The 72,089-nt window shown below is 43.0% G+C and overlaps 1 protein-coding gene across 1 annotated transcript; it reads left to right on the top strand.

The window, feature by feature from the left end:
- Positions 1–6,237: 6,237 nt before the first annotated feature.
- KLB (klotho beta) lies at positions 6,238–54,306 on the top strand. Its single transcript, XM_063425772.1, has 5 exons — positions 6,238–6,963; positions 42,816–43,326; positions 43,972–44,240; positions 49,391–50,534; positions 53,798–54,306. Exons 1-5 carry the CDS (start codon positions 6,238–6,240, stop codon positions 54,199–54,201), a joined length of 3,054 nt encoding a protein of 1,017 aa, XP_063281842.1. The 3' UTR covers positions 54,202–54,306.
- The last annotated feature ends 17,783 nt before the right edge of the window (positions 54,307–72,089 follow it).

Below are 72,089 nucleotides of genomic sequence, written 5' to 3' on the forward strand. Positions count from 1 at the left end.
GATCAGTACTGTAGCGCTGTTCCCCTCCCTTTCTATTAACAAAGAAGATGTGTTAACATTACACGAAGAGGTGACCAAACTACAAGAATCGTCCATTTACAAACCCAACAGCAGGAGATGGTTCTTAGACTAGACTCAATGGAGGACAGAGGCAGAAGGCACAATATGAAAATAAGCGGTATTTCAGATGTGGTTGCAGCTGACAAACTCTTTTTTAAGGAGTCTAGTTGCCTCCATACTACCGCCTAAGCAAACCAAAACACTGACTTTTGATGGAGCTTACAGAATAAAAAAATTACCTATGGCTCCCACATCTGCCTCTAGAGATATCGCCTGAAGACCATGGATAGGGGGTGGACAATGACTTGCCTACTCTCCGATATTTCATTTTTGTCCCCACCATAAGCCACCGAGGTGTAGCATGGGTGGGTGACCAGTGAAAGGTCCCCCTATAGCATTTTACAGATTACATTACAGTGATTAGCCAATGACAGATGGGAGTAAAAGGGAGATATAGATTTCCCTAATACTAGTAAGGTATTGACTCCCATAAGTCCCTAATACTAGTAAGGTATTGACTCCCATAAATGTTTTTTTTCTCTTATATTTTACTTTTTAATGTGGTGTCTGGCTAACTAGCACTGGCCAGTTGCCAATAGGATAACCCTCACACAGCCACGGTTTTTGTAACTATCTGCTTAGCCGTGCTGCACTGAATGATTTTAAACAGGGCCGTATTTCAGCCTTCTGGCAGTATTCGGTCTGCCTTTAATCCAGACCAAAATTTGTCTCATTTGGAGGCTGTTCTGTGAAATACAGCCATTTATTGCATACTGTGAACCATGTTCGAACTTTATTAAATAACCCTGTCTGTATCTGAGCCAGTAAACTCTGCTAGAATGCATATTGGAGTCATCCAATGGCTGCAGCTCCCATGCAGTGTCCTTACCCTTAACCATGCTCTTTTTTAAAGTGCAATTCGTGAAAATATATATTAACATTGATGTTCATGTTTACTTCTGTTAAAAAGAGTTACTCCAACCAAAATCCAGTGTTTCATAAAACAATGAAATGAAAGAAACGCTAAAACTTACCACTTCTCCATTGCCAAGTAAAAAATTTCCCCTAAGCCTGATCCCCCGCTGCGTGCCGTCCCTGTCCTCTACTTAGTTTGTCCAATGAGGGGGAGTGAGGTCAACCAAGGAGGATCAAACTGAGGGGAGAACTTGGACACAGTAATGGAATGTAGGTATGGTGCTGTCGTCAGATGCCAATTTTGCACAGAATCAACATTAGCCAATTTGGGCTGGGTAATGAGGCTACCAGAGGTGGAGTTACATAATCTCTGTATGTGTGAAATGCTGCACATGCAGACTACATGCACGATGACTACTTTAAATCGCTGAAGTGCACATGGTGCTTGGAGTAACCCTTTAAGTAGAACTTATAAAGGTAATGTCCCTAAATCAGTTTGAAACATTATTCCCAACAGGTTAATACAATTTTCATCAAATTGAACTACACAGTTTAGCTGTAATCATTCAACACTTTGCTGCTTGTTGGTGAGAAGGTGGCAATCTTGAAATTGCATCACAATCTTAAAACTGTTAATGAAACACATCTATAGCCTAACTGAGCAAGCATGAGTGAGCTCTGTTAGACCATCAGCCACAAGCTCACACAATTACTCAGCATTACAGATAATATCACCATCACATCGTCTTCTCTCTGCATTATATTAGCCATAGGGAGATGGTTTAACAAGATGGGTGCAACACCCGATATTTGGGGTCTGTTTCTTCACAACTAGAACAGTGAATTATTTTGTTTCTCCGCCTAAAGTTTATCTTTATTTTAACACCTACCCTGCAGAGGTCATATAGGAAAACTTTATTGATACACCATTTAATGTCTGCCTCACCCTAAGCATAATACTGAGCAGATACCACCTCCCACATAAATTCTTGTTTTTCTTCTCATATCTAGTGTACTGGCTACTGTCTGTTTTATCGTCATATGTACCGGTGATATAAACTACCCATAAAAATATTGTAATAAAAGATTGTAAAGAAAAAAAAATTCAATTCTGATTCTGCGGAGTAGCTCTTGGGCTTACCAGAGGCAGGAAAAAGAAAAATATTCTTTGGTTTGTGTGATGATGATAATTACCTCTTGTGTTAATAAGTGTTAATAAACTGTGGATTGGATTTTGAAATTAAGGAATTAAATAAATGACTATACGATGGTGCACAGAATATCTCTGATGAAGAAGCTGGCTTCAAGTCTTCAAGTAGGAGACTATTACACTGCAGCGTTGTTATTAAAAAAAAAAAGGTCTTCCCAATGTTCTAAATCAGATTCCATGATGCTTTGTAATTGTAAATGAATCATGGGAGTTGTAGTTCTACAACATATGGGGATCTACCTTTTGGGCACCCTTGGTCTTCATCTTGAGGAGGGGTTTTAAAATGAATGGGTTCTTGTAATTTAAAAGCAAGGCAAGTAATCAGCACTTAACCCACATGCTATGTATTACACAGTAACCCTGCTATTCTAACTTATACAGTGGCGCTTCATCCTATTCTAGGCACCATAACCCATTGTACAGCGCTAAGGAATCTGATGGTGCTATATAAATAATAAAATAATAATAACCATTTCATCTCATTGAAGTGACATGGATGTCTTGAGTCCCCTAGCATTAAACACCTATATGAAAATCTACACTAGTACCCTTTTTTGTTTACCAGTTTGAGTTTCATATACGTAAAGCCCTTAAAAGGATAGTAATTAAAGAGTTACGCTTACATTTCAGTGCAGTACGCTTACAGTGCAAACTTCACTACAATACAGACAAAGCATTGACTTTGGCAGATTTACAAAGACCTGCAATCAGTGATCTTTGCACATTCCAATCATTTTCCACACTGAGAAATATCTTTGAGATATACTAGGGTCAAAGTTTTTAAATTGTAGCTTGTAGACATAGTCTATACCGGGAAACATACACTGAGGAGCAGGGTTCCTAAAATAAAGGAAAGAGGAGCCAGGATTGGATTGACATGGATGGAGGGTAATTTATAAGTTCTGAGCCAACTTCTCACTCTCTACATTTTGAGAACTACAACTCATAGAGGATTACTGCGCATGATGAGAGATGCAATATACACAGGGTTACTCACTAAAGTGAGAATTTAGAGTCAATTCAAAAAGAATTTCCAATTTAAGGCTAAAAGAGCCGAACCGGAAAAGTTGTCTCTGGAAAGTCAGCAATGCTCAGCTACTTTGGCCTTAAATTTGAAATTCACTTAGTAACCAGTGAAAACAGGCTAGATCAGTGCTGGCCAATAGGTAGATCCCCAAAATTGACAAAGCGTGATGGAAGCTGCAATTTTGAGTGAACATCTGAGTAACGTACCCCTTAAAACATAAATGAATCTAATTTTCCTTATTAGTAAAAAAAAACTTTCATCTGGATTTTGCAGCCTATTCTTAGGTACAGTAATAAAGCATGGCTCTCCTCTCTCAGCAAACACACAGAATGCAAATCTGTTAGTCAGTTAACCAGCATGCCTGGCTGGGTCTGGCAAATTGAACTAAACAATGACATAGATAAAAACGTGTAAACACAAGCAATGTGTAAATAAAACTGTTTGGAACCCTGTGTCTGCAGTGATCAAGGCTCTGTTATCTATGTTTCTTTTATCACTGTTTTATTCTCTTTGCAGAGATATTGGTATGCAATTATCAGTAACAAAGTTAGCCATCTCCAAGACAGCACAGGCTAGTAAAAAATGTCTCTGGTGGTAGGATGTGAGTAGGAATTGCCCCTTGAGTCTTAGAGGCAAAAATATACCTGAATTATTTTTAGTAGCCTGCACAATGATCCTGGGTTGTTGTTTGTTTTTATATGTTTGGGTTTTATTTTTATTATTATTATTTTTTATTTATTTTTTTTTTTTGGGGGGGGGGGGGGGAGAGAGAATGTTGCCAGATGCGTGAATTTTGCAGTAATTAAAAACTAAAAATGGCACCACAAAAACTTGTTGCCTCCACTTGCAAAATTATGTGAAATACTTGACAGGACAGTACAAGTACTTGTATAACTTCCTGAATCCCTAATGCAATCCATATAGAGGTCTATGGAGGAGTATATTAGGCAGTGGGGTAGAGGGACATTGAGTTATCCATTGACAGAACCAATACTTATCCTAGCAGTGACTGGAAGGTTTTCCATAGAACCGTTAGAATCTATAGAGCATGTGTGTGTTGCATACCTGCTCTCTTATTACTGTCCCATGAAAGTGAATGGGAGGCCGGGAAATGGCTGTGATGGGCCAGACACTTTCTCTGATGACATCAAAGGCCCAGAATGTGGATCCTAAGTATACTGAAAAGCCCTGTTTTAGAAAAGATTCAAGCTGCAAGTCAGTGACTGTTATTGTTAATGTTATGGAACAACGATTAAATTCATAGCCATTGTTTGTTTACTGAGGGCTGGGCTGTAATGGCCCATATTTTATCACTTGCTAGATAGGCTCTCTCTGGGAGAAACTCCGTATCATTGTACCCTGGGTACTCACTGTGATAAGGGTTCCCTTTATCTAACTCTGCAGGTATGGATCCTGCAAAGGAATGTGCTCTGATAGTCATTGTGTTAATGAGCACACAAACACACACACACACACACAATCACAAACTTTCACTTACAGGCTGGTATCAACCTCTGGATCTTTAGCACCTGTGGACTCCAACTTCTAGTGCTCATCCCAAAATCACACAGAAAGAGAGTGATATCTATCTATCTATCTAGCTATCTGTCTATCTCTCTATCTATGTATATATCTATGTCTATCTATCTATCTATCGTATCTATTTATTTATCTATCTATCTATCTATCTATCGTATCTATGTATCTATGTATCTATCTATGTATCTATCTATCTATCTATCTATCTATCTATCTATGTATCTATGTATCTATCTATGTATCTATCTATCTATCTAACTATTTATCTATGTATCTGTCTATCTATCGTATCTATCTAACTATCTATCTATCTATCTATCTATCGTATCTATCTATGTATCTATGTATCTATCTATCGTATCTATCTAACTATCTATCTATGTATCTGTCTATCTATCGTATCTATCTATGTCTATCTATCTATCTATGTATCTATCGTATCTATCTATCTATCTATCAATCTGTCTATCTATCTATCTATCTATCAATCTGTCTATCTATCTATCTATCTATCTATCTAATATATCTATGTATCTGTCTATCTATCTGTCTATCTATCTATCTATGTATCTATGTATCTATGTATCTATCTATGTCTATCTATCTATCTATCTATCGTATTTATCTATCTGTCTATCTATCTATGTATCTATCTCTGCCTATCTACCTCTATCTATCCATCTATCTGTATCTGTCTGTCTGTCTGTCTGTCTATATTGATCAAACATGATCAAACATGTAAAAAGTGCATTTAGTTACAGGATATGATAATATGTTAAAAACTTTGCAGACTTTAACTGTATAAACAGATACAAAAATGTATGTCGTGTTAATTGCATGTAATGTATAGATGTTTATGTGAAGTCATACTTTTCATTTAGACAGACAGACGGACGGAAGGAGACAGATATTATTCTGCATAATAAAAACATAAAGTAATATATGTACACGCACACACATTTCATAACCAAGTACTGTGCAATACTAGACAGGTGAGGTTCCTCGTGAATAAAAGTCTATATCACCTGTTGTCATGGCGTTGTGCTTTTTTTTAACTATGTTTATTTATTTATTTTATTATAAAACACCGGTTTTACAGAGCTCCCACTAGGTAGCTGGGTCTGTGCGGCAATGCGGGGGTTAAAGATTGAGAATATTCCCAATCACACGATTACTGAGAGATACTTTGTATCCCTGAAAGCACGTCAGCAGCTCAGTCCTGATAGGTAACATATTGCAATATGAAAGCAGTATGACTCTCCATAGCACAAGCAAGGGCACAACCACCCCCACTTTTTTTTTTGAGCAACCCCCCCGGGCTCACAGTTCAGACTAATCATTGACAGGACTTTTACAATCCAGCTCTATAGTGGAGCTGAGATAAGACAGTCCAGCACTCAGAGCAGAGGACATCACCCTTTCTCCCAGGAACCTGTAGTCAGTGGATGGCTCTCTGGATGCCCTACACACAGCCAGGAGAAATACAATGGGTGGCTGCTGGCTCTTTGTGGCTCTGGTTATTATAAGAGCAGTCAGTGGAAGCCCTGGAGAAGGCAGGAAAGTGTGGGACAGAATCCGTCTTCAGAACCCACTGAATGAGAGCCAGCTCTTTACTCATGGTGAATTCCCCCCAGATTTTCTTTGGGGGGTCGGTAGCTCATCCTTGCAGGCTGAAGAAGACCACTCCACCAGGGGACCCTCTATATGGGACCAGTATATGAGATCCCACCAGAACAGTACCCATCACCTTCATCATGAAGTCCATCTTGAAGACCCCTCTACCAGCTTCCTGCAGAAGGAGCTGCCGGGGCTGGAGTTCCTTGGGGTGAATTTTTACCATTTCTCCATTTCCTGGCCAAGGCTTTTCCCCCATGGCAATGAAGTTGTCAATGAGCAGGGAGTCCAGTATTACAACTCTCTGATAGACTTGCTGCTCAGCAGACACCTGCAGCCAGTGATCACCTTGTACCACTGGGACCTACCTCTGCCCATCCAGGAGATGTACGGGGGGTGGGCAAATCAAAGCGTCTCCCATCTTTTCAATGACTATGCCAGCTTCTGCTTCAAGACATTTGGGGACCGGGTAAAGTACTGGATCACCATGCACAACCCTTATCTAATAGCATGGCATGGCTATGGCACAGGGGTGCACGCCCCATGGCAGAGAGGAGACGAAGCACTGGTATCTGCAGTGGCACACAATCTGATCAAGGTAATGCAAAGCTGGCACGAGCCACTCATGCTGATAATATCATGCATTAAATGCAGGTTAGAGATTGCATGACCCAAAAACGAGACCACTTGGTGCCCAATTCAGAACTTTTCATTCATTTAGGTTTTGGCCATGCAGAGCATGTTTGACATATTTACACCATGATCGGAATTACATAACAAGGGTATTTCTACTGTAGAATACACACCGTGTAATATGTTACATATTTCTATTGCTTTATTGGACATGTTAGGAATTCCTGCATGTTTTCACACTATGTACTCTGACACTATGCACATTCATCATGGTGTATCGATACAAATAGAAATGTGCCGTTTGTAGGGGTGTAGTTCAGAGAGATCTGGAGTTAAAAATAATGTATCTTATTATAATATACATTGTTGGCTAGATATAATGTTGCGTGTTTTGTTAAATAACATTATCAGATAGCAGTTTGTTGGGTTTTTCTTTTCATTGTAATTCCTAGATTTTACTAGTAGCATGACGTAAAGTCATGATTTTATTAATGACACGGAGGCGAGTATTATGCTTCTCTTTCTTTTATTTTCCCTCAGCAGCGAAGAGAGAAATGAGTGAAAAGAGAAAAATATATCATTAACATATATACATATTCAACATAATCCACAGTGCTACATAGGGAACCTCCCCCTTTCAGTATATAAGGTGTAGCACTCTCTTCCTCTTCCTCTTTCGTCGTGATCCGAAGACCCGTAAACCGAACCAGAACTTGAATTCGAACTGTAAACTCGGGAAGCTGAACATATCTTCCTGGGAATGTGGAGTCAACTGTGAAGCTCCTTTAAGTTCCATAAGTATTTGGAATCATGCTAAAAAGGAGAGGAGAAATATGGTAAAATCCCAACTTGCAACTGGGTGTAATATATCCATTATATATAGTAATCTAGACTACTGAAAAGGAATAAATGTCATATTAACTAGGCATAACAGAAAGTATATAATAATCATGATCAATTAAAGTTAATGTAAACTAAACCGAACGATAGAAACTTCAAGTCTACAAAGTATACTTAACTCGAATATGGGCCAGAGATACCCATCCCAGAGATGTAAGTCGTGAGTCAGTCCAGAAAGGACAGGGTGTAACAGGAGAACATATCACCAACTCCAACCCAGGGAGGGAGGGAGGGAATAATACTCGCCTCCGTGTCATTAATAAAATCATGACTTTACGTCATGCTACTAGTAAAATCTAGGAATTTTATTAAAGACACGGAGGCTCCTATTATGCTTGTTTAAAGCTGAGCAATGACTTTGTCTGAAAAATGTTGTATCGGTCTAAAGTAGAAATTCCTGAATGTGGATTCCGTAGACCAATCTGCAGCCTTCAGAATGTCTTCCAAGCGGCAACCGGCCGCCGAAGCTTTAGAGGCCATGGCGCCTCTAACCGAGTGAGATGAGAAAATAGAGACGTCTATTCCGGCCGTAGCCAGTATCCATTTAATCCATCGTGCCAGCGTCGGTGTGGATACCGGCAGATGGGGTTTTTTCAGGGAGATGAACAGGGGCCCGTCATCGGACGGGCGCAGTGCAGAGGTGCGAGATTCGTATTCTTTTAGGCACGCTATTGGGCATAAGTTAGGTAAACCCGGTATCCGTGGATAGCAGACCTGTTTGGTGGCCGACTTCGTTCTTCGTGAAATATCGAATGACACCCCCTCCGGGGTGAATGAACGTGCTCGCCAGTCCAAGGCTCTCACGTCTGATACCCTTTTGCAGGATAGAAGGCAAAACAGCATCAGTAGTTTTGCTGACAGTTGCTTAAGGGAGAGATCTACGTTAGTGGGCCAGCCATCTAAGAGCTTGAACACACAGGTGACGTCCCAGAAGGACCCGTATCTGGATGTGGGGGGCCGTGAGAAACGAACTCCCTTAAGCAAACGACAAACCAGAGGGTTCTGACCCAGTGGTAGGCCGTCCACCTGGTCGTGCCCGGCTGAGATGGCCGAGCGGAAAACATTGACCGTGCGGAAGGCTTTGCCTGATTCGAACAGGTGCGTAAGGAAATCTAGTACCGATTTCACAGGGGCTGATACCGGATCCAATGATCGTCCCAAGCACCAATTGGCCCACTGTCTCCATGCTGCAGCATAGGCTTGTCGTGTACCAGGTGCCCATGCGTTTGCCAGGAGCCGCACAGTCGTGTTCGAAACCTCCGTGATCTCCCAGGGTCCCCGGAAAGGAGCCACGCCATGAGGCGGAGAAGGCCCTGTTCCACCAGGGGGTGGTTTTCCCCATCTGGGTTGGTCAATAGTGATGGGTGTTCCGGCAGTAGCCGTGGGTGGTCTATTGCCATCTCCAGCATATGTGGGAACCAAGGTTGAGATCTCCAGCACGGGGTTATCAGTACCAACGAGCTCTTGAAGCGCCGGAGGTGCGCCAGGCAACGAGCTATCAGATTGAACGGAGGGAAGGCGTAGGCCCTGCCCTCGGACCAATCTTGGAGGAAAGCGTCTGTCGCTACTGCCTCCGGGTCTGGTCTCCAGCTGCAGAACTTCGGTAGTTGCGTGTTGAGTCTGGATGCAAACAGATCCATGCTCAAAGGTCCCCACAGGGACGAGATTCTGCGGAATAATTTCGGAAGCAGTTTCCAATCTCCCGAGTCCCTCAGGTAGCGGGAGTTCCAGTCCGCGGTGTAGTTGTCTAGGCCCGGGATGTGTTCCGCGGTAACGGACACGCTGTTTTGTAAGCAGTAGTTCCAGAAGTCTCTGGCCAAAACCGCTAGGATGCGAGACCTGGTTCCCCCTAGATGGTTTATGTACCTTACGGCTGAGACATTGTCCAGCTTGAGGAGGATCGAGCATGAGATGCCTCTGGGAGACAGACTGCGAATGGCGAACGAGGCCGCCAGCAGTTCCAGAGAGTTTATGTGTAAGAAGGACTCCTCCGTGGACCACCTGCCTCCTGTGGATATATTGCCGCAGCGCGCGCCCCAGCCATGTAAGCTGGCGTCCGATTCGATCACCAGGTCCGGAGTGGACCCGAAGATCGCTCGGCCGTTCCAAGCTTCCATGTGGGTTAGCCACCAGTTCAGTTCCTCCCTCGACTCTGCGTCCAGGGAAATGTGAGATTCGTACGAGTGGCCACTTCTCAGGCAGGCCGCTTTCAGCCGCTGTAAGGCTCTGTAGTGTAGCGGACCTGGGAAGATTGCTTGGATAGAGGCCGCTAACAGGCCGATTACCCGCGCCAATTGGCGTAGGGATATGTCCGGCCTTTGCATTAGTTTCTTTATTTCCCTCTTGATGTTGGACATCTTCTCTGTTGGGAGGCAGAGAACTTGTAGTACAGAGTCGATACGGAATCCGAGGAATTCCATTTGTTGAGAGGGAATCAGAACCGACTTCTTCCAATTTACAAGGAAGCCTAGGTTCTGTATGAGGTGTAGGGCCCAGCCTAAGTGTTCTAGTAAGAGGGATCGAGTCCCGGAGAGTATTAGGATATCGTCCAGGTAGATGATAAGGCGGACTCCGTGTAATCGGAGGAAGGCCACCACTGGTTTTAGGACCTTCGTGAAACACCACGGGGCGGAGGATAGGCCGAAAGGTAGGCATGTGAAACGCCACTTCTTGCCTTCCCAGCAGAACTGGAGTAGGTTCCTGTGAACCGGGGCTATTGGGATCGTTAGGTAAGCATCTTGTAAATCTAGTTTGACCATCCAATCTCCGGGTAGGAGTAGGTCTCTGAGGCAGTGAATGCCCTCCATCTTGAAGTGCCTGTATTGTATGAAGGCATTCAGGGGCCGCAGGTTGATAACCGGGCGCACCCCGCCTCCCTTTTTGGGCACTAGAAAAAGGTTGCTTACGAAACCCGGTGTGTCTAGAGGGACCTCTTCTATGGCCTTCTTGGCCTGTAATTCCCTGATCTCCGTAGAGATGAGATCTAAGTGTGCAGATGGCATGTGAATCGCCCTTGGGGGAGAGGGCTGAAAGGGGGGAGCGGTTAGTTCTAGTTGGTAGCCCCTTATTGTCTGTAACACCCAACTGTCTGACGTGACACGTGACCATGCCCGGGCGAACTGGGTCAGTCTGCCCCCTACCGGTATACGGGAAGAAAGGGGAAACATGGTACTCACCATAAGGGCGTTTAGCCGTGGGTGCTCCTCGACTGCCTCGGGTATGCCAAGCCCGTCCTCGCGAGGGGAAAAATGGGGTGAAGGACCGTTCCTGGGTCGGTCTCTGATGGTTGAAGGAGCCTCTGTCGGGTCTAGAGAAACCCCGGGGGTTGCGGCCGGGTAGACGGCTCCTACCTCTACCGGCCCCGCCAAAAACCTTTGGGCTGAAGACCCTCTTAATGGAGGATTGGGCCTTGTCCAAGGCCGTGAATGTCTTCACGTAAGACCCTAGGTCCTTCACAAAGGATTCTCCGAATAGAAGGCCGTTTGCGGAGGCACCGGGCTCATTAGAGGCCATGCTTGCGAGCTTGGGCTCAATCTTAAGCAGGATGGCCTTCCTGCGCTCGGTTGACATGGCCGTATTGGCGTTGCCAATCATGCAGATCAGGCGCTGGAGCCAGCCGAACGCCACCTCAAAGTCTACTGGGGCCCCAGTCGACTGAGCCGATTCCAGCAGCTCGTATAATTTGGTGACCGGGCCCAGGGTGTCAAGGAACTTATCTTGGCAGTTCCGCATGGAGTAGTCCAGGCCTTTTTTGGGTTTCCAACCCGACTTGCCCAGAAACTGCACAATCTGGGGGTCTACCTCAGGAGTCTTGGCTACCGCATCGGGTATGATCGGGCGTGGGCATTCTGCCCTCAGTTTGTTCCGGCCCTCTTGTGAGAGGGATTTCCGCACCCTGAGGGCCAGGTATCGGGCTATATGGGTCGCGGGTTCCCATTCCGCGGAGCGAGGGTGCCTGAGGTCGTCTGGGTCAAAGACCAGGGCATCTTTCTGGTCAGAGGTTAGCTCTGCATCATGGGCCCCCGAAGGGGTTTTGGCCTTGTTTTGTCTGGAAGGGAATTGTGACCCTGGCAGGTCATCGTCCCCTGAAACCTCGTCCCCGTAGGGATCCGAGAATTGGTCGTCTGACTCTTCGTCCCCGTCCTCGTCCGAGTCGGACAATAAATCATGGGCACGTGCCCGTTTCCATACCCTGGCCGCCGTAGCCCGGCCAGTAGCTCTATTGCGCGGTTGTTGCGCGCCATCATCGACAGCCTGAGGCGTGTCATTCAGACCAGGCTGTACCTGGGTGTGGGGGGGGTCAGCGGTATGTTTGCGCTTGGCAGGTGCCTTGCGCCCTGGGCTGATCTCCTCAGGGGAGTTGGGAGAGGGCCCTGTGCCCGACTGGGTGGGAAGGGCCTGTCTAAGGGCCTGCGAAATAGATAGGGAGATACTGGATGACATAGCTCCCATGGCCGAGGAGATAGCCTTGTTGATAGAGGTGGACATAGTAGTGTCCAAGAGGGATTGGAATTCCTCTGAACCTATAAGGTTGGAGTCGGCCTGGGAATCAGATGCTGTGGTACCCTTAAGTGGGACAGGGTGGGGATTCAAATCACCACAGGCAGACTGCATGGTAACAGGCTAGCAGTTAGTGTAGGCTAAAGGACAGAGGTGCTGGATTGCTTAACCCACGCACAAGGACAGAGCAGGAGAGAAAAATACCCGGTAAGAGCAGGGTCAAGCAGCCTCCTCGGAGTAAAAACACGCCGAGTAATGAGGCTTAAAATGGCCGCCGCGAGTGTCCGCGCATGCGCAGAACGCGCCCGCGGCGGAACCGAGAAGGTGTGAAAGACCGCCGAGGATAAGGTAGGCGGGATATAACGATTGCCGAAACGGCAAGGGAAAGAAGAAAACAGTATAAGGAATGAATAAAACTTAGAAACCAAACCTTGCAGATAAAACTGCAGGTAGAGTAGGTATAGATGACAGTACAATGATATAGTCAATAAATGTACTTAGCTGGTCTGAGGGAGCAGCGAAGAAAGAGGAAGAGGAAGAGAGTGCTACACCTTATATACTGAAAGGGGGAGGTTCCCTATGTAGCACTGTGGATTATGTTGAATATGTATATATGTTAATGATATATTTTTCTCTTTTCACTCATTTCTCTCTTCGCTGCTGAGGGAAAATAAAAGAAAGAGAAGCATAATAGGAGCCTCCGTGTCTTTAATAAAATTTCTTTCTTTCACACAATAACAATAATTGGTATATAGGTTGAATTATATACCCTCCAGTCTAGTATCACTCTGAACAGAGCCAGCATTAGCCAATAACTGTATCTGTAGCTGTGGGTGAAAGCTTTATCCTTGACATTTGCCTCCTGTGTTACTATGTTATATTACACACTCACTGCCTGTTTGTTTTTCTCTGACTCTGTCCAGTCCAGGTTAAGCTGGTGTAAAACACCTTTCTGGGCTAAACAAGGGAGGTGGGACACTTATGTAAACCCAAACCTCAAACAAAGGCAGACCTATACAGGGAGTTGTGATATTGCTCTGGTTTTATAGTTTGACTTATATGATGGGGTATTGGAATTATTTCGCATCTAATCAATGTATTGGTCAATTACATGATATGCTCAGGATTATAGTATGAAATATCAAACTCTTTCCTCTACATGTTTCACAATACACTTGACAGACAGATCTCCTCCTGATAAAACATAGAGACAGACAGATATAGATGAACAGACAGAAAGACAGATCATCTGTAGATTAGATAGTTAAACTATATATCATATTGATATCTCAATTGTATTGGATTGAAGACAGACAGACAGACAGACAGACAGACAGAGAGGAATCCAGCCCAGTTAGTTTTTCTCTCTAGAAGTGGTTAGTAAAGTATCATTCCAAGTCTGTCTCAGGTCTACCTCTCAGAGCCAACCTTCATGACCCCTTCTGATGTGAACGCACATGTTCCTTTCAGCTGCAATGAATGTCACTGATAAATTAACTTTTGCGTTGCACTCCTATAGGGCACCCCACTGCTGGGGTGTCCCAAACCACTAACATTGGAAATAATATCCTAAATACTGCTCCCTGTATAAATTCATTTTCCTAACGCAGTCTTTATCCCTGTCACCATGTCCATTCTTGCATTGAGTTTAGTAATAAAAAAAAAACTGGCTTATTTCATATTAAGTTGCCAGCAAATAACTGAAAATGACCTTAAGATATAGATGTGTCTTTTTCTCCCCATGTCATAGACAGTAGTGAAGTAATTAGATAGACTGGTAAATGTTTGCAAAGCTATGTAAATATTTTAGATTTTTGAACTGTTGTTTACTGGAAAAGAGGGCCAAATGTATAATTACTATTCAAAATCATAGCCTGATTAAAGGAACACTCTAAATACCATAATCACTACAGCACATTGTAGTGGTTATAGTGTTAGGAGTGCGCTGGTGCCCTCCCAGTGAATTTAGTCAAACTGTTTAAGAGCAGTTTGACAAGTTACCAGGGGTCCACGGGGCACCCACCACCACCACCTTCACTGCAGCTAGAAGCTAAACCCCGTTCTTGCAATGAGCTAAGCTCTCACCCAATGAGCCATATAGCACTGCAGGGCTTAGCGCAGTGGATGTGGACTTATAGCAAAAGTCCTGTAAGAAGCTTCTGGCTCCACATGAGCCACCAGCAGACTCCAAGTAAGGATGCAACAGGGCACTTTTGGCACTATAACCACTACAGGGGGCAGTACAGTTATGGTAGTGGTAATGTAAGGGTTATGGTGCTTAGAAAGTTCCTGTAACCATAAGGTGACTCTCGGACTTGCCTCAAGAGTTCTACAGGAACCCCAGGTCCATGAAGCTATGTTCCCATTCCAATACTAAGTGTGAAGTGGAGTTCTCAAATTGACACTGGCCTATGGCTCTATGAAATCTTAATCCATCCCTGTCCAAATTGAATGCAATCATTTAAAGGAGCCCTTTCCAACTCTGTTCAACATATCCACTGCAGGGTTATTCACTATATTCTGAAATTTGTGCAAGATACATATTTGTTTAGCAAAAGTGTCTATTTGCATTAATATGTAAGGTTTTGAATATGTTTTTGAAACAGTTTTTGCAATCCTTGTCTTACCAGCCCACAAAACATTTCTTTTTTTAAAACCTATTTTACTGGCATGCAAAACAGTAAAACACTGTAAAAACATTGTTGATGTTCACCGGTGGTTAAAGAATGCTTCACGCAGACAACTGATCGCTATGAAATTTATTTACCAAAGTGGAAATAAGGAAATTTCTAAATCTGACCAATGTTTTTTTAAAACGTTTCTAAATTGGATTTTATTTTTAAATCTCCTGATTTGTCATACATTTTGAAGTCCCCTAAATTCACTGAAACAGACTGTTTAGCAAACTGCTTTTTGAAGTGGCCGCCATGGTGGTAGGACTCTGGATGTCCATTGTTTCAGCTTGACACACTGCACTGTCCAAGGGGCAGGTTTTACCCCCAACACGACATTGGCAGACCAGAACTATATGAGTATCTATGTTTCTCTGTATGTGAAAGTGTGTGTATATGTGTGTATTTGTATGTCAGTTTTTGTATATATGTATCCGTGTGTCAGTGTGTGTGTATTTATGTGTCAGTGTGTATGTGAATGTGCGTATGTGTCAATGTGTGTACCTTTACTTGTGTCAATGTGTATGTTTATCTATGTAAGTATATATGTATGTGACAGTGCATGTGTAAATGCGTATACATGCCAGTAACCAAACACCAACACTACAAGCAAACACACCCTTGCAATCAAACACAAACATCACATACAAACACAACCCTGCAGTCAAACGCCAAAAGTATATACAAACACACCACTTCATTCAAACACCAAAAATAAACACAAATGTACACCCAAATTTAAATGCCAACACTACAAATACACCCCTGCATTCAAACCAAACATTACATAGAAGTATAACACTGCATTCCAATTGCAACTGTACATATATATACACCCCTACATGCACACATACATGATCCATACAGAAACATGTTTACAGTTAAACGCACAACTGCTCACAAATGCAACCCTGCTAGGATAGGAAACATGGTAGACCCCCAGCTGGTATAGCATCATGGGGGTTTACAACAGATGGGGATCTATCTTTTGACCACCCTTTTCCTCAAGGGGGTCCAAAAAAATTTCTTGCACCATGTCCTTCTCTGTATTAGTTCTACCACTGTTGCACAGCGAGACATAATATTTAGTATTTTTGTATTTTTTATTTTTGCAGTGCATAGACATGGTACAATCAAGCTTGAGGTGCCCTTACAGCAGTCCTCAGGCATTTCCCTCGCTGAACATGCGGGGTTTTGATTTACAGGCACAATTTTTTAATATAAGTAGGCAGAATCAGTTAAAGCAGTATAGCATCGATTTAAAGTGTACATTTAAGCTGCAAACAGGCTAGGTCAGTTCGTCAGACTGTCTGGTGATAACACAAATTGTTCAAGCTTATATTGCTAGTAAGTTACACAGGCTGGTTCATGAGATGCTGTTGCCCCCTGTTGAGACCTCAAAGCTCCATGCTTCCTCTTGGGGACCAGAACTTCCGGTCTCGGGGTTTGCTGCCTCTCCCACAGCCATGGGTATCTCGTGGGCTCGTTTATTGTGCGGAGGTCCACGTTAAGTAGCTTAAGAGGCCTGGTTTATCCGGAGCCTCTCCTGCATGCGACCGGTTAGCATGGCAGTCCAGCCCCACCCCCCGACATAATATTTTTTGTGTGATTGCATATTATTAAAAAATAAATAGACTTCTGTCTTGAATATATATTTTGAGCATCAGGTTTAAATTCTTTTTAAAAACAGGCAGTCACTCATACTACCTAGCGGTGCAACTGGCACAGGTCCCGATGTGGCACACGCCTCTAGAGGTGAGAAGATGGGTAGACTTGGAGTCACTCATGACAGAGACCGACCTCCCACAGTATCACATACGGGTACGCAGAGAAGATAGGCCTATCCTGAGAACGACATGCCCGGCCATCCTGAACTCCCTGACCATCTGGGACACATACGCCCACAGGTATAGCCTAACATCAAAACTGTCCCCCCTGACCACCATACTGAGAAATAGGCCCCCTGACTTTTTTCGAAAGAATGTGTCTAAATGAATCCACCCGGAAGGGCTTAATAACCATGATGTACACACACATATGTTCAGAAACAAAGGAGTGGGGAGCACTGACATACACCGAGGCGTGGGAAATAGACCTGGGAGAGGTGCTGGAGGGAGAAGAATGGAGAGACATTTGGGAGGCAAACCATAGTGTATCCATATGTGTAACACTACAGGAGCAATCCTACAAAACAATGTTTAGGTGGTACTCCACACCGGTCACGCTACACCGCATGAGACAAACACCCATGGACGACTGTTGGAGAGGTTGCGGACATAGGGGTACATACCTCCACATGTGGTGGGAATGTCCCAAAGCCCAAGCATTGATACACCAAGTGTTAAATGGAATCTTCCACAGGGCACCCGACCTAAACCCATGGACATACCTCCTGAACAGACCCATAGACAACTGGACAAGAGGGGAACAAAATGTAATCCATAAAATAACACTAGCAGCTAGGAGAACAATGGCGCAAGCATGATTACAGGCAGATATACCCGCCACATAGAGAGTGATAGGTAACATAAAAGAGGTCCACCTAATGGATAGCCTAACGGCCAGACTGACAGGGACCACACCTACATTTGATAAATTGTGGGAGCCTTGGCACAACTTTGCCCTTTCCACTCTCCCCTGAGAATAACGGAATAACAAAATATTAAGAACAATAAACAACAACACGCCGCACTGAGCCGTCGCATATCATCCCCCACCCCCCCCCTCTCCCTTTTCGACCTATCCTCTCTCTCTTTTCTCTTCTTTCTCTCCCCCTCCAAGCCCTTCCGTCCCTAGATAACAGGGACGGGGGAACATGAGGGTCCTACCCATACACTCCAGATAACTAGAGACCAATCACACAACACAACTCAGAACCTAAACGGTACTCGAACTGAGTCGCAAGGCAGGCACACAGTAACACAGCTACGGTTAAGATAACGTGTTAAGGGAAATGTCGAACCTGTCTGTTAGGTTATGTTCTGTTATGTTATGTTTCTCATGGTTGTATTTACACAACATAAAGAAGAAATAAAAGAAAAACCCCTTGACGGACAGAACAACCACATAGCATGGCAATGTTGTACTTACACTAAATATATTCTGTGGCTTCTGCGTAAGCCCACACGCTACTGTCATATCACCTTGTTCGCCAAGATGCAAAAATTCAATATTAAAAAAACAAAAAACAAAAACAGGCAGTCAGACAATGAAATAGTTACATGAAAGAAAAAAAAAGAAAAAAGCAACTTGATAAGATTAACTTTGGGCAATTTCTGCTACGCAGTAAACCCTGCCAAATCTGTTTATTAAAAACATTGTACTTTAACATTATCGTAAAGAGGATTGGTTTTGCTAGACTTTCATGATAAACCTACATGTGAATTAATCAATGATTCTGTAATTTTGATTAAGACCTAATGGGAGAGATTTATCATGGCAAAAAACAGTTGCTATTCTGGGGCGCAGTGCTTAATAGGGAACAGTCACCAATGCAAACCAATACAAAGTGACTCAACACTTAGCTCCCAGAATAGCACTTGTTTTGCTTTGATAAATCTCTGATATGGGACGTGCTCTACAAGATGTCATAGTTTAAAGGGACACTATAGTCACCCAGACCACTTCAGCTCAATTAATTGGTCTGGGTGCCAGGTCCCTCAGGTTTTAACCCTTCACATGTAAACATAGCAGTTTCAGAGAAAATTCTTCCTGACAGCCGCTAGAGGCGCTTCTGCGTCGTTGGATGCGGAATTTGCATCCAACTTGCAGAACGTCCATAGGAAAGCATTCAGAAATGCTTTCCTATGGACTGTTTGAATGCGCGCACGGCTCTTGCCGCGCATGTGCATTCCGCTCCACTCGGGAGCTGACATCGGCGGGGGAGAAGAGGTCACCAGTGCCAAGGGAGCCCGGCGCTGGATTAAGGTAAGTGGCTGAAGGAGTTTTAACCCCTTCAGCCGAGCGGAAGGGGGACCCTGTGGGTGAGGGTCCCCCAAGGATGACATAGTGTCAAGAAAACGAGCTTCTTTTCCTGACACTATAGTGATCCTTTAAGAAATACAGGGAAGCTCTTATATGGATCTCTAATTTCTAAATATAAATATTTAACTAAATAAATTATTTTTTAATTGGCGAGAGCATGTGTCTTCTTCCCATCACAAACTCTGCTGAATTAAATTCTGCGCTACATTTGATAACAGTAGAATTTGTTTTGAAGTAAATCTCATTAAGTTCAATTAATTGGTCAGCTTGTTACAGAGTGACCATCATGACTGATGAGTTTTTTTTTTTTTTAAAACATTTCAGGTATCCCCTTCAAGGCAGGGAGTATACATATCTACTCTATCTCAGCATGCAGGCTGTAAAAACCATAGAGATTAATTAGGGGCACTAGAGCCATGCAGAGATACTAAGCCCCCAGGCAAGCTATGAAAATGTGTTTCACAGGGTTATTCACCAAGGTGAGAATTTTAAATTTAAGGTCATAATAGTCAAACTGGAAAATTTCCCTGAGTCAGCTATGCTTTAAGTTTGGCTACTCTGGCCTTAAATATGAAATTCACTTTAACCCCTTAAGGACACACGACATGTGTGACATGTCATTATTCCCTTTTATTCCAGAAGTTTGGTCCTTAAGGGGTTAAAGGACCACTATAGTGCCAGGAAAACATACTCGTTTTCCTGGCACTATAGTGCCCTGAGGGTGCCCCCACCCTCAGGGTCCCCCTCCCGCCCGGCTCTGGAAAGGGGAAAAGGGGTAAAACTTACCTTTTTCCAGTGCTGGGAGGGGAGCTCTCTGCCTCCGATCCTCCTCCGTTCCGCCCCGTCGGCTGAATGCGCACGTGCGGCAAGAGCTGCGCGCGCATTCAGCCGGTCGCATAGGAAAGCATTATCAATGCTTTCCTATGGATGCTTGCGTGCTCTCACTGTGATTTTCACAGTGAGAATCACGCAAGCGCCTCTAGCGGCTGTCAATGAGACAGCAGCTAGAGGCTTTGGGGGAAGGCTTAACCCATTTATAAACATAGCAGTTTCTCTGAAACTGCTATGTTTATTAAAAAAAATGGGTTAACCCTAGCTGGACCTGGCACCCAGACCACTTCATTAAGCTGAAGTGGTCTGGGTGCCTAGAGTGCCTAGAGTGGTCCTTTAAATTCTCACTTCAGTGAATATTCATGTTAGTGTTGCAAACATATACAGGTGTACGCACTACAGTAAAATTGTCAGGAATTCAATGTGAGTTCCAATTGAATTTAGAGGAAACCTGTAGTCTCAAAAAGAACAATCGGTTCAGATCTATAATTTCCGTTTTAGCAGTGTGATCACTGTGCGCCCCTCTTTGCTCTGTAAAAGTTAAAACTGTGCCATCTTCCATGATCTCAGTCAATCCAGTGCTTCCCATGGAAGAGTTTTGTAGTGGAGATACGCATGTGCAGCCAAACGACGTGCTCCTTTAATCAAATTCTGCTGAAAACCAGTGGAATGTCTCGCTAAATGTATCGCTTTGACACCTGTTACCTTGATAAATTTGGCTGCAGTCTCGATGGCTTTCCAGGGTCCGTGTGATTTAACATCAGCTGATCAGCATCCTGTCATTTGGTTTCACAATTGTTTTGGGTCAATCAAACGCAAAGAATATTAAATAAAATTTGCAACCAATGTAGCATTAGCAGATATTCATTCATGTCATTAGATAAAGAGCTTGTCTGTGACTTAGTTTATAGAATATTGTTACAATGTGAGATAGTCGTGTTTTAATTATGTCATCTCATTAATAAAGGACCACTCCAAGCATGAGCATGGCGGTGTTCTGAAGTGGTTATGGTACCAGGAGTGCTCTGGCATGTAAGCAGTCAAATCATATAATTCAGACACAATATTAAATGTGTATCAGTATATAAGTGCAGCACTTCATGTTGAAACACTGCACTTCCAGGGAATTTCAAAATACGGAAGTGGTGATGGTGCTTAGAGTAATACTTGAATGTTATGTGGCAATAACATGTCCCTTTTTTTGTCTTACGCTATATGTATCATTTACTGTTTCAACTTTCAAATGTGCGGAATATGAAGGCTCTAATCAGGTCGGAAAATTAGGGTTTTCCACACATATATGATGACGGAAGCATCCTTGTTTCAACAGTATAGTTTTTCCAATCTTACCGTGCTTTCGTTCAATACCGTTCTAATATTTGTTCAGCAGTCGATATGAGACATTTGTGAAACACTATTCACAAGGCTGTTTGCTGTTACTGTTTGCTGTGCAGCCGAAACATACCGAGACCTCCATATCAGGCGTTTCTCTGACTGTGAGACGGCTGATTCTGCCAGAGAGATTGCGTTATCTGCCAGCCTTGGGAGAGCACCTGCTGGTCTAATATGATTCTCACTGTTTGCACTCAGCTTTCATAAATACGTTTTGGGTCTTATTTATTAAAATGAAAATTCTAAACAACTGACTAGAGAATCAACAATTTTACATCAGAATATCCAAACTAGAAAAAAAATCGCCATATTTGCAATTTCCTTATAAATACTCTACAAATCCTGTTTAGTAAATACCCCAAATAACTATCTGAGTTTATGCAATGTTTGGTTCTATTCTCTGGAAATGATTGTAAAGACATAACTTTGGGTCTTTTAGAAATTTTGATTAGCAGAATAAACACCTCTGGAGATAGTTCTGGAAATTGTATCATACAGGGCCATTGATTGGCCAAGTAGTAACATAGATAGGGCATTTTCTCTTAAAGATCAGAGATGCGCTGTTTAAAAATAAAACTACAATGTGTAGATGGAGTTAAAGGCTGCAGTTGCATGACACCTATCGACTGCTCTGGGCATATGAGGCCTGTAATGTAACACGGCAGGAACACTGCATTATTGGATAGCTGACTTATAAAGTTCTTTATAGCAAGAGCTACAGCTACTTGCTTCTCTGTACTCACAATCACTCCTTTGAATCATAAAAATCATTAAAAATGAAGAAACCAAGTGTCTATTTAAAGGGACTCTCTAATTACCATAACCATCACTGCTCATTGAGGTGGTAATAGTGTATAGAGTGTTTGGAAGATGTTTGCCTATTTTTTTGTCAACTCAATTACAAGCTGCTGATAACAACCACTGACTGGTGAAGTGAATAACATATTGTTACAATGCACCTGACAAGGGGTGGGATATATTAGGCAGCAAGTGAACAGTCAGTTCTTAAATTTCATGTATGTTAAAGGACCACTATAGGCACCCAGACCACTTCAGCTCAATGAAGTGGTCTGGGTGCCAGTTCCATCTAGTGTTAACCCCGCAGATGTAAACATAGCAGTTTCAGAGAAACTGCTATGTTTACATATGGGTTAATCCAGCCTCTAGTGGCTGTCTCACTGACAGCCGCTAGAGGCGCTTCCACGCTTCTCACTGTTAAAATCACAGTGTGAAGACGCTGATGTCCATAGGAAAGCATTGAGAAATGCTTTCCTTTGGACTCCTTGAATGCGTGCGTGGCTCTTGCCGCGCATGCGCATTTGGCGCTGAGGTCGGCAGAGGGAGGAGAGTTCCCCAGCGCCGAGGGAGCCCGCTTCAGCCGCCTTCAGCCTAGCGGGAGTGGGACACTGAGGGTGGGCGGGACCTAAATCACACACAGAAGAGAAAATAGCACAGTCAGTAAAAAAGGGGGACACAAATTTTTTTAGATATATAAATGAGAAAAGAAAAGTAAAACAAGGATTAGTCAGATTAAAAACAAAAGAAGGAAGGTATGTAGATGAGGATAAAGGTCTAGCTGACTGCCTCAATTAATATTTTTGTTCGGTATTTACAGATGAAAATGAAGGAAAGGGACCTCAGTTAAGAAAAAGGATACATGAGTCATTTATTACACGTGGGTTTACAGAGGAAGAGGTTCTATTTCAACTGTCAAAAGTAAAGACAAATAAGTCAATGGGACCTGATGGAATACACCCAAAGCTATTAAAAGAGCTTAGTGGTGTACTAGCAAAACCATTAACAGATTTATTTAACCAATCATTGATAACAGGAGTAGTCCCAGAAGATTGGAAGTTAGCGAATGTTGTGCCCATTCACAAGAAAGGTAATAGGGAGGAGTCGGGCAACTATAGGCCAGTAAGCCTTACTTCAGTAGTGGGGAAAGTGATGGAAACCATGTTAAAGGATAGGATTGTTGAACATCTAAAAACACATGGATTTCAAGATCAGAGACAACATGGGTTTACTTCAGGGAGATCATGCCAAACTAATCTTATTGATTTTTTTGATTGGGTAACTAAAATTATAGATCAGGGTGGTGCAGTAGACATTGCTTACCTAGATTTCAGTAAGGCTTTTGACACTGTTGCACATAGAAGGCTTATCAATAAACTACAATCTTTGAGTTTGGATTCCAATATTGTTGAATGGGTAAGGCAGTGGCTGAGTGACAGGCAACAGAGGGTTGTAGTCAATGGAGTATATTCGAAGCTTGGGCTTGTCACCAGTGGGGTACCTCAGGGATCTGTACTTGGACCCATTCTCTTTAATATTTTTATTAGTGATATTGCAGAAGGTCTTGATGGTAAGGTGTGTCTTTTTGCGGATGATACTAAGATATGTAACAGGGTTGATGTTCCAGGAGGGATAAGCCAAATGGAAAATGATTTAGGTAAACTAGAAAAATGGTCAGAGTTGTGGCAACTGACATTTAATGTGGATAAGTGCACGATAATGCATCTTGGACGTAAAAACCCAAGGGCAGAGTACAGAATATTTGATAGAGTCCTAACCTCAACATCTGAGGAAAGGGATTAAGGGGTGATTATTTCTGATGACTTAAAGGTAGGCAGACAATGTAATAGAGCATCAGGAAATGCTAGCAGAATGCTTGGTTGTATAGGGAGAGGTATTAGCAGTAGAAAGAGGGAAGTGCTCATGCCATTGTACAGAACACTGGTGAGACCTCACTTGGAGTACTGTACACAGTACTGGAGACCCTATCTTCAAAAGGATATTGATACCTTAGAGAGAGTTCAAAGAAGGGCTACTAAACTGGTTCATGGATTGCAGGATAAAACTTACCAGGAAAGGTTAAAGGATCTTAACATGTATAGCTTGGAGGAAAGACGAGACAGGGGGGATATGATAGAAACATTTAAATACATAAAGGGAATAAACACAGTAAAGGAGGAGACTATATTTAAAAGAAGAAAAACTACCACAACAAGAGGACATAGTCTTAAATTAGAGGGACAAAGGTTTAAAAATAATATCAGGAAGTATTACTTTACTGAGAGGGTAGTGGATGCATGGAATAGCCTTCCTGCTGAAGTGGTAGAGGTTAACACAGTAAAGGAGTTTAAGCATGCGTGGGATAGGCATAAGGCTATCCTAACTATAAGATAAGCCCAGGGACTAATGAAAGTATTTAGAAAACTGGGCAGACTAGATGGACCGAATGGTTCTTATCTGCCGTCACATTCTATGTTTCTATGTTTCTATGTTTCTAAAGACCCTATAGTGCCAGGAAAACGAGTTTGTTTTTCTGGCACTATAGTGGTCCTTTAAGCAGGAAAAATTATGAAATCCAAACAACTGAGTGACTTTGTGACGGTGATGGTTCGACAACTGGGTCAGAGAATCTCCAAAATGGCAAGTCTTGTGGGATGTTTCCTGTATGCAGTGATTAATACCTACCAAAAGTGGTGGAAAGTAGTACAACTGGTGAACCAGTGTCAGGGTCATGTGCACCCAAGCCCAGTGCCATCTTAACAACATTACAGGCCCCCGTGAAAAGCAGTGCACTGGGGCCCTGCCTACACACAACTCACTCAAAATGTAAATTATAGATAAAATTAAGCTTATATTTATTGGTACCTGCAACAAATGCAATAAATGCAATAAATACATACAATACATACACACAGGCTGCTGAAAACACTCACACACTGACTGCTGAATACATACACACATTGACTGCTGAATTCATACACACACCGACTGCTAAATACAAACGCACATAGACTGCTGAATACACACACACAAAATGCTGAATACATACACATAGTCCACTGAATACATGCACACAGTCCGCTGAACCCAACTGTGTTGTGGGAGGGTGCTGTATGTGTGTGGATTGCTGTGTGTGTGGGGGGTTGCTGTGTGTGTGTGTGTGTGTGTGAAGGGTGTTGTATGTGTGTGAAGGGTGCTGTGTGTGTGAGGGATGCTGTGTGTGTGGGGGTGCTGCGTGTGTGTGTGGGGGGGGGGTGCTGTGTATGAGGAGTGCTGTGTGTGTGTGTGGAGTGCTGTGTGTGTGTGTGTGTGTGTGTTGCAGAGTTTGAGGGGTGCAGGTAGCAAATGTGTTTGTTTGTTTTTACATAATGCTATACATTAATACAATTTCATTTGTGGTAAGGGAGGGGGGGACACAGCCAGCCCTGGAGGTCCGGAGATGGTGAGTTCTGTGTAGCCTGCAGCTCATCTGGTTGTAGGCTGTCTCCTGTCCTCCTGTGCGCATAATGCTGTATGTAGCGTTGCCATTGTAATACGCGGCAATGCTCCACACAGCCTGCTCGGGGGAGGAGTGATCTGCCTTACAGGACCCTCCTCCTTTACTCCGGGTCCTCCTGCCCTATCTCCCTGATCGAAGGGCCCTTGGGCCCTTGAGGGAGACCTCTGACCACCTCACCGGCCCGATAGGGCCCACAGCCAGAAAACAGGGCCGTCTCTGCACGGGCCAGCAGAGGGGATCAAAGGATCTGTGGGGCCCCGGGCAACTGCCCAGCATGCCCAATGCGGAAAGACGGCTCTGCCTAAGGCTCATTGTTACATGTGGGGAGCGAAGGCTAGCCCGTCTGGTCTGGTCACACAGAATAGCTACTGCAGCTCGTATTGCTGAAAAACTGAATGCTGACCATGATAGAAAGGTGACAGAACACACAGTGCAATGCAGCTTTTTGCATATGGGGCAGCGCAGCTATAGACCTGTCAAAATGCCAATGTGACCCCTGTCCACCGCTGAAAGTGCCTTTAATGGTGAGTTTTAGAACTGGACCATCGAGCAATGGAAGAAGGTTGCCTGGTCTGATGAATCACATTTCTTTTAGATTAGGTGGAAGGAGGATACACTATGGGAAGAAGGCAGGCCAGCGGGGCCAGTACTATGCTCTGGGCAATGTTCTGCTGGGAAACCTTGGGTTCTGGCATTCACGTGGATGTTACTTTGACACGTACTATCTACCTAGAGATTGTTGTAGACCATGTACACCTCTTCATGACAATGGTGTTTCCTGATGGCAGTGTCCTCTCTCAGCAGAATAATGCACCCTGCCATACTACAAAAAATGTTCAGGAATGGTTTGAAGAACATGACAAAGGTGTTGCCTTGGCCTCCATATACCCCAGACCTCAATCCGATTGAGCATCTGTGAGATGTGCTGGAACAACAAATCTGATCAATAGAAGACCCACCTTCCATCTTGCTTGCAGAACTTAAATGATCTACTGTTAATGTCTTGTGCCAGATACCACAGAACACGTTCAGAGGTCTCGTGGAGTCCATGTCTCTACACATCAGATCTATTTAGGCAACATGCGCGAGTGGGACCTACGCGATATTAGGCAGGTGGTTTTAATGTTGTGGCTAATGAGTGTTTTTAACAAAAAAGAATGGAGCATTGATTTGGCGTATTTGTATGTGTGTCAGTAGTTCAACATAAATGTCTAATTTTAGGCCAAAATATCTAACTGAAAATCAACTAATCATTGGATCTAAAATGTCTAATTCGCTATTAATTCCTGGCAATTCATACTATACTGAAGAATCCTATATCTGGATTTCTGAGTAAGTAGAACATTATTCAGAGTGGGTCTAAATGTTTTTAGTATAATGTCCCTATAACATGCTGTAAAGTCACTTTAAATTTACTTGTGTCAGACATGTATAGGGATTCTTATATAACTAATTTGGCATGCTGAATGCAAAGGGTGGAACATAATCAAGCCAGGTAAACACAATTTTTTGTGTGATGACGCATTTCAGTAATCCTGCTAATAAATAATAATCCCATTAAGTGACCTTTCTGATACTGATATCTTAATAAAATACCAGGGATTTGATTTAGATCTAGTGGAAGGAATTGGACTGGAATTGAGTAAGTCGTTTGTAATTAATGTAAGGTTAATCCACATAATTACGATCAGCCTAAAATCTAGCTGATGGGCAGCAGCACTGTTAGGGCACACACATCATAAAGGCCTGTTTAAACATACCTGAGAACGTTCTAAACTCAAAACTAAACGTATCTAATCTTTGAAAGATTCCATGTTATGACAAAGGGATCTTACAGCATACTACTTGAAAACGCCGAATGAGCTGCTCAGACATGGGGTTCTGAAGCTTTACAACTACATGAAGACCATGCAATGTTATTATGAAGGTACCACTTGTCACCCAGACTTTGCAAATGGTACCCCTTTCTTTCAACATTAATATAGTTTTCACTAAAGTTAGAATTCAGAACCTTTTGTCCCCTGCAGAAGATGGCACTCTAGTATCTTTCCATGAGCTTTTGGTCTGTTTGGATTAGCTGAAGAATACAGAATTCAGTTCTTTTGAGGTCCTTAGTTGCCATAAGTGTACCACCTCTGATCCTTCCAGGAATCTCATGGATTTAATCCCTGAATGGGTTGAGGATCCAAACGGCAGTTTCATAAAACAAGGTACTTAGAAGGGAGAACTACAAGTTCACTTCTAACATTTCAAAACCAGGCATGATTTATGGTAGGTAGACAACCACTTAGATTTCACCACCAGGCACGATATAAAGGGCAGGATTAAGAGCCTATTGGGCCTGGTCCTGAAAATGATGATAAGCCCAGCTACAGAATCTTATCGACAGAAAACAGTAAAAAAAAAACCAGTCATACCTCCCAAGTGTCATGTATGGAGGTGGTGCTGGACAGAAGCACAGACCCTCTGTGTATGCACCAACCCTATGCTAATCTCTCGCTTTCATTTCTCAACCAAATCCATACCCCCTGCATTGGCATCATGTGTGAGTGGGGTAAAAGGAGGTAGGCCAGTCAACCAAATCACGTCCACAAAGTGGCAGACCTGTCTGGAAAGGAGGCAGGTCTGCCCAAAGAATTGGAAAGCCAGTCTGTCTGACAATCACGCAGGCCTGCCAACTAAGGGCAGACTATTCAAACAGCGCTCTATCAACGCCCTGAGCTTACCGTGCGCAAATCTCTACGCTTTCTGGGAACAAATGGCAAAACAAGTTTTTTGTTATTTCATAGTCAGCCAGGCCACACTAGTATTGTTCTCCTGCATCCCTTCCAAATTCCTATACTTGATTCCCTCTGCACAAAGCAAGAGCATGTAAAGAGTGGTACTTTTTTTTTCTTTATCAATGAGGTATTGAAGGAGAATGTGTCTGAAGCTTCAGCTCCATTAGCCCCTATGTTAATCCAGCCCTGATGATATCTGGTGAAAAGGCATACTAATCTATCACCACCAGGTATGGTATCTGGTAGATGGACAACCAGCAACATATCACAACCAGGTATGGTATCTGGTAGATAGACAACCAGCAACATATCACCACCAGGTATGGTAGCCTATGCATAGAGTGATTAATTCCTACAAATGTCGTATTTAACAAAGAATTTAGATTGTTGTAACTGCCATGGAATATTTTCAGGTACTGTTACAAGTTACAAGTCAGGAGAAGATCTCCTATAAGTGGAGTCTCTAGACTGGCTCATAGAATCAACTACACCAAAGCGAATCACTGTTCTGTGATCTTTACAACAGCCAGGTTCCATGTGTGTACATCTGTGTGGAACCATGGCTGGAAGGTGGAAAGATAAGGCACTTTCTCTCAATCAGAAACTACAGATATGTCACATTCCCCAAATTCCATCCCTATTCCTCTAACCTAAACAGCTTTTATGGGGGAATATTTGTGTTTGTATATGAAGTTCCTGAATTCACTGCAAATTCCCATGTTATGTAGTTTCTGTAGTGATCTCCGATAATAACACGACAATACCACACAGTTACTTTAGTCACTTTACTTGTTAAAGTACTGCAGAGCTTATAAGACACAGCAAAGATTTATGGGAGTTGTAGTTGAATTGTCTGCTCGTTACTGAAGAAATCTAACAACTAACAACTCAAACAAACCTAAATTACGAGTTATGGGTGGGCATGTAAAGGAAAACTATTATTAAATTATTAAAATAAAAATAAATAAATATTTATTTATAAATAAAATAATTAATTAGCTGTTATCTAACTTACAAATTTCTCCTAATTATTAATGCCTGGAGGGCTTGTATAAGACAAGTAGGTCTCTACCAACTTTTAAAGTACACTCTAACCACCAAAACCACTGTATCTTAATGTAGTCTCTTTGCTGCATAGTTACTGTCCTTTTTTTCTCTTACAATGAGAACATAATTCTATTGGCTGTCAGAGAGCTACTAGAAGCATCTCCATTGGTTCTCAACGTCCTTACATTCAGTGTAATTACGCACAGCATGATGATACCGGTTGTGGTTATTGCTTCTTATAGAGATGCAAAAGATTCACTGATTCTCTGTGTGAAGCATTGGATTGTAGGATTGTGGCAATTGTTTCTCTTTGAAAGACCTCTGATTGGACGAGAGATTATCAGGAATGGTAAATTGGGTCTGGAAGAGGACACGGACCCAGAACTGGATTTTCATACCACTGCTGAATAGCCAAGCTATCCCTATGCTCCTCTCAGACTAGCTTTATTTAAACACATTTTCCACAAATTTGTGGCCTTCTTCCCCAATGGCATGCAAGGCAACATCATTGTCATGCCTGTGTATACAAACTACTGCTGTGTTGAATGTTCTAATTTAATGTCGCATCAACCAGAATAGATTTGTACATACGGATTTACACTGGAACTACACACTTGAAAAATAAGTATATTTTATTATATTTAAAATATATTTCTTATTTATTTATTTTATATATTTATTATCAACATTAGAGTGTCTCTCTCAGTATAACGTTTACATAGGCGTCATTTATCTGTATTGAAAACTGTCAAGTGACAAATCGACTTTAGATTTCTAAAAATACTCTAAATAAATCATACAAATATATTTGTTAAAATATTCACCATGCCATTGTTGTTACACAGACAAAAAGCTAGAATGCAAATTATGAAAATAATTATGTAAACCAGATATCCCTTTAGCCCACACAGAGCCATGATACTACTCAGTAACTGTGTTACACAGAATGATATTCCAGAAGAGCAAAATATATGCTTAAATTGACTCTTCAGTCTACAGCAAGTGTGCCCAAAAGGTAGCTTCCCAGGTGTTGTAGAAGTACAACTACCACAATACTTTGCATGCCTTTAGAATGGTTTACAATGGCAAAGCATCATGGCAGCTGTAGTTTAAGAGCATCTGGGGATCTACCTTTTGGACACCCCTGGTCTACAGTCTTTTGACTTTGGAGAGAGCAATCGGGAGAAAAACAGCCTGGAGCAGCATAGCAATGGGGGAAGTAAGATAGTTAAGACTTCTGGCCTTTTTTGTCGTAAACAAAGGGATAATTGGGCAATTGGCTATCCACTCACGTGTTTCATCCCTCAGTCACTTTCACTCTATAACCGATCCTCTCATGTGGATCAGTATTGTCCTAGTGTTTTACCAGCTCCAATGGTGGATTGTAGCAGGTGTTGCCACTTTGTCTACTCAGCCAGTCCAGGAAAATAAAATGGCGGAGTGAAAGTGGGCAAAGTGGGTGACCTCACAGGGAATTCCACTTTCACACTTCTCGCCAGCACCTGTAATACACTAAAGGGAGTGAACAACTGTACTCCATAAAGACTTCCCACCTGCAGCAGCAGAGACAGAAGGTAGGTAGGTACAGGAGCAGCTAGGTACAGCCGTAGGTAAGTACAGAAGGCAGGTAGGCAGAGCTAAGGTCCTAAGTCAGATAATAGAAGGCACTGGAACACAACTGGTGGAGCCAGAGAATGGGAAACAAAGCGGGAGAGGGAGAGTGGGCAATTTGTGACCCTCTCACTTTCTCTCCAGCCCCTACTGGCATCTGAGATGCACCAAAGATGCACCAAAAGAGTGCAGACAATTAACTTAGGAATCCCGAGGCATCACAATTGAAAAAATATGAGAGAGGACAAAAACAAAAGGAGAATGAATAGTTAATTGATGACCCGTCAGGTTAGAATACATTGCCTGTACAATAGCAACGGCCTACTGCACTTGTTTTTTTTAATTGTTGATTCTTTGGCAAAATTACACTATATGCACTTTATTATACAAATGCTGGTTAGAGGTTGTTGATCCCTTTAAAGTATTATGGACTGCAACAACTGGCCCTGCTTTGAAAGTGGCAAAGAGTATCGACTCGGCATATATTTAATCCGTACCTACCTTCACAGCGTTCCAGTGGATTCCATATATATCTCATTACTACAGTCTGGAGGCTGCTTTGGAGTGCTTCTTAGTTGAACCTGATTGTATAGAGCAGACTCTATCTGCTCTATGTTCGTGTGTGACCATTTTCCATTTTTTTTTATATTTGTTTTATACTTTGTCTGCTTTTTTTCTTTTCTCCTATTTATGCAGATGCAGATTTTATGTTCAAGTTTTGTAAGTGCAATCTCATTTTCAATGTGTGTACACTTTTATTTAGTGCCTACATATTTACACTGTACAGTTTTGGGAAGTGTGTAAATTAAAGGCACCGTGCACCTTATTTAGTGTATGTTTTACTGGGAGTGTTCTTTTAGAGTCTTGATACTTATAAAGTTGCTGCTATTTTATGTTTATATATTCACCATCCATTCACTTATTGTGCACTTTATCATTCTGTTGATATTTAGTACAAACCATTCTTCCCTCCACCATTACAATATATCATGTGCCAACATCAGCCACACAACCACAAAGCTTAATTGATCAACCCCCAGGCTTAGTATTGGGAAAGATATTAGTTTCTTCAAATACCTCTCAGTTTTCTGGTAACATACATCTGATTGTAGCCAAAGAGATCAATTACACATCAAACCACAGCTGGCTTATCTAGGTGATGTGTTACATACTTTGGACTTTGAGTTTTGTAATAAGATCTAAAGAAAGCTTTCGATTCCATGCAAATAATTTCTGTTTACAATGATCCGGTACATAACTACTCAACATAAGATGAACCGTCCTGTGGGGTCTTTTGTAGTGATATGGGGTTTTTGATTCACTTTATGAGCAGGTCTGTTTTTCTTGGTACTCTAGACTTGAATTGAATTAAACACTTCCCCTTGTAATCAAGAAAATTGGATCTGCAAGCAGGATATATGTATTATATAACCTTTCCTAGTTTTGTAAGAGTTGATTGAAGCCGGATTACCGATTAGGGGGCTGCCTAGGATCATGAGCTCTGGCTTTCCCTATGAGGAGGCTCTCCCTGAGGAGGCTCTTCCTATCTCGACCTTGTGTCTCCTCACTACCTTGAGGGAGAGTTGTGATCTGCACCTCTATGAGGTACCGGTCACTTAAAGATCTCCCTCGCAGAGCTGGTACCCCTCAATGAGTCAGAACAGCCCATTTAGTAAGGTAAGATTTGTGGGGAAGCTTCTCTACTTACATCACCTATGGCTCTAGAGGAGGGTCCCGATCTGGCATGCCATCATAGGCCCTGGCCAATCTTTATCTGGCTCTGGAGTCAATTATCTTTATTTTCTGGCCCTCAGTCAGCTGCTTTGAGGAACCCATGTCAGTAAGCACAACAGAAAGAGTCAGATAGTTTAAAAGGATCTAGAGCTGTTACCGCTAAATTATGATCAATGTTTATTAAGTCAAGCTAATTAGACAATTAAGGTTCTGAGAACTTACAAAGAAATTACTAATGGATCAATTGAAAAAGGTGTCCAAACATTTGCACGTGCCACATTTACGGTTTTATTTAATTTTATTCTATCAGACAAATTCAGCAAATAAATAATAACTAGAATTAAAATTTGCAGAAATATGTTGAGGCTATGTTAACTTCTTTTGCATAGAACTGTACATTTGCTAGACATTTGGCTATGCATAGATCAAGTCTGGAACACTTGAAAACATTATTCTGTCCTGAATGTCATGAGGTTGTTGCATTAATTGCAATTACCGTATATACTCGAGTATAAGCCGAGTTTTTCAGCCCATTTTTTGGGCTGAAAACCCCCAACTCGGCTTATACTCGAGTCAGAGTCTGTATTATGGCAATTTACATTGCCATAATACAGACTGGGGGGAGAGGGGGGCTGGCAGAGCTGTAACTTACCTGTTCTGCAGCTCCTGTCAGCTCTCTCCTCCTCTGCGCCGTCCGGTCAGCACCTCGGTCAGCTCCCAGTGTAAGTCTCGCGAGAGCCGCGGCTCTCGCGAGACTTACAGTGTAAGCTGACAGAAGAGCAGAACGTTGCGCAGAGGAGGAGAGAGCTGACAGGAGCTGCAGAACAGGTAAGTTACAGCTCTGCCAGCCCCCCTCTCCCCCCCACTGAACTGCCACTGGACCACCAGGGAAGGAGAGCCCCCCTCCCTGCCATATATCAAGCAGGGAGGGGGGACGAAAAAATAAATAAAATAAGAAGAAATAAATAATAATAAAAAAATTAATAATAAAAAAAAGGGGGTATAAGGACCATAATGGGAGGGGGGGGGGTATAAGGACCACTATGGGAGGGGGGGGGTATAAGGACCACTATGGGAGGGTGGGGGTGGGTTAAGGACCACTATGGGAGGGAGGGGGGTATAAGGACCACTATGGGAGGGTGGGGGTGGGTTAAGGACCACTATGGGAGGGAGGGGGGTATAAGGACCACTATGGGAGGGAGGGGGGGGATAAGGACCACTATGGGAGGGAGGGGGGGATAAGGACCACTATGGGAGGGAGGGGGGTATAAGGACCACTATGGGAGGGAGGGGGGTATAAGGACCACTATGGGAGGGAGGGGGGTATAAGGACCACTATGGGAGGGAGGGGGGTATAAGGACCACTATGGGAGGGAGGGGGGGATAAGGACAACGATGGGAGGGAGGGGGGGTATAAGGACCACTATGGGAGGGAGGGGGGGGATAAGGACAACGATGGGAGGGAGGGGGGGATAAGGACCACTATGGGAGGGAGGGGGGGGATAAGGACCACTATGGGAGGGAGGGGGGGGGATAAGGACCACTATGGGAGGGAGGGGGGGGGATAAGGACCACTATGGGAGGGAGGGGGGGGATAAGGACCACTAGGGGAGGGGAGGGTAAGGACCACTAGGGAGGGGTGAGTCAGGACCACTGGGGGGGGGGGGTGAAGGAACACGGGGGTGGGGAGGTAAGGACCACTGAGGGAGGAGGAGGGGAAGTCAGGACATATGGGGGGGGAGGGGGCGGCAAAAAATTTTTTGCCTACGGCGGCAAATATCCTTGCACCGGCCCTGCACACACTGCATTCACACACTGCATTCATACACACACACACTGCATTCATGCACACACACACTGCACTCATACACACACGCTGCACTCATACACACACACGCACACACTGCATTCATTATACACACACTGTAAATAAATATTCAATTAATATATTTTTTTTAGGATCTAATTTTATTTAGAAATTTACCAGTAGCTGCTGCATTTCCCACCCTAGTCTTATACTCGAGTCAATAAGTTTTCCCAGTTTTTTGGGATAAAATTAGGGGCCTCGGCTTATATTCGGGTCGGCTTATACTCGAGTATATACGGTACCTCCCAGGATAAAGAACAACAGAGAACAGAGAAACAATGTTAATGCTGACTTAAAGATGGACCAGGTGATCGATGTTGTCTGTTAACCTCTTATCCCTGTAACTATTTTGAGGATGGATGACCAGACAAGCAGAAGGATAGATGGGTGGGTGGATGGATAGTTGAATATGGGAGTTATTACATCCTACACCTTCTCTAAATTCGAACTGGTTAACGATGAATACGCTATATATCAATATATTCATAGTGGTGTTTTATATAGTATTAAATTAATAATAAATAAAATTAATAATAATAAACTCATATTTACAATCTTACAATTTATACAAAGGGAAATGCCATCTGTACCAGCAGTGTCCCACGTGTGAAATCACAACGTACCTTATTGATCCCGAATGTCTTTTTTATATAAAGTAAACACTTTGCGTCAATAAAGAAAACTCATTAAACACGAGGCAGTATAACTCAATGGAAAAAAAACCTGTCTAACATTTACTTAACCTTATTAAAGGTGCGTCCACTCACAAACCATAATTAGCTTGATTACCCCCCCCCCACCCCCCATCTGTTGCACTGATTCAAATCCTTTTTATTCTCTACTCTCCAAACATGATGAGAACTTGGTTGAGTGAGCAAGGCTTCAGAAACAGACTTTGAACTTGCTCTATATATGAAAACCGAGATGCTTGCACTCCTGGATTAGAGAATAATTGCCTGGTGCTGGTCAGGCACAAGATACAAAAAAATGATTGGAAATGACTCCAAGGACTTGTTGATAGTAAAAATAAAATATAACTTTTATTCTATATCATTTAAAAAATATCGACGTTTCAGCCCCAATACATGGGCTTTCATCAGGATGGCAATGCAATACACAAATACATATAAAATACTTATATAGGTGTGATCGGTTCTCTCACACATGAAGCTGGTTAGTATCCTTTTATGTTTTGCTATATAAGTATTTTATATGTATTTGTGTATTGCATTGCCATCCTGATGAAAGCCCATGTATTGGGGCTGAAACGTCGATATTTTTAAATGATATAGAATAAAAGTTATATTTTATTTTTACTATCAACAAGTCCTTGGAGTGCGGTCATTTCCAATCATTTTTTATATATATATTGAAATAGAGATGCACTCTGCGGTCTTTGAAAAATGAAATGGTATTTTAATTCATCAAATAGTTTACATCCATCAATGTTCAGATGGATGTAAACTATTTGATGAATTAAAATACCATTTCATTTTTCAAAGACTGTAGAGTGCATCTCTAATTCTATATACTCTATATCAGGCTTCTCCAAACTCCGGCCCTCCAGATGTTGCTGAGCTACAACTCCCATGATTCTTAGCCTTTCTATTTCATTCATTGAATCATGGGAGTTGTAGTTCAGCAACATCTGGAGGGCTGGAGTTTGGGGAAGCCTGCTCTATATACTTCCAGCGTGGGATTGTACCAAGGCACCTATTCTAACATTAGACTGACTGAAAGGGTGAGTGCCATTATACCTGTATATATATATATATATATATATAATTTTTCCAATTATATTTAAATATTTATTAAATTTACATATTTTAAGTTGTGTACTCATACCTTAATACTCTGGTTACGTATAAGGTCCAAAAGTATTATGTGATATTTTGTAAAATAATGATGGAGGGTGACGTTTAAAGAGAAGAGGAAGTCATTAGTCAAAAATACAACTCCCATGATGCTTTGCAATGATGTATTCCTATTACAGCTGATGGGTAGTGATATACCGAACTGTTCGCTGGCGAATAGTTCCTGGCGAACATAGCGTGTTCGCGTTCGCCACGGCGGGCAAACACATGCGCGGTTCGATCCGCCCCCTATTCATCATCATTGAGTAAACCCTGTGCCTTACGGTCAGCAGACACATTCCAGCAAACCCTAGCAGCAGACCCTCCCTTCCAGACCCTCCCACCTCCTGTACAGCATCCATTTTAGATTCATTCTGAAGCTGCATTCTTAGATAGAGGAGGGAAACTGTAGATGCTGCTCATTTGATAGGGAAATTGATAGCTAGGCTAGGGTATTCAGTGTCCACTACAGTCCTGAAGGACTCATCTGATCTCTGCTGTAAGGACAGCACCCCAAAAAGCCCTTTTTAGGGCTAGAACATCAGTCTGCTTTTTTTTTTTGTGTGTAATGTAATTGCAGTTGCCTGCCTGCCAGCTTCTGTGTCAGGCTCACAGTGGATACTGTGCCCACTTGCCCAGTGCCACCACTCATATCTGGTGTCACAATAGCTTAAGCTTGCATTCAAAAACAAACATTTTGTTTTCACTGTAATAGATTGAATAGCAGTTAGTTGTATGCAAGCGTCTGGGTGTCAGGCCTTCAGCATGTACTCTGCCAACCTCTACCAGTGTACTTTGCCAGTCATATCTGGTGTCTCTATAGCGTGCCTTTAAAAAGAAAAAACATTTTTCACTGTAAGCTAATAGCAGTTAGTTGTCTGCAAGCGTCTGGGTTTCAGGCCTTCAGCGTGCACTCTGCCAACCTCTGCCAGTGTACTTTGCCACTCATATCTGGTGTCACAATAGCGTGCCTTTAAAAAGAAAAACAGTTTTTCACTGTAAGCTAATAGCAGTCGGTGTCCTTCAGCGTGTACTCTGCCAACTTCTGCCAGTCCACTTTGCCACTCATATCTGGTGTCTCTATAGCGTGCCTTTAAAAAGAAAAAACGTTTTTCACTGTAAGCTAATAGCAGTCAGTGTCCTTAAAGCGGGTGTCAGGCCTTCAGCGTGTGCTCTGCCAACCTCTGCAAGTGCACTTTGCCACTCATATCTGGTGTCACTATAGCATGCCTTTAAAAAGAAAAAAAGTTTTTCACTGTAAGCTAATAGCAGTTAGTTGTCTGCAAGCGTCTGGGTTTCAGGCCTTCAGCGTGCACTCTGCCAACCTCTGCCAGTGTACTTTGCCACTCATATCTGGTGTCACAATAGCGTGCCTTTAAAAAGAAAAACAGTTTTTCACTGTAAGCTAATAGCAGTCGGTGTCCTTCAGCGTGTACTCTGCCAACCTCTGCCAGTGTACTTTGCCACTGATATCTGGTGTCTCTATAGCATGCCTTTAAAAGGAAAAAAAGTTTTTCACTGTAAGCCAATAGCAGTCAGTGTCCTTAAAGCGGGTGTCAGGCATTCAGCGTGTGCTCTGCCAACCTCTGCAAGTGCACTTTGCCACTGATATCTGGTGTCACTATAGCGTGCCTTTAAAAAGAAAAAAAGTTTTTCACTGTAAGCTAATAACAGTCAGTGTCCTTAAAGCGGGTGTCAGGCCTTCAGCGTGTGCTCTGCCAACCTCTGCAAGTGCACTTTGCCACTCATATCTGGTGTCACTATAGCGTGCCGTTAAAAAGAAAAAAAAGTTTTTCACTGTAAGCTAATAGCAGTCAGTGTCCTTAAAGCAGGTGTCAGGCCTTCAGCGTGTGCTCTGCCAACCTCTGCAAGTGCACATTGCCACTCATATCTGGTGTCACAATAGCGTTGATTTAAAAACAAAAACATTTTTTTCACTGTTATAGATTGAATAGCAGTTAGTTGTCTTCAAGCGGGTGTGTCAAGCCTACAGCGTGTACTCTGCCAACCTCTGCCACTGCACAGTGCCACTCATATCTGGTAGCACAGTAGCTTGCACGCATAGTACCACTAATCAAAAAAAAAATGACAGGCAGAGGCAGGCCACCCCGCAGGGGCCATCGTGGTCGTGGTGCTGTGATTCCCTTTTGCCCTAGAATAATGCCCAGTTTTCAGAGGCCACGTACCCTGAATTTTAAAAGTTCTGAGGACATAGTTGACTGGCTAACACAGGACACCCAATCTTCTACAGCTTCCGGTACCTTGACGCACCATCCTCCTCCAGCTTAGCTTCGAGCACCTCTCAAGATACCACTCACCCGCCTGCCGCCACCACCAACACTAGCACCACAGCCGCTTCACTTGGTATGTCAGACTAGTTATTTACACATCCGTTTGAAGAAATGAGTGATGCGCAACCAATTTTTGCCAGAGGATGTAGATAACAGGGATATATCTCAGGCAGGCAGCATTACACACATGGACGTACGGTGTGATTATGATGATGTTGTACCCGCTGCTGCTTCCTTTGCTGAGTTGTCAGATACAAGTGAAGCGGTTGATGATGACGATGCGTCCATGGATGTCACGTGGGTGCCCGCTCGGCAAGAAGAAGAACAGGGCGAAAGTTCAGATGGGGAAACAGAGAGGAGGAGGAGGAGACGAGTTGGAAGCAGGGGGAGGTCGTCGCAAGGAGCTAGTGGCACAGTCAGACAGCATGCATCGGCACCCGGGGTCAGCCCGACAGCACGCCAATCAACGCATGCTGTGTCCACCACCAGAATGCCGTCATTGCAGAGCTCAGCAGTGTGGCATTTGTTTTGTGTGTCGGCCTCTGACAACAGCGATGCCATTTGCAACCTGTGCCAAAAGAAACTGAGTCGTGGGAAGTCCAACACCCACCTAGGTACAACTGCTTTGCGTAGGCACATGATCGCACATCACAAACGCCTATGGGATCAACACATGAGTACAAGCAGCACACAAACTCAAAGCCGCCATCCTTTTCCTGGTCCAGCATCTTCAGCCACGTCAACCACTGCTGTCCTCCTTGCCCCCTCTCAACCATCCGTCACTCCGTCTCTCGCCTTGAGCAGTTCCCGCTCATCTGCCCACAGTCAGGTGTCTGTCAAGGACATGTTTGAGCGTAAGAAGCCAATGTCAGAAAGTCACCCCCTTGCCCAGCGTCTGACAGCTGACTTGTCTGAACTATTAGCCCGCCAGCTTTTACCATACAAGCTGGTGGAGTCTGAGGCGTTCAAAAAATTTGTAGCTATTGGGACACCGCAGTGGAAGGTACCCGGACAAAATTTCTTTTCACAAAAGGCAATCCCCAACCTGTACTCGATTGGGCAAAAGGAAGTAATGGCATGTCTGGCACACAGTGTTGGGGCAAGGGTCCATCTGACCACTGATACCTGGTCTGCAAAGCATGGTCAGGGCAGGTATATCACCTACACTGCGCATTGGGTAAACCTGCTGACGGCTGCCAAGCATGGAATGCGTGGCTCTGCAGAGGAGTTGGTGACACCGCCATGACTTGCAGGCAGGCCTGCTGCCACCTCCTCTACTCCTCCTACTCTATTCTCTTCCATAACCTCCTCGGCTGAGTCCTCTTCTGCTGCTGCGTCTTGCTCCACATCAACGGCACACCCCCAGCTCCCCAGGTACTATTCAACATCCCGGATACGGCAGTGTCCCGCCGTCTTGACTTGCTTGAAAGCAGAGAGTCACACCGAACAAGCACTCCTGTCCGCCCTGAACGCACAGGTGGAAAAGTGGCTGACTCCGCAGCAAGTGGATATCGGCAAAGTGGTTTGTGACAACGGAACAAATTTGTTGGCGGCATTGAAGTTGGGCAAGTTGACACATGTGCCGTGCATGGCACATGTGTGTAATCTGATCGTACAACGCTTTGTGCATAAGTACACAGGCTTACAGGACGTCCTGAAGCAGGCCAGGAAAGTGTGTGGCCATTTCATGCGTTCCTACACGGCCATGGCGCACTTTGCAGATATCCAGCGGCGAAACAACATGCCAGTGAGGTGCTTGATTTGCGACAGCCCGACACGTTGGAATTCAACACTCCTAATAACTTCGACCGCCTGCTCCAACAAGAAAAAGCCGTTAATGAATATTTGTATGACCGGGGTGCTAGGACAGCCTCTGGGGAGCTGGGAATTTTTTTGCCACGTTGCTGGACGCTCATGCGCAATGCCTGTAGGCTCATGCGTCCTTTTGAGGAGGTGACAAACCTAGTCAGTCGAACCGAAGGCACCATCAGCGACATCATACCATTTGTTTTCTTCCTGGAGCGAGCCCTGCAAAGAGTGCTGGATCAGGCCGTAGATCAGCGTGAAGAGGAAGAGGAAGAGTTGTGGTCACCATCACCACCAGAAACAGCCTTATCAGCATCGCTTGCTGGACCTGCGGCAACGCTGGAAGAGGATTGTGAGGAAGAGGAGTCAGAGGAGGAATGTGGCTTTGAGGAGGAGGAGGAAGACCAACCACAACAGGCATCCCAGGGTGCTCGTTGCCACCTATCTGGTACCCGTGGTGTTGTACGTGGCTGGGGGAAAGAACATACCTTCATTGAGATCACTGAGGAGGAGAAAAGGGAAATGAGTAGCTCGGCATCCAACCTTGTGCAAATGGGGTCTTTCATGCTGTCGTGCCTGTTGAGGGACCCTCGTATAAAAAGGCTGAAGGAGAACGACCTGTACTGGGTGTCCACGCTACTAGACCCCCGGTATAAGCAGAAAGTGGCGGAAATGTTACCGAATTACAACAAGTCGGAAAGGATGCAGCATTTGCAAAATAAATTAAAAAGTATGCTTTACACAGCGTATAAGGGTGATGTCACAGCACAACGGGAATCTAACAGGGGAAGAGGTGAAAGTCATCCTCCTCCTCCCACGACCACGCCGGCAAGGACAGAACGCTTTAAAGATGTGTTGTTGATGGAGGACATGCGGAGCTTTTTAAGTCCTACGCATCGCCACAGCCCTTTGGGATCCACCCTCAGAGAACGACTCGACCGACAGGTAACAGACTACCTCGCCTTAACTGCAGATATCGACACTCTGAGGAGCGATGAACCCCTTGACTACTGGGTGTGCAGGCTTGACCTGTGGCCTGAGCTATCCCAATTTGCGATAGAACTTCTGGCCTGCCCCGCTTCAAGTGTCCTGTCAGAAAGGACCTTCAGTGCAGCAGGAGGTATTGTCACTGAGAAGAGAAGTCGCCTAGGTCAAAAAAGTCTAGATTACCTCACTTTTATTAAGATGAATGAGGGATGGATCCCGAAGGGACTGACAGTGGGCGATACATTCGACTAAAAAAGGCCTGATGAGATGAGCTGCCTTGGGCTAAAAATGGTCCACATGCTGCTGTATTTTAGCTCTGAATGCCGGTTGACTTGCGTGACTTATCCGCCACCAACTAGGGTTCAAGCCGCAATGTTTTAGGGCACTTTCTGCCTGGGAAACAAACATCAATTTTTATGGCCGCTGCGGCTGCAACAATACCTAATTTTTCAGGCATGTGTGGGGGCACCCTCAGGGCTTTGTTTTCCTGACACTCTAGTGATCCTTTAAGTGATTTTATTGAACACTGGAAGTACTGTGGGTGCCCAAATTGTTTGACTCTTAATAGTGAGATGGCAAAATATGACTCCAGGAACCATAACCACTACAGCAAACAGTATAGGGAATAATGCTTAAAATGCTAATTTAAGTGTTACAATATACACTATGTTTCTGCAATACAATGGGTTAATACAATGGGTGACATCATTATTATTGCTAAATAATAGCAATATCATATGTTATCGCTGACAGGCTCAAGAGGAGTTCCATCAATGTAATATGTTTACATTGCTTAATTAATATCATTATAATCATAATTAACAGTACAACTAAAATCAGAGAATGTATTATAAAGTTAGCATATGGCTTTTGTTTAATAGAAAAACAGTATCACTTAATTGTCTTTTTTTCCCAGCTATTAGAGCTGCACAGCAGCACTTCTCTAAGCCTTTTCTAATTATAAGTAAGTTAGTTAATCTGGTTTCTTAGTCATGGGATGTGATTGTGTTTTTGTGGAATCTTAAAGTGACACTAACAGACAAGAATATTGACTCCTGTATTTAGATGTAACCCTGGTACTTTGCTATTGCCAATGACTCAAGGGCACATGAATACTCAGTTTATATTTCTAATAATTAGAATTTAGTGCTATTTACAGTATTTAAACAATTAATAATTCTGTAAAAATATATCATTGGTTAAGTTTATTGTATTTGCCGTTTTTATATTTTTAACTAACAAACATTTTTATTTTTTTGTTCACGCAGGCTCATGCTATGGTTTGGCACACATACAACACATACTTCCGTACATCGCAAAAAGGCTACCTGTCGGTGACTTTGGGCTCTCACTGGATAGAACCAGAGAAAGGAAATATCAGCCCTGCAACCATTGAGATGTGTCAGGAATCCATGGAAACTGTACTTGGACGGTTTGCAAAACCCATTTACAGTGACGGAGATTACCCTGACATCCTGAAGAATAAATATAGCTCTACATTACCCAACTTTACTGATGCAGAAAAGACTTACATAAAGGGGACATCAGATTTCTTTGCATTTTCCTTTGGCCCCAATAATTTTAAGCGCCTGTATGAGGCTGCCAAGTTGGGCAAGGTTTTAATTCATTTGAGAGGTGTGCTAAATTGGATTAAAATGGAATATAACAACCCCAGAATTATGATCATGGAAAATGGCTGGTTCTCCAACAGCAACATCAAAACGGAAGATACCACCTCCATATACATCATGAAGAAGTTTGTCAATGACATCCTGCAAGGTATCTGAATTCTATTCCAAAAAATAATGAACTAGTGACAGACAGGTGAACTAATATTTTTAGTTGAACAGATAGGTGAGTGGATGGATTGCTGGATAGACTGAGTATAAATTAGTTCTGTGGCTCCCTTTTAGGGTAGGACACAGTATTAGGCCATAATGCTAAGCCAGCCAACCGCCTGAGAGTGTTATTTTCTACAGTAAGAATTCAAGGTTAATTCAATGCGAATTTCAAATTTAAGGTCAAAATAACAAAATTGAAAAGTCTCTAAGTCAGCAATTCTTTCAATTCAGCAAGTCTGGCCTTAAATTTGAAAATCACTTTGAATGCTCATTTTATTAAGCTTTTTCCCTCAGTTACAGCATATCTGGAGTAACTGGCCTGTTCATCTGAACCACAAGACAACTCCATGTTCTGCATTGATGTAAAAAAATCCAGATTATATTTTTCTATGTTTCTGTATTACGTGGCTTTGTGGGACAAGCATTGAATATGATTATGCATCGAACTACTGCATTGATGTCGTGTAAATCATGTATAAAAGTGATATTACTCAGTTTACAGTGCAAGCTCTCTTTTGCCGGTTTATTGCAGTCAATTTGCTGTAGCTCTATCTAAACCTTATATATATTTATTTTCTTGCAGCTATTAAACATGATGAGATACAAGTGTTTGGTTATACTGCCTGGTCTCTGTTTGATGGCTTTGAATGGCAAGATGGATACAAAATAAGACGTGGCTTGTTTTACTTAGATTTTAACTACAAGGATACAAAAATAATACCTAAATCGTCAGCATTGTATTATAAGCAAATCATACATGATAATGGCTTTCCTCAGACGGACACCACGCCTGCTGTATATGGACAGTTCCCGTGTGACTTCTCATGGGGAGTAACAGATTCTGTGCTTAAGGTAAGTACATTCATGATGCAACATAAATGGAACAAAACAGGATAGGACATACGATTAATCTTACTTAGAGTTTAGAGTAGGGCCCAAAATTCTTCAGACATTGAAAAAAAAAACTAAATGCTATGCTCTGTATAACGGCCGATATTTAGAGTTAAATAACTAATGTCAAGGCACAGCCTGTTCAAACGTTTACTAAGAGTCAATAAGTTTTGCAAATCTACTATGTGTCATTCTAAATGTTTTACCAAATTATTTCTGGCTATACTTAATCCCCAGTATGGCCTAGCCACAACAGTCATTTTATTCAATAGTGTCAGACACACAAGACTGCATTCACCTGACCAAAGTCACTAGAAGCAATCTCTATGGATAGATAGATATTTGTTAAAGACCCTTTGAATGCAGAGTACTAATTAAACTACCAATTTACCACTAAAACACAGCTTTAGTTACTTACCAGTATAAAAATAAACAAACTTGAGGCCATAACTAGTTTTCTTTAACTAAACTACCCAAGTTTAAATCAATATTTAGTGTTTGCTTTCTGTTTTTTAGCCCAGAGTGCACTATTTGTATATGCTATTTACTCTAACCCTGTATTTCTCTCCCATTGTCAGATGTTCAATAAAGATTAGTAAAGGCATAAACCGTAGACAAACCCAAAAAAAGAAGACATCTCTGTTTACTCGTGTTAGCCAAATTAAAGGCGATTTTTAAAATTATTTGTTCAGTTTGTACTTTAGCTTTGGGTACATTTGAAGTATAGATTGCTTTTGATGGCTTTCATATTTGAAACTCAATCTTTATTTTCCTTATACAGAGGCTGAAAAGCTGTCTCTAGTTTGGATTTTATTGACCAAATCAGGAATTGCGGGGGGCGGGGCCTGACCAGCATGGAGGATAGACGTGCCACTGCAGAGCTCCTCAGAAAATAGAGCTAAAAACGACTATTCACCCATTAAAGCTTCACATATGGCAACCCAAATAGTCTCATCCGACCCACAAAAGGAGACTGAACCGAACCTGCAGCCTGCGAGCACTCTGAGGCCAGCTGGCAGACCGACTTGCACCATGAGGCTTGGCGACCGTAGAGCGGGAGAGGCGGCCGATCCCCCGGTCGGGTGCCACGAGAAGCTGACACAACGCAAGCAGGAACCCCGCTATCCCTCCCCCCTGGACCGCCGGGGGTGATCGCGGTCCACACCTGAGCAACAAATCGAGACCAGAGCGGGTGCAGAGCGGGAATGCACTGGGACGTATGCAACATAAAGCTACACCCAACATGGCAGACGCCACGTGTTCCCCCGAGCCTACAGACCCACAACATGGGACCCGGCAAACTATAGAAGCAATCTTTGAGAATTTCTGGCGCAAGCTGGAGGCCAAGCTGAACCAGACAGCCTCACCACAGAAGAGCGAGAGCCATGCAAGCAACAAACATGGCGCTGCCAAGATGGCAGTCGAGCCTCGACTAAACCAGAGTGCCAAACCAAAATCTCCCGTCAAAAGGGCGTACAACGCTGCCGCCCTGACTACCCGAAAACCTTCTGGGCTGGGAGCCCATCAGGGGTTTATCCCATGCCGTCCATACCCCCGTGGGAACACCCGGGACAAGGAGAACCCGCGGGCCCCCGAGCCATCCACCGTGTCTGGGAGGCTCGATGGACACAAGGCGAGGGCTCTCGCTAAGGCCCGGAGCCAGAGAGCCGGGAAATCGAGCCGCAGCGGGACCACCCGAACGGAACGGCGAGACCACCATCACACGACAAGTCCCCCTTTTGCCAGAGGAAATTGGATACAGACCCCAGCCGGGAGAAGCAATACCAAACTGTGGACACTACCTCTAAGCACCGCCGATGCCTCAATGGCAGTCAGTTTTGGCGTGCCGACTATGGGAGTCGGATTACTTTTGGTAACACACTGGGGGCTAACCTGCTGCCTTATCAACGCGTCCATGTAACCCCTGCGGACACTATCTTGCTTATTAAGCACCAACCTTGTTGATTTAAATGCAAGCATGTTTAATTTCCTTTGGTAGGCTATCCCTAAGGATCAATGCCAGACACGTAAGCCATGCAATGCCCATTTTACACAGTTGAGTCTCATGCCTCCACTTTCCACGCTGCTAATACTACTAATAGGTTTTAAGCTTCGGTCTATACCATGCGTACACCTAGCGTATTTTACACGTTTTTCCTAATAAGCTCAACACGAGACTTGCATATCTCACTATAAGCTAAAGTGAGCTTATATATGATAAATAGTAATATGCATACTCATACGGCTAATGCGTTCACACTGCTATTGCCTCAAACTTCAGTTTATAACGAGCGTACATAGCTTGACTAGTTTATTATTTTCTTCTTTTCATACTTCATACTTGCTAAGCGATAATTATATACATAACACAGTGTTTCTTGAATTAGTTCTATTGTTGTACTCTACCTATAATATAAAATTGTGCATATGCTTCTAAATACCCCCAATGTAAAACGTGATATGAAAGCCTGAGGAATGCCGTTGGGGTACCTCATGCCTGTCTGTAATATTCTAATGCACAGCAAAAATATTAAAATAAAAAAAAAAATAATCAGGAATTGCGGAAAATTGCTAATTTTATCTCCTTATAGTTATATCAAAAATATTTTCTAGTTTGGCTGTTCTCCCCCTCATTTTTATTTTACCATACAATTTGCATTTCCTTTGTTAATTATTCAGAATGCATAATTTGGTTTTATCATGTTAAGCATTTTTTGGTAAAAAAAAAAAAATTCATTCAAAATTTTATTAAACTTTGGGCTAAAGTAATGCATTTGAAGTGTGTTTATGTGGCTTTCTTGTTTGTATTAACCTAAATATTCTCTTTCATCTTGTTTATCAAGTCAACCCAGAAAGTCATAAAAAACACAATTCTGGCATGTAGAGACGCATGGTTAATGTTTAATAGCATCTACTCACAGACAATAGAGACAAAGAAATAAAAAATAAATAGAAAAAAACTTAAGTATGTTAGATGAGGATTTGGAAATGACAAGCATTTCAAATATATTGATGAGCTGAGTACAATATTAACCAGTGTGATTGTATTTAAATTACCTTTTTTTTTAGGGATGGGTCCAGTTACACATTTGCCATTCTATTCTCAAACTGCAATGAACATAACATCCCCAGGACATGTTAAAGGCAAATGCACAGATTAGCTATCAGCTCTCTACTATGTCACTAAATGTCCTTGCCGGTGATTTTCCCTTCCTGCGTTAATGGATTTCTTATTAAAATCCCTGAGTAATTATTTTATTCGTAGTGTCGCTGCAGCACATGCTTTAAAAATTCTCCCTTTTCTAATATTACAGTGACATTAAAGCTATTTTTTGCATTTATTTTCTTCTTTGAAGAAACCAAAGGGTGAGGGGGTAGGTAGGGCAGGTTGTGTGTTTGGAGAGTAGCTATGTGCTTGGGGATTCATAGCCACTGAGTGGGGGTGGGATCTCCCTTATAGTAATATGAGGGTCATATTGACCCCCTGAGGCGTATTTTTTTTAATATCACTTTTTTAATGCAGCAGCTGGCTAGAGAGTGCTGGCCAACGTCACATGATTTTTATTTAACTATATGACTCCTGGTTGTCCGTGCTGTTAGTGTGCATATAGTTCAGATTTCTAAAATTCAGGCCTGGATTTGAAGCATCCAGATGCTTTCACAATCCTAGTCCGGATTTCAGTTGTCTGGCAGCTTGGCTAAAATCTGGACCAGGTTCAGGCTTATTTGAAATGAGCATTGCAAAATCCAGATATTGTAAAATAGTGTGATCAGTGTCCAGATTGTGCAGTCTCCGAATGGCCCTGTACAGCACCAGATATATTCAATAGGGAGCCATTCCGGCTTTAGTGAATAACCCTGTAAGTCTAAGCTCATTACATTGTCTTAAGATTTCATTTTAAACCTTAGTAAAAGTTGTTGGGAAAATAAAATCTTTCCTTGGGTCATCTTTCACTCCTGCAGAATTTCTGCCTGGTACCATGTTGTTCAGGAGTTGGAATTCAGAAGGACTTATACACAATTTTTTTGAAACCTCATGACAATTACAGTCTGCTGAGGCACCCTGGTACCATAACCTGCCAAAGTGTTTTACATCAACGATTACTTGTGCTGCTTCTGGTCTTGAATTGTAGAAGCTGGATGTCAGTTTTGTGCAAGATAGAAACCCATTAATTGGATAAGAATGCTTATCTGATACTTCCAGCCAACGAATGGGTTCCTGACTTGCACCATATTGACACCCAGCTTCTGAAGCTCAAGATGACCAGAAAAAGTGTGTGGTTGCCCAGTGAGGACACAAGTAATCTTGAAACTGTGCTAAAATGGTTTGAAAGCTTGCAGTGTACTGGTGCCAGAGCACGGTACGATAACTTCTGCAGCAGGATGCAGTAATTATGGTGCTTGGAGTGTTTCTTTAAATAAATATAGCAATACAATAACAACTTTTCAGTCATTTGACAAAAGTCAATCTACTGACAAAAAAAGTAGTTTTAAAATGGATAGACAGGGTACAGCAGTATATCCTATACTGCACGTTTAATGGAACATAGGTTTATGGGGTTGTGTAAGGTTAGGGGACTTAGCCTGCCTAAGAACCATGAGAGTTACAATCCACAGGATCTTAACGTCATATTTTCCCTAACTTTAGGTCCGATAACTAGTAAAGATTGGTCTGTAGGTGCATGTGGGTTGGGGTGGGATCCCCCACAGTTTCTGTTGCAAAAATAAAAAAAAGTAAAATCTATGTTTTTTAAGGAATACTGATAAGTCTTGATTATGTCTGCAGTTTCCATTCTTCCCTTTACTGATGATTTGAAATGAGTGTAGCATTTCTTAGGGTTTAATGACTAGAGCTCAGTGGGTTGGGGAGGGGGGAGCATTGCCCCACCATCTATTGGTTTCACCAGCTTCCGCTGCCTCTCAATAAGATTGTTCTGACCTACCATCTTCCTTTGCCAAGTAGCCAAGTGGTAATGTGAGTTAAAGGTCATCAATGTGCTTGCTCAACTCTTGCCTGAGAGCATTGTAGCATTATGTTTTACTTTAGCTAACTGTATCGCACGATAACTAAATACTTATTTAAGGGTTTTTAAAATTGTTTGTTTCCACAGCCGGAGCTAATCCCATCATCGCCACAATTTATCGACCGCCGTTTGTACGTGTGGAATGTCACCGGAGATGGGATTCTGCATGCTGTGAAAGGAGTGGTCCTTAAGACTCGTCCTGCCCAATGTACCGATTTTATCACCATCAAAAAACAGCTGTCCCTACTGACAAGGATGAAAGTCACTGACTACAGATTCGCACTCAATTGGTCCTTGATTCTACCAAAAGGAGACCTATCTGTTATTAACCGGGAAGTCCTTCGGTATTATCGATGCATGGTGGAGGAGGCAGATCTTCATGGAATAAAGACTATGATAACACTTTACTATCCAACTCACGGGTCTTTAAGCCTTCCAGGGCCATTGGTAGAAAATGGGGGTTGGCTAAACAGGACTATCACTCGGGCTTTCAGTGAATATGCAAACTTGTGTTTTAATGAACTGGGTGACTTGGTAAAGCATTGGGTCACCATTAATGAACCCAACAGGCTGAGCCAGTATTATAATAACAGCAGTAATATTACTTATCAGTCAGTTCATAACGTCCTTATAGCTCATTCAATGGCATGGCGGTTGTATGACCAGAAATATAGGCCGACTCAGCATGGCCTGGTCTCCTTGGCTCTACATACAGACTGGGCTGAGCCTGCTAACCCTTTTCTAAAGTCTCATGCTGAAGCAGCGGAGAGGTTCTTACAGTTTGATATTGCTTGGCTTGCTGAGCCAATTTTCGGTTCCGGTGATTATCCAGTCCGTATGAGGCAGTACATTCTAGCCAAGAATAAAAAAGGTCTCTCCAACTCCTATTTGCCCCATTTCACAGAAGAGGAGAAAAAACTTGTTAGAGGATCGGCTGATTTCTTTGCCCTGAACCATTTCACCACCAGGCTCGTTATTCATGAGCCAAAGAATGGGAGTAGACATGATTTTGATCGAGATATTCACTTCCTCGCTGATGCCACATCTCTCAGTTCAGCGAGTGGCTTGACAGTTGTTCCTTCCGGAGTACGTAAACTCTTAAACTGGGTGAAGCTAGAGTACGGAAACATTCCGATTTATATAACGGCAAATGGAATTGATGACAAATCTTCCAGCAATGATGACCTGAGGATATATTATTTACAGCGATACACTAGACAAATATTACTAGGTAAGTGATGATAAGTGTACAAGAACACAATAAAACTTTATGTAAAACTAAGGAATATCTGATTGCCGGTTTGTCCCATGATGATTTTGGAATTTGTAACCTATTTCTATATTAACACTAAACTGCGTTTATATAAAAGAAACCACGAGCTCATATAGTGGTTTATTGTGAAATAAGGACACAGATACACATACCACATTTTGGCCCATTGACCTGAAATCAAGCAGGCAATTGGGCCGAAACAGAATATCCCTCCCCTCTCCCCTTCACCACCCCCTCCCAGCCCTCTATGATTGGACAACGCAAGTCCCTTGGTGATTTCAGTCGGAGAGTGGAGATCAACACCGGGAGCTGAGGTAAGTTTTAAAGCGTTTTTAAGTTTCTAAAGGGAAGATGGGGTACCCAGTTAGGAATGCTCTAGTTGTCAATTTTAAAAAAGATACATTTTAAAAGGGTTACAGTAATCTTTTCAAGTAAATTTTTGAAAGTTATTTGTATATATGAACTTTAAAGGGTTACTGTAACTTTTTTAAAAATGTATTTTTTTAAATTGACAAGCAGGGCATTCCTACCTAGGTACCCCCTCTTACAAATCAGATTAAAATATAAAATAAAATATCTATCTATGGATTCATATAGTGCATACGGACAGCAAAGTAAATAAATGGAGATATTGGATAAATCAATAATGATCAGTGACAATAAATTACTTAAAGGAACACTGTAGGCACTTTCAACAACTTAAACTTATTGAAGTGTTATAGTGCCTAAAGTACTGCCTGTTTATCCCCTAAAACTCTTTATTCCACTAATTAGAAGACTTGGAAGCATGGCTTCAAGCTATGCCTCAAAGCCTTCTGGGTATTAGAGCTCATGGTCTCAACCTAGAGAATCCTTGTATTCAATGATTCTCAATGGCAGAATCTTAGGCACATCACGGCAAGCACCTCCAGGGTGATGTCACTCGAAAAGGAGGTCGTGGCAGCTCCAAGGGAGAAAATGTAAGTCATTTGTTTTGTTTTAAGTTATTTCTGTTTGTTTGTTTTTTTAATGCCTAGGAAGCCATAAACTTAACAATTACATCAGTACTGTAGCGTTAGGAATACAGATATATATTCCCGACGCTACAGTGTTCCTTTAAAATGTATCTATATGCTGAATAATTGTCACAAGGGCTTGGCTGATAAAGCTCGGGTTTAGAATTTGCACTCTTATATGGTACGGGCATATTTCCAATATCCGCATTTCTTAAAAGCATCATTCCTGCACAAACATTTGTTTATCAGTTTGGCAGCTCACACTGCTATAATACAGAGTCCAGAGCTGGTTGACTAGCCGGTGACAACGTGTACCAGAATGTTGATTTGAAATATCTGTCACTGTACGTACATCGTACATGTACTACTTTGTGCCGGTACTTGACACAAAATACACACAGATTGTTTTATCAAATTTCCCTACCTGTGGAGGGGAGGGGGGTTTCACTAGGTAGGGGATTTTGATAGAACGCCGGCGTCACTGCTGTTCATGCACAGGAATTGTGGTGGCTATTTCCAGAAAGTGTAGCTGTTCTTTGTGACAGTACAGCTTATAATTAAGCATATGTGCCCTCCATGGTGTGAATGGCCGCTTATAAACATGGTTATCTTCTTTACTGTGATTGATGTAAACACATTGCTGGGAGTATTGTGGCTGTGGAACTCTGTTATACACACAGACACACCAACCATATAGAGCTCATAGAAAAGAGGGAGAGAAGGATAGAAAAGAGGGAGAGGGATTTGGGTAGAAAACAGGGACTGACAATCCTAATTAGGGACAGTTGGGAGGTATGAGTGAGTGTATGTTAAGAGAGGAGGCAAGAAAAACTTATATGCACCTATACACATTTACCCTGCTTCGCTGGTAGACACCAGGGATTACAGCTCCCTGAGGGAGACTTGTTTTCTGCACATCCCCGCTGAGAAAGATCTTGTTTATATGTCTGTTTGTGCGAATGTCTGTGGATGTCAGAGGGTCTGTATGTATGTCTGTGAGATATCTGTACGAGAGGGCCATTTAGTGTTTGTTAGATGGACTGCAGTTGTGTCTGTCAGCCTATCAGCATGTATAATGTCAACAATAGTGTCTCTAATAACTTTATGTGATTGTCTGTCCAGTTGTAAGTAATGGAGGATCCAAGAAGTGTTTCTAATCTAGGAGAAATCCGACACACTGGGACATTCCATAACATATACATTGACCTACTTTCTATTTCATTGATAGTCTGTCTATATCTGACAGATATACTAAAATTGATACATATAGATTGGTATCTGACAGATATACTAAGATTGATACATACAGATTGGTATCTGACAGATATACTAATATAGGTACATACAGAAGGGTATACGACAGATATACTAATATATGTACATAAAGAATGGTATACAACAGATGTACTAATATAGGTACATACAGATTGGTATCTGACAGATATACTAATATAGGTACATACAGATTGGTATCTGACAGATATACTAATATAGCTACATACAGAATGTATCCGACAGATATACTAATATAGGTACATACAGATTGGTAAATGACAGATATACTAATATAGGTACATACAGATTGGTAAATGACAGATATACTAATATAGGTACATGCAGATTGGTGTGCAACTATGCATGCAATAAAGGGGAGTTCAAGTGTAGATAAAAGCAAACAATGTCTAAACGAAAAGGTCTCAATGTCTAAACAAAAAGTGCCCCCCAAAAATGAAGCAACCAATGTGGTGGACAACATTACTTAGTAATTGGTGTTAAATGTTAAATTTAAGGTACAAATAGATAACATGGAACAGCACATCCTGCTAGGGTATTTTTTTCCAGGTCCGGGATTTCCTTAGCCATGTAGAGTTTTGTTCTGATATTTACCCAGCCATCATCAATCCTCGTATACAGCTTTGAGGCTCCATATTATTATATAAGCATGTATTTCTTTTCCTGCAGGTATTAAACTATATGAAAAGTGATTCCCTAAATATTAAACTATATTATAAGGAACACTCCATGCACCATAGCCACTGCAGGATTTGTAAAGGGGCCATAAAACTTTTGTATTCATCCCGGTCTCTATTAATAAATTCATACAATATAATAATATTCATTAGATAAGTCATTGATCTAACTTGCATACTATGTTTTTTTCTTTTAACACAGATGAGTTCTGTAATTCGATATATCTCACAATTTCTCTGTATTTCTCTTTCCTAGCCTATCAACAGGATAAAATCAATGTCCGAGGATACTATGCATTTAAACTGACCGATAAAACAAAGCCACAATATGGTTTCTATAACTCTGCCATTTACAACTTGAAAGCCAAGTCTTCAGTGGATGTGTTCAGCGCCACGGTGGAAGCAAATGGTTTTCCATTGGATCGGTCGGATAACCAATGCAGAATTAGCGATGAAGAAAACCAATGTCATTTGTGTAGGTTCATAGAACAGAAAAAGCCATTGGTATTTTTCAGTTTTTGCCTTTTTTTCACTTCGGTTCTGTTACTTACTGTCACCCTTATTCGTAAATACAAAAGAAAACGCAGAAAACTGAGACCAGTGAAGAATGAACAGACTGTTTGTTTCCTGTTTAAAAAGGACAGCTTCAGTCATTGTTGACCAGCAACAACAAGAACTTTCATTCATGTGAATTCACTCCATTTTATTCTCAAAAATGTCACGGACTGATGAACTCCTCAAACATATTCCCCATCTAAAAAAGAAAGAAAAATATATATATATATATATTATATATTGTGGGTAGCCTCTAGGCAGGGAAGAGGAAATTGGACAAAGTTAATATTATATCCACTTGCCTCCCACAACCATTAACAAATATTTGTATCTAGGCAACCGCCTGTTGTGTCCCGTGAGTGTACCGAGAGGTCCTGCATCTTCTCCAGCTAAGGCCGTTTCCGTGCAAGTTTACAAGAACTATACAACTTGTGAATGGACATATAACCACACATTCCAAACATAGCCATCATTTTAATTTATAAATAAATTATATATATATATATATATATATATATATATATATATATATTCTAATATCTTCTTATTTAATAGAAAAGAAAGACAGAAAATCTATTTTGTCAAGACAAAGGCAATCTTGAGTATTGCCTAAATTGTGAAGAGTTTTATTGTTAAATATTGTTTTGTCTGTTAATTACATCAGGGTATGAACTGTTCATCATTTAAAATGTGATTTAAAAAGGGGGATCTAAAGGCCTCACTTTTGGTGTCTCTGTTGAAAGCTGTCTGATTTGTAAGGGTCAGATGCAAATTTTTGATAAACAACAAACAGGTCATGCTTCAGCTAATGAGATATAATGTCTTTATTGTGTGTTCGCTTGTGACTTAGCACTGTTTAGTAAACATGGCAAATTGGCTCTTTATCTGTTTCCAGTGCAGAGTTTCCTATAGGTATGCAGTTTGGTAGCCTTCAAACCTTCACCATCTTATCTTCTGGGGTTAAAAGGTTTTCTGATAGTTTAACTCTTAAGTTGTGCCCCCATGCCTCTCGCCGATTTAGAGAAATAATATTTTTATACTAGAGGAGGAAGAGATGTTGGCCACTGGGTGGACTAATGTTAGAGTTAAAGCTTAATTGCAATCTTAACCACTGGGTCATGCCGGATGGTCATGGGCCAAAGCCCATGCTTCTGGTTTTGCAGAAGAATCCACTTAGACAATGACAGTGGTTCTAAGTCAAACACACTTCATACTAACACACTTCATACCAACAAAAATGGTAACTAGTAGCCCACCTAATAAGACCAAAACCCAGTGTGCAACTGCACATTAAAACAGGTGGAAATGAAACACCCTACATTCAAAAGAGAAAAAAAATTATATACTGGGATCTTTTCATCCGAGGTCCGTTCTAAGAAAGTGCCAAGACAGGCACGAATCTCGTCCAGGACCTCCTTGCTGGGACCCTCTCCAGTGTCTATCTTCTTCTCCCTCCTATTAGATTTTGCCATTTCCAGCTGCCTTTTGCCTTATCCTGCTCCCCTCTTTTTTATTTATTATTTTTTTCCTTTTGAATGCAGGGGGTTTCATTTCCACCTATTTTAATGTGCACATGAGTTGCACACCGGCTTTTGATGCACCTATTGGAGGTAACATCTTATTAGGTGGGCTACTAGTTGTTGCAATTTTTGTTATATTTTTCCACTATCTATTTTTTAATAAATTGTGCACTTTTTCATTACTTACCAAAAGCATTATTTTGGAGCTACTACCGTGTGCAGTCTTCAATGGAAGTATTGGTGTACTACATATGTTTTGTTTAGGATCAGTCCAGCACCGGGATGAAAGCACCAGGCTCTTTATTTGATAAGCAACAACATTATACAAAGTAAGCATTTTCTACTGTGTCTATCACCTTGATGTTTTCAAGTGGCGGTATATTTTTTTTTGTATTCTTTATTTCTGTTTGTGCAAGCTGTACATCTTGCTTGGATAGCCACAACAGCTAGGACAAGCGCATTTGTAACATGTATAACATCTGTATGGCATTTATTATTACTGCACATTTTTTAAGTGGTTATGGTCAAACAAATTAAAACATTAGTTTGTAAACTTATGAGGCCACAACAGCTTGGACAAGCGCATTTTTCATATGTATAACGTCAGTATGGCATTTGTAATTACTGCACATTGTTTAAACGATACTAGTCAGACATAAAGTAAAACATTAGCTTGTAAACTTTGATATTGGTTAAACATAACTGACGAGCTAGGCTGACTATGCGATTAGTGTATATGATACTAGTCGATTGCATCTCGTGCTAAGTAGATTGGATTAATGGTTATGTATAGCGGTTAAGCCACCGAGGCCTGGCACCCGTTGTCAAGGCTGCATTTTAAGTTAGAGGCGTATATATGTAACCCAGACTAACAGCATACACAGTTATTGCGATCAAGGTATATTGGCTAGGCATGGTAACCGACTCTAAACAGGAACATTGCATATTATGGCGTATTTACTAAAGCGTGTGGCCACGTCTCCTGGGCTCTCTAGCTGACAATTATACTGCTTAGGTCTAAGGTGAAGCAGATTTAACATTACTTCTCCCTAAGAATAAACAAAAGTAACCACAACATGCGAGGTAAGAGTTTTGAGTGGCATACATTTTCATCTATACAGGAGGGATTCAGGAGACATTATTATGATACTATAAGAGAGGGAAACATAAATATACTGGGCTTCTGGTCACATATTTAAAATTAGTAAACCTTTGTTGCCTAATGAGAGTCTCTGCATTATGAGCAGGGTCACAGTTTGTGAGCCGTGCAACGTGTCAGTCCAGTCTGCTTCAGCCAATGCCTGTTCTGGAGGCCTTGTCTGCATACCTGGGGCGGTGGTTTTCGTGTATAGTTGCTGGGCCATGCCGTTGGAGCGGTGTCACCCCTGTTGCGTTGGGCACCTGAGGGGGTCTTGGCTTCACCGATCTCCTCAGCTTTCTAGCTTTGCGTGGGAGAGGTGAGTGCTGAGCCCTCCGCCGCCATCTTACAACTTTGTGCTCTGTCTGAGCTGCTGGCTGTTGCTGAGGAGCGAGTGATGGTCGTCGAGGTGAGTGATTGCCCGATGTTCGTAGTGCCCCCTGTTTCTGCTTGCGCTTATGAGGGTTGCTGTGCTAGGGGGCTCTTAGGGTGAGCCCCTGTTTAGGCTTTGGGCGACTCACTGGTGGTCGAGGGTTGGAGTGCTGAGGCCTGCATCGGGTTTCCCGCCTCCGTCTCCCTGCTTTCTTGGTCTCCCTCTTGGTCTGTGTCGTCTGTGTAGGCTTCATTGTGGAGTCCCATGGAGCTGACGCCGATGGGACCCCCTCCTGGTCGCCCCTGCGGCTGTCTATTTTTGCCCAGAAGTCCGCCAAAAGTCGGTCTATCCTTTCCGATAGTGGGAGCAGGATGAACTCGGGTGCTTGATCCCTCATGGCGTCTGCCATTTTGGGCGTCGATGGCCCGGCTGTGTCTGTGTGCTGGGGTTGGTACCTCTGCTTTAGGTAACTTGCTTTGGTTTCCGGGATAACCCAGAAAAGTCAGCTGTATGTAGGTAATTGCGATAGTTGTAGTCGTTTTTAGGTTTTCAGCCCAGGAGCCCATTTACTGTGCGACTGCTCTGCTTGGCTGTCAGGCTCCGCCCCCCACAAACAGGTTTTTGATTAGTACATCTCCTTTCTACCTAGTTCACTATATTTACAGCAATACAATTCTTTATTATGTGAATAGTATATCGTGGCGGTATTTTTTTCTTTTATAGGGAATTATTCTCTGTTCTATATACATTACAATGTTTGTGTGAGAACCAATCCAATCACAGCTCTCATTAACAACTTTCTGCTAAAATAAATATGACTACAGTGAGGTCCACCAATATTAGCCTTGTTATCAGCACCATCTTTTTTCTCTCTATATTGGGGACTTCTGGAAACATTAGTAGCATCCCTAGGAACATTACTGGAGTATTCTCCCAAAACAGCAGGAATGATGTAGACACCTCTAGGGGGAAAGCACCGTTGATGCGAGCAGGGGATTGATATTGAGAATGGGCAGATTATATAAATGCTTTGGGGTTGCATTGGATTCAATGAAGGAAGACTGACTGCCATCCGCACTCTACTGATTACAGCCAAGAAGTATGCATTTGTATGTGTCCCTTGCAATATCAGCATTGTGGGTAATTTAATGTATGATACAAAATCACGCTGGATGCAAAGGAAATATATAGGGCAGCACTCTACTCTCTCCTCCAGCTCTGCTTCACTACCACCTATTTTGATTGCTATTTCCTGTCCTATTGTGTTCTACACCCCACCTCCTATAGACTGTAGGCTCGTTTGAGGAGGGCCCTCTTCAACCTATCGTTACTGTAAGTTTTCTTGTAATTGTCCTATTTATAGTTAAATCCCCCCCCCCCTCTCATAATATTGTAAAGCGCTACGGAATCTGTTGGCGCTATATAAATGGCAATAATAATAATAATAATATATGATTCTATAATTCCCTATTGTTATAATAGAAATCTCTATGGTATTCAGGCTTAACAATATATTCGTCAGTGACAATAGAGGTAAGTGCAGACAATACCATGTTTCAAGACACCTGAAGACTCAACACTACCCAAAATCCGTTATAACAGTGCTCCCGGGTGAGAGAATAAGGATAAATGTAACAGTTTCAAAACATAATGTCCAAAACCATATTTTTATAATCTGTTAAACAGGGTTGAGAGCCCTCTCTACTGCTTTGCAGAACCCAGGCCACTCCTTACAGCACAGGTAAAGATGAGGAAGATGGTACCTATGGCAGGGGAGGGTAGTAATAAGTGCACCTTTCTACGTATTCATTGCTTTTTTATGACCCACATTCTTTTTGCTACTGCAACGACGTTCCTGCATTTTTTCCACAGCAGGAACGCCGTTCCCGTTAGTAGTCCTGCAGGCTCTGATCGAGCCACCTTCCTTGAGCCAGCAGGGAGATCATAAGATCTCCCTGCCAGCTATAACAAACTCCCTTGTGGTCCAGTGTGCTGCTGGGGCTGCTGCACTCCCTCGCAGTTCCAGTGCACTGTGAGTGTCAGAACACGCGCCAGGTTCCCAGCCTGCGCTCTGACATCATCACAGTGTGCCGGAACCTTTAGGGATTGCAGCAGTCCCAGCAGCACACTGGACCACCAGGGAGTTCACTAGCAGCACAATGGACCACCAGGGAGCGAACCAGCAGCACACTGGACCACCAGGTACCCACTGGACCACCATGAAATTAATTATTGCCTCCCCCGCCTGCACAGAAGGTAAGCAGGAAGGAGGCAAAGCAAAATATATTAGATGTATTTTAAGTCTGTGTGTTTTCCCCTCACTTTGTCACACTAACCCTCTAACCCCCGAACCATGTCTCTCTAACCCCCTAACCCTGTCTCACTAGCCCCCCTAACCCCGTCTCTCTAACCCCCTAACTCTGTCTTTCTAACCCTATCTCTCTAACCCTTTCTCACTAACCCCCCTTAGCATCCTAACCCTGCCATACTTACCTTTCTAACCCTGCCACACTAGCCTCCCTAACCCTGCCATACTTACCTCCCTAACCCTGCCACACTAGCCTCCCTAACCCTATCTTTTTAACCCCCTTACACTGTCTCACTAACCCCCCTAACCTTCCTAACCCTACCATACTAACCTTCCTAACTCTACCATACTAACCTTTCTAACTCTGGCACACTAACCTCATATATATGCATACGAGTGTATAATTTATATTTTGGGGGGTGAGGGGTGGATCTTGGGTGAGTTCCCACACTTTTTTTTGCCCAGGACTTGACCCCTGACTGCATGATTTAATTCTACATTTATGTTCTGGAGATGTGGACACTCTAGGCACTAATGCATGACTTGGGCAATTTATACCTTAACCCTTCCCCACCGCGGACGTACCAGGTACGTCCGACAAAAAAGTCCCTTAAGGACCTCGGATGTACCTGGTACGTCCGCGGCTATTTTGAGCGCTGGAAGTCATCGTGATCGCTTCCAGCCGCTCTGATGGTATTCCACGATGCCTTGATATCGAGGCATCGTGGAATACCCTCCTAAACTGCTGGGGACCCGAGTAATCGCCCTTCCCTCCCCTCCCCTGGAGCGAACACTTCCGGGTTTGCCGCACATGGTGTCTGGCAGTGTAGGGAGAGCATCTGAAGCCGTCCGCAGGCTTCAGATGCTCTTACCCTTACTGAGTGCCTCAAGGGGTCAAGGCATTCAGTAATAGATAAAAAAAAACTAAATTAATTTTTGAAATTTTTTTAAAAGAAAAAGTAATCCCTACCCTCCCTCCCCCCTTCCTCATGTACTTACAGATCGCATTCCCCCGCCGGCGATCAGTCTTCTTCTTTGGAGGGACTCTATGGACTGAGCCCGGAGAGTCCCCTCTCTCCAAGTTAGGACCCCCAGGGGCCATGTGACCGCTCTAAAAGAGCGATCACATAGCCCCCATAGGTGTCCACAGTACTGCCAGCAGTGGGACTGGCTGAGCTGACAGGCAGTCCCCCTGCTGGTTGAAAAGTAAAAATAAAGTTACTAAAAGTTAAAATAAAGCAGTTAAAAGTTAAAAAAAAGTGTATGTATATATATATCTATATATAATACGTGTATATAATACGTGTATATACATATATATTATATCTATATATAATACGTGTATATAACTTCATAACGTTATATATAAGATATATATACAAATATATATAACAATATATTAATATAAAAATACCTTTTCTGGTAACCTTACCTTTTTCTTTTTCAACATTATAAAATGTGCATTGTTCCTTATGTCACACAATTACTATACTCTGTTTGATGTTGTGCATGCACCAGCTGTTGTGGCACTGCATCCTTGTATATCTAACCTATGAACAAATAAAATAAAGAATTATATATAAAAAAAAAATATATATATATATATACATATATATATATATATAAAATACACAGTAAAATTACACACGTGTATATATATAATTTTATATATTATGTATATATGACAAATATATAATTAAAAATAAATAAACTGTAAAAATAATTTTTAAAAAACATATGTATATCAATGTCATTTTATTCTCACTGTATTTTGATATAAATATAAATATATTTAAATCAAAATACACTTAGAATTAAATTATATATATATATATCTATGTATAATTTCCCCTTAACGACCGAGGACAAACTAAGTACTTCCAACAAAAAACGGTCGTTAAGGACATCCCCGACAGGACGTCCGCGATAGGAGCCCTGGACCAATGATCTGCGTCGATCACGGTGGGGAGGACTGCTAGAGACCCCAGCAATCCCCCTACAGCAGCTCCGGCCACCCCAGCCCTCCATGGCCATGTGATCACCATGATCACATTACCGCAATAGGACTCTAGGAGCTGCCAGCAGGCGGACTGTCTGAGCTGTCAGGCAGTCCCCCAGGCTGCTAAAAAAATAATAAAAAAATATATTATAGATATACAGGTGGTCCTCATTTAGCGACCTACCTGTTTTACCACGGCTTGCACTTACGACCAGGAGTTAGTGCAAGCTGTCATGGGGATTCCCTGCTCTGGTGCGTATGTATATGTTCGGGAAAACTTCCCCGAACATAGACGAACGCACCAGAGCAGGGAATCCCTCAAATCTATGTTGGGGAAATTTTCCCGAAATATAGACTATCTAAATATGATACATACAGTGCGAACAATGTGGACTGGGAGAAAAAAAGGATGTAAATTCTCATAGGAGTACAGGTTTACGTCATGCAGCAATTTCAATAGCAGTGAACAGGAGATGGTCACTGATGTCCCATTAGCACTGGATAAATTGTATTGTTTTTATGTTTAATATATTTATTATTTTAGTGCCCAATGAAAACCAATGGGATATATTTCAATTCTTAGTAATGTATTGCCATATTATGGGAGGAAAAAGCCAAATGGGTCTGGGTCAGTCGTCAGCCCACTGAAGATAAAAAGGGGGAAAGAGCAAGAAACCCCCCCACCCAAGGGAAATGTGTACATAAAATAGAATAAACACTAAATGTAAATTGATTTGACGGATTTTCTATATCTAGAAAGATACAGTAAAGACATCGATAGGGAGAGAATGTATATAGAAGGTGAAAAGTCTATGACAAATATAGACATAGGTTGTCACTCAGCATAGTTGGATTTCAATTACTCCATGTATGGAATTGACTAAGGGTTGAGTAGCCAATCCGATAACCTGTTTAATGAATAGACGCAATATTGGTTAGAAGGTGGTACCATAGAGTTCTAAATTTTACTGCTAGAAACTAGGTGAGTTAAAGAGGGAGGACTGTCTCATTCAAATGAATGGAGAGAAAGAGAAGCCCTCATTTAGCCCCTTAGGGTTGAGGGTCTTCAATTTAAAAATCCACCTACACTCCTTCTGGCGCAGGATTTTATCAAAGTCCCCCCGTCTCTGTTCTCGCTTGACTAGTTCTAGCCCGCAGAACTGTATGTCTTTGGATGAACCCCCATGCTTATCTTTGAGATGTCTGTAGATTGGTGTCTCCATACGATTTTTTGTACATGTCGCATGTTCTTTCATGCGTTCCTTGAAGGGCCGGAAGGTTTTTCCAACGTACATTAGTTTACAACTACAGGTGAGGAGGTAGATTACTCCCGTAGAATTGCAGTTAAAAAAATGCTTTATTTGGAAAGACTGTTTTCCCTCGCTGTCCTGGACTCTCTTGGAGTCTCTTAAAATAAATTTACAGGCTACACACCTGCCACATTTATAGGTACCAACTGGGATCGAACCACTCAGCCAGGTGGTCTGAAGGTTTTGTTTGGCCACAAAGTGGCTGGGGACCAGAATGTCACGTAGGTTTTTTCCCCTACGGGCTGTGATTGTAACCTGTGGCGTCAATACTGTTTTGAGATGGGTATCTTTGAGTAAAATGGACAAAATCTTTGGAGAGACCCTTTTACTGCATTCCAGACGGTGTCGAATGTTCCGATCATTCTGATAGTTTTGTTCGAGGTGGTTTCGGAATTAGATGGTTCCGATAGGAGGTCCTCCCTATTGGTGAGAAGGGCCCTTTTGTAAGCCTTTTTCAGGGATTTATTCGGATATCCCTTCTCTTTGAATTGTGATCTCAGGGATTAGGCTTTTATTTGAAAATCCTCTAAATCAGGGGGGCGTGGCCTAGACACCGACCGGGATGGCCGCATAATTCCGGAGCTCCGCCAAATCCACTCTTAATCCGGCACTAGCCATAAGCATCGAGACCCAAAAACCAGCCCAACACCCTCCACTATGCCTGGCAGACACTCCGGCTTGAAACCCGACCCGAAAAAGAAGGGTGACAGGAGAGAAACCGGCAGATCGGTGGCCGACATGCTAACTACGCCGCGAGGCAGACAGGCCTCACAAGATGGCCGCCAGCACAGCCCGCGTGGATCCCTCTCCCCGGCCTCTACCACAGGCAGCGATATGCCAGAAACGCAATCAGGGGACCCTGCACAAATACTGGCTAAACTTCAGGAGGTGAAAAGCTTCCTTGCCAAAGAAATCTCCAACAGCACGAGAGAGGTCAAGGCAGAAATCCAGGCGCTGGGAGCCCGGACTGCGGCCCTAGAGGAAAAGATGGATCTGGTCACTCAGGCCCATAATAACGCTGCATCATATTCAAGAGCAATGGAACAGCGGATCTGTGAGTTGGAACTTACGGTGGAAGACCTCGCCAACCGCTCCAGACGCAATAACGTGAGACTCAGAGGCCTCCCTGAAACAGCCGCGGAAGGGAACCTGGTGAGCAAAATGGAGCACTACTTCAAGCACTTACTCCCAGATATCCCTGATACTTACTGGGCAATCGATCGAGCACACAGAGCGCTCAGAGCCCGTAGAACGGAGGGACAGGCACCGAGAGACATCATCATCCGCTTTCATTACTACTCCACAAAAGAAGCGGTGATGAAGTATGCTAGGGCCAACGAGCTTAATTATCAAAACTCAATCATCACCTTATATCAGGACTTTTCCCCTACCACTCTGCAACGCAGGAGAAACTGGAGACCCCTGACAACTCTGCTTCAAGAGCGGGAAATCAAATACACATGGGGACACCCCTTCAAGTTGGTGGCTTTCAAGGCCGGGACTACCTACACCCTGCTGCCAGGAGGAGACCCACTAAGATTCCTTCGGAGCCTACAGATAGAACCACCAAGAAGCTTTGCCCTATCCGGGGAAACACCGCCAGGGCTTGAAGATCTACCCGCTGACTGGACAGTCGCCAAAGCAGCTAAAGCCTCGACGAACCGCCACACCTGAGACCCTCAGCGGTCACCTCACACCCACCTATGACTCACTCTCCCAACCTGCCGGGACCCGGTCCCTAGGGAGAGAAAGACTCACCTGAACTGCCGTACACCTTATTGCCGACGGCTGATAGGTATCATGTGCTGTCTCTGCCTAGTTGGGGTTTTCTACGTGGGGAGTGCCTGTGTACTGTATGTTGGGATATGATGACCCCCACACGGAGTACCCCAACATGCGGTGCACTACCAGTTCATTGGGGCACCCCTCCCCCCAAGACCCACCCGCAAACTGGACAACCATCAAAACAGCGAAAGCCTCGACGGACTGCCACACATGAGACTCTCAGCGGTCACATTACAACCACCTAAGACTCACTCTCCCAACCTGACGGGACCTGGTCCCTAAGGAGAGAAAGACTCACTTGAACTGCCGTACACCTCACCGCTCTCAGCTGATTGGTATCGTATGTTGCCTTTGCCTAGTTAATGTCTTATATATGGGACTTAATTTTTTGCACCCAGCTCTGAAGGAGCGATCCGTGGAGGTGGGGTGTGCTTGTGTGCTGTATGTTGGGATATGATGACCCCCACACGGAGTACCCCAACATGCGGCACACTGCCAGCTCATTGGGGCACCCCCCCCCCTCCCCTCCCCCCCCCCAAGATAGCGGCACCCTATCCATATCAGCAACCTGATAAACATAGTTACATGTGTTAGGTAAAAGGCAACACCAAAATGTTGAAAAAACTATATTATTTGGAGAAAAAAAAAATAAAAAAAAAAAATAATAAGGCCATGTTACGTGCATAAATGTTACAAATGGGGTTATTACAATAACGTGTGTTGTACCACCCTCATAACTTCCCCGACATAAATACGGCAGATCAAACAGATCCCTGGATCAATTAGAGACCCAGAGCGCCGTTAGTAGCAAGGGGTAACAGGTTCACATTTAATGGGTAGACCTGATAAGCCACACGCCCCTGTATGCTTCCCCCCCCCCCCCCGCCTCCCGCCCTTACCCCATTAAGCTCAGAGGGCTTCAAGATACGGAGCTAGGCTCCACAACCCGGTTACAGTTTGAGAGGCCTCATACAGAGGCACAGTGGAATGGAGACTCCCCCCCCCCCCCCCCGCAGGAGAAAATTCGGACCTGCGAAGGAGAGGGGCACCCCCACCCGACACTGGCGAGTTGTAAGACCAGTGTGCGCAAATTGTTACATTACTGTGTACCAAATGTTTACTGTTATTTTACGTTTTTGTTCATGTTTTTATTTATGATTTTGGGTATGACTAACACGACTGAAGGTAGGAAACAGACATGGTTAAAGAGCCAAGACATGCAGTATGTCAAAGAGAGGGAGACTAACGGACAACGGACAGGTAGGGAAGACGCACACTCAGCAATCACACGCCACACGAGAGTAACGGGCACATGACACTAAAAATTTTATCCATTAACGCCAAAGGCCTAAACATACCTACCAAACGCAGATTACTCCTACGAGACCTCAAGGCTAAAAAAGCAGACATAGCGTTAGTACAGGAGACCCACATACCGAAGACCTCGCCAACCAAAATAGGGGATAACATATACAACACTGTCCACGAAGCCAGGGCGCTACGTAAACAAGCAGGCGTGGCCGTACTCATACACAAGAGATGCCCTTATACGGTCACACACACACAGAAGGACCCTGAAGGCAGATACCTGGCTATCACCGGCAACTACTACAATACCAAACTACACATAGTGAATCTGTACGCACCCAACAAGCCAGACAGTGAATACTGGAATGCAATAACATCCCTACTCACCTCCCTACAGGGAGGCATAATGGTGGTGGGAGGAGACCTAAATGCCGTACCCAGCCCGGCGACCGACCGTAGCTCTAAAACAGGGACTCAGCGTTCACAGGGGAGAGGGGGTCAAGACAAACTCCTCCATACCTTTCTACAACGCACTGGACTAATGGATGCGTGGAGACTTCAACACCCAGACACCTTAGACTATACATACTACTCCGCACCCCACACTACTTACTCCAGAATAGACAACCTCCTCCTCAACGGAGCGGGCATGGCAAAACTAATACACTCAGAAATTAACAATATCACTTGGTCGGACCATGCAGATGTGACTATAACCTTAGGCATAGGTCAACATCGCAACACATGGACATGGAGACTCAACTCGGACCTACTCTCTGACAACGACATATCCGCCACTACCCGACTGAAAATATTAGACTACTTCACCACTAACGACACGGAGGACATCAACCCGACCGCATTGTGGGCAGCCCACAAAGCGGTGTTACGGGGACACCTCATACAGGCAGCCACACATAAAAAGCGAACCAAAACGAAACGCCTCCTAGAATTACAAACCACAATGAGGAAACTAGAGCAACGACATAAGCAGGCGCCCACAACCACAATATACACAAAACTACAAACCATACGTCACGCTATAAAAGAACTCACCATAGCAGACATAGCACGCTCCTTAGTCTGGTCCAAGCGCTTTTTCTATGAAAAAGCCAACAAAATGGACACATTACTTGCAAGGACCCTCCGACCCAGACCAGGGCGTAAACCCATAAACACGCTGCGAACAGCTGCCAATGACCTGGTACACACCCCGAAAGATATCAATAGCACGTTCACCGAATATTTCCAGAACCTATACAACCACACACCAAGAGAAGGGGAAGCGCAGACACAATATACCACTCGCATAACAGAATTCCTGACCCAATTAAACCTCCCCCAGGTGTCCACAGTGGAGGCCAACATTCTAGAGAGCCCCATCACACAGGAGGAGGTAGAATCGGTGATAGCAACCCTTCAAGGTCGCAAAGCACCGGGCCCGGACGGGTACGACATGAGCTATTACAAAAGGTATAAACCGGAACTAGCCCCCCACCTCACCAAATTATACAACCACTTCCTCCAAGGCGGCACCCCAGATCGCGACATGGCTACGGCCAACATTATTTTAATCCCCAAACCAGACAAAGACGGAACACTAGCCACTAATTACAGACCTATATCACTTATAAACGCGGACTTAAAAATATTCGCAAAGATACTGGCGAGGAGACTAACCCCATTGCTCCCAAAATTAATACACCCAGACCAAGTAGGCTTCATGCCAGGGCGCCAATTATACGAGAACACACGCAGAGGAGCTGATCTGTTGTGGCTCATGTCTAACTCTAAGTCACCAGCCCTGGCACTGTCCCTTGACGCAGAGAAGGCCTTTGACAGGGTCCAATGGTCTTTCCTGTTCCAATTATTACAATTACAAGGCTTCCCGGACACATACATCACGGCCATAAAAGCCCTATACACAGACCTACAGGCACAAACCATAATAACGGGCGCCCCGAGGACACCATTTCGAGTGAGCAATGGTACAAGACAGGGTTGTCCCTTGTCGCCACTGTTATTCGCGATAGTACTGGAGCCACTCCTGCATCTCATCAGAACAGATCCAAATATTAAAGGGGTGCAAATTGGGGGGGAGCAATTTAAAACAGCAGCATATGCGGACGATATCCTCCTCACACTGACAGACCCGATTCCCTCAATGGCGAATCTGGAAAAACTACTTCAAATTTACGGGGAGTTATCCGGGTACAAAGTCAATCTCACCAAATCAATAGCGCTACCATTTCACATTCCCGAACAAGAGTTACAATACATTAGACGTACGCACCACATCAAAACATCTACGACCACACTCACATACCTAGGCGTCAGGCTAACCGCAGACCACAAAGCACTTTACCAACACAATTATACACCGCTGCTCAACAGACTTAAAACGGACCTAGACAACTGGACAGACAAACCGATTACATGGCTTGGCCGGTTACATTCAGTAAAAATGAATATACTGCCAAGACTACTATTCCTCTTCCAAGCACTCCCGATCCGGGTCACCAAAAATGACCTAGCAGACACACAAAAGGCAATAGACGCCTTCATATGGCAAAGAAAAAGACCCAGGATAGCCAAGGCTACTCTGTATAACCCTAAATGGAGGGGAGGTTTAGGTATGCCACACCTGCACCATTACTACAAGGCCGCACAATTAGCTCAAATAGCTCACTGGCACTGCCCGACTAATCAACGTAGGTGGGTGGACATAGAATCCCTCATGACAGGAGCTGACCTACCGCAATTCCTAATATGGGTGCCCAGAGAACATAGAGTAATTCTACGGACAGAATGCCCAGCGATCCTTAACTCCCTAAGCTTATGGGACAGAGTCGCAAAGAAACTTAAACTCACAGACTTACCGTCACCAATGACTCCGGTCTTGCGCAACAGAGCGTTCCCACCCGGACTGAGGGCACGAGAGTTTCAGGGCATAGAGGCCACAGGTCTACAACGCTACACACACCTGTATTCAAGCGACCAATTAGTTACTTACCAACATCTGCAATCCCTGGCCCCACTAAAAACGAGTGACTTCTTCAGATATCTCCAGGTACGGGACTTCGCACAGACCAGAGAAGTCAGAACGGCAATAGCCAAGCCGCTCACCTTCTATGAGAAATTTTGCTTGCAAGAGCGTATGCCAACCAAACTAATATCGTTATTATACAATCATATATGCCTAGAATCAGGGACCTGGGGTACCAGACATACACAGACAAATGGGAGACGGACTTAGGGGAGACATTAGACGGGACGGACTGGCAGGATATCTGGGAGGCCAATGCAAAAGTTTCCGTATGCACGGCCCTCCAGGAGCAATCTTACAAAATACTACTCCGGTGGTATACGACCCCTGTTAAACAATGCCATATGCAACTAAGTCCCACAGACACCTGCTGGAGGCTCTGTGGAGAGAAGGGCACATACATCCACATGTGGTGGCACTGTGTCAAGGTTAAAGAATACTGGGGAAAAATTACAGACCTAACCTCGAGCATTATGCAACGCAGGATAACACTTGACCCGTGGGCTTGCCTACTATCACGGCCAACGGAGGGGCTAAATAAACACGACCAAAAGCTGTTAAATATGCTTAACCTGGCAGCTCGTAGAGCATTAGCACAATATTGGATCAAACAAGAAGTACCCCCGATCTCCCTAGTCCTCTCCAAAATCAGGGATAATTACCTGATGGACAAGCTTACTGCACAGGTTCGCGAGTCCAATGCCTCCTTCCAAAAAACTTGGGCGCTCTGGGAACAATATGACATATAACAAATCAGCATAACCCCATAACCAATAGCCGTGAAGATACAACTTATAGTATGACATACCCAACGTTACTGGTTTTACAGTTCCTGTCATATACTGTACATATATTACCCTATTTTATTTTATTATATGTTATTTTGATAGATATTTTGTACTTGTATGTGTCTCACTGTACAATAGTCTTCAAAGAATGTACATACCTACGAATTGAGACGAAAGTTAATTTTAAATACATGTGGACTCGGCACAACACAAAGATATGACTGAAAGGCTTCTGCGCAAGCCAATTGAGAAACGTTTTCTATGCACTAACATACCCTTCCTTTCTGTATTGCAACTTTTAAGATGATCCTATTGATTGGGCCTCTGCGTAGGCCAAAAGAAATATGATGCAATGTGCCAGTCGACATTTAAATAAAGAGTTGAAAAAAAAAAAAGAAAATCCTCTAAATCAGAACAATTTCGTCGGAAGTCTGAGGTATTGTCCAGTCGGGATCCCTTGCTTGAGAGCTCTCGGGTGGTGACTCTCCCATTTAAGGAGAGAATTTGATGCTGATGGTTTCCTGAACAGAGTTGTTTTGAGGGAACCATCCTCACAAATTGAAATTGTTAGGTCCAGGAAGTTCAAAGAACTACCGCCAAATTCAGCGGTAAATCTGAGATTGTCCTCGTTATTGTTGAGAAGAGAGACAAAATGGTCAAATTCGACACTGTCACCTTGCCAAACCAGTAGGACATCGTCAATATACCTGTGCCAGGATGTGATCCTAGACATAAAGGGTGCTAGTAGATCAGAGACCTTTATTTGTTCCTCCCACCATCCCAGGTGGAGGTTGGCATATGATGGCGCACACGCCGTGCCCATTGCCGTCCCTCTCACCTGGTGGTAGAATTTTTTAGGGAATAGGAAGAAATTGTGTGACAAAATGAACCTCAGTAATTTTATGGTAAAGTCGGTATGTGCCTGGTATTCACTTCCCCTCTTTGCTAGAAAGAACTGGATATGTTCAATTCCCCTTTGATGCGGGATAGAGGAATACAGAGCCTCGACATCCAAACTGCATAGATTGGATGTGGGCGGGATATGGAGGTTCGATAGGAGATGTAACGCTTGTTTTGTGTCTCTGATGAACGAGGGAAGGTGTTCCACAAATGGTCTGAGGATCTGGTCAATATAAAGGCTCCCATTTTGGGTCAAATTATCGATCCCAGATACTATGGGGCGGCCTGGTGGGTCCTCCAGACTTTTGTGGACCTTCGGCAGGCAGTAGAAGGTTGCTATCCTTGGGCAGGGGTTGAGGATAAAAGAGTATTCCTCATTAGATAGCAACCCTCTACTGCGGCCCTCGTCTAGAATCACTTTGTACCCCCCAAGAAAAGTATTGGTGGGATCCGACTGTAGTACCGTATATGTATCTCTATTGCCCAGAACGTCCTGGACCATCTTCTCATATTTAGATACATCCATTACCACCACATTCCCTCCCTTGTCGGCTTGTTTAATTATAATGGCATCGTTCTCTTTTAGTTCTTTCAAAGCTTTTTGTTCTTTATGAGATAAGTTTTCATTAGGACATAAGCCAAGATTTTTGGTTTCGATGCAATCAATCTCATTTTTAACAGCCTCCAGAAACAGATCAATGTTTCTGAAAGCTGAAAAGTTTGGAGAGAAGCGGCTCTTGGGTTTAAGGTCTGTGTGTTTAAAAGAAGATCTAGTTTTGTTTTCATCAAGTAGAGATACAAGGTTATTAAGACAATCTATGTCACTACTGGACAAACCCAGTGATCTTGCCCTCTTCTCCTTATTCAGTTCATGAAATTTGTGAAGTGCTAATTTCCTCACAAAGAGATGTAGGTCTTTTGTCCATGTGAATCGATCAAAAGTGGGGGTAGGGACAAAAGATAGCCCCTTTTCAAGAATCTTGTGGTGGGAGTCATTAAGCTGAAAGGAGGATAAATTAATAACCTGTAGTTTTGGAGTGTCCCTGGGCTGAGGAGCTAGTTTGTCGGTTAATATCGTCTTGTTCTCCCTCCTTCCCCCCTTCTCCCTGCTTTCCCTCCTCGGTTCCTTGATTGGTACCGTGTTCGATAGTTTGGGTAGTCCTCCTGGTGGCTCATTTCTAAAAAATCCACTCCCTTTTTGAGGATCCCACAGGGATTGCTAGTACTGGGGGTTGTTGGAATTTGGGATTCTGGGGGTACAGTGCTGGAATCAGTATCTGATGAATCATACTCTGAGGTTATGTAATACTCAGAGTTTCGTCGCAACCGGCGGTTCGGAAAATTGTAAATATTGCCCGTCTGATAGTCTCGAGAGTCCCTTATGAATTTTTGATGTTTCCTGAACTTAATGGATTCCTGGTACCTGTCTAGATTAAGCTTCAATTTGTTTTCCAGGCTCAGGAAACTAGGTTCACCTTTGAACTGATTTAGTTTTTCAATTTCTTCCTCTAATTTTGC

This window comes from Pelobates fuscus, chromosome 6 (genome assembly GCF_036172605.1).
Source record: "Pelobates fuscus isolate aPelFus1 chromosome 6, aPelFus1.pri, whole genome shotgun sequence".
NCBI lineage: Eukaryota > Metazoa > Chordata > Amphibia > Anura > Pelobatidae > Pelobates > Pelobates fuscus.

What these genes read in the sequence shown, in the direction of transcription:
- KLB (XM_063425772.1), top strand. Translation starts at nt 6,238, where the DNA reads ATGGGTGGCTGCTGGCTCTTTGTGGCTCTGGTTATTATAAGAGCAGTC. An exon ending in TGGCACACAATCTGATCAAG is followed by an intron (nt 6,964 to 42,815) that starts GTAATGCAAAGC and finishes TTGTTCACGCAG; the next exon opens with GCTCATGCTATGGTTTGGCA. An exon ending in TAACAGATTCTGTGCTTAAG is followed by an intron (nt 44,241 to 49,390) that starts GTAAGTACATTC and finishes TTGTTTCCACAG; the next exon opens with CCGGAGCTAATCCCATCATC.